Source organism: Hibiscus syriacus, unplaced genomic scaffold (assembly GCF_006381635.1).
Source record: "Hibiscus syriacus cultivar Baekdansim isolate YM2019G1 unplaced genomic scaffold, ASM638163v2 tig00110015_pilon, whole genome shotgun sequence".
NCBI lineage: Eukaryota > Viridiplantae > Streptophyta > Magnoliopsida > Malvales > Malvaceae > Hibiscus > Hibiscus syriacus.
In genome coordinates this window covers 1,512,153-1,571,071 of record NW_024062564.1, presented here as the reverse complement: position 1 = coordinate 1,571,071, position 58,919 = coordinate 1,512,153, and the positions used below count along the sequence as shown (strand labels likewise).

Below are 58,919 nucleotides of genomic sequence, written 5' to 3'. Positions count from 1 at the left end.
ACCATTGTTTCACTTCCCAATCTGCTAGATTCCTTCTTACCTCAATGTCCCAACAACCTCCTGAAAGACTCTGATTTCTAAATTCTGCAATTTTCCTCCATTTGTTAACTGAAATAGCATAAAGTCTTGGAAAACGATTTTTTAAAGGATGTTTCCCACCCAAACATAATGCCAAAAAAGAATAGTCTCCCATTACCCATATATAATCGAATGTGATTCCTATAACAGTCACCAAAGTCATCATTTACCAAACAATTCTTTACCATTCTTTTACAAATCTAATAAGCCATGGAAAATGTCGAACCCTCGACTGAGATGGACCTTAGACCAACATCATTCTTGTAGCAAATCACCCTTTTCCACCATGAATCGGATTCGCTTGCAAAGCTCCACGACCATTTGCCCAAAAATGCTCTATTCAACAAATTAAGATTTATAACACCTAATCCACCCAAATCCTTAGGCTTGCAAACAGACGGCCAATTGACCTAGTGAATCATTCTCTTCTCATCCGACCCTCCCCAAAAGAAATTAGCCATGATCAAATTAAGTCTCGACAAAACGCAAGAAGACAAGCTAAAAATATACAATAAATGAATTGATAAGGAACATAAAACCGACTTAACCAAAACCACTCTCCCCGCAAGAGAAAGTGTTGCTTCCTTCCACCTGGAAAGTTTCTTGCAAAACCTCTGGATTATAGGTTCCCAAAGAGCCACTGAGTTCTTACTTTCCCCAAGGGGAAGCCCGAGATACTCTGACGGAAAAACACCCACTGAACAACCAATTGAGGCAGCCCATTGGTTCAAAAATGTAGATTCAACATTAGTACCAAAAATTTTGCTTTTGGACAAATTCATTTGCAATCTTGAAATTTAATCAAATAAAGATAAAACCATATATGTTCTTCAACTCTCCGCAAGCTGCATTACAAAAAATTATAAGGTATTCATCAAACTGTAAATGGGAAATCATAAAGGAATTATCCGAGAGACCAATCTCGAAGCCTTTAAACAGTCCAACATTCATCGCCTTAGCAAGCATAAGACTCAACAACTCTCCTACAAGAATAAAAAGAGCGGGGACAAGGAACAACCCTGTCGAAGGCCTCTAGCAATCATAAATTCCTCCGAGGGAAATCCATTAACCAAAATAGAAATTGAAGCCGAGGATATGCAAGAATAAATCCACTAATGCCACCTTTGTTCGAATCCCATATAATCATTATTTTCATCAAGATGTTCCAATCCACCGAGTCATAAGCATTTTTGAAATCTACCTTAAACACAATACCCTTGCACCTTTTCTTTCTCTAGTAGTAAATTCCTTCATTGGCTATAAGTGAACAATCCATAATTTTCCTTCCCGAGACGAAAGCAAATTGAGAAGGCCCAATTAATGAGTCTATATATACCCTCAACCTTTTCGACAGCACCTTTGACAAAATTTTGTACAACCCGTCGACTAAACTAATGGCTCTATAGTCCTCCATACTAAACGAATTCACTTTAGTAGGTATAAGGGTTATGAAGGAATGGTTGGCCCATTTCCCCCACTATTTTCCCCTGTAAAAGTCTTTAAAAAAGCTTAAAATCCACTCTTTCATCTGAGGCCATTTTTTTTAAAAATCCCATAGTCAGACCATCAGGACAAGGAGCTTTATTACTGTCTGAAGATGCAATCGCCTCCCAAATCTCCTCCTCTGAAAAATGACTTTTTAGAAAAGAGCTATGTGCCTCGGACAGTTTGGAGAAATTAAAATCCAGATTTTCCACTTCAAGGGTGTTTTAAATTGTACGCCTCTTTAAAGAAGTTTACAACGCATGATTTTATTCTTCCTGGATCCAAAATAATCTCTTTACCAACCTTTAAACACTTGATCTGGTTCAATCTCCCTTTATTCGCTGTATACAGATGAAAAAATCTGGAATTTCTAACTCCCTCCAAAAACCACTTTATTCTAAACCACAACACTCTTTCCTCTGGATCTATAATAAACTCTCCTGAAGAGTCTGCTGTCTCTCCTGCCTTCTGAGACACAACTCCCTGCATAGCGCATTCGACTGGATGAGGACGTAGCTTGACGAGTAGGAAGCCTTTTATGTGAGCTATCAAAAGACCTATCCCGATGCTTAGATGCCTTTGAAGAAAACTCAGGCTCTCTACAATTATCCTTATTCCTTCTAAATGGTTCTAGTGAGCTATGTCTTCTACGAGGCCCATATTGAGATAGTCTTTTGCCAACTTGGTCCAAATCAATTCGAGTAGGCATCTCAACTAAAATTTGCGAATTACCATGCCCATTATTGTTAATGACCTTATCACCTACCTCCACTAGAACATTCCTCGACAAACACTTGCAAAGAGATTGAATAATCATTACGCTCATCCCTCGGAACTCCCATAATTTATCTTGATCCCTCTATATCATTAATCTCATCGACATTCTCCGCTATGCCACCTGTCACGTTCTCTTGGAGACAGGACTCCACCCTTTCCTGTGACGATTATTCTGATTGTTGAGCTTCCCGACCATGCTGCTTAGGAAATACTTCGGTTTGAAAAGATTCCGATGAACTCTCTTCGAAAAATATTTCTTAATCCTCATCTGAATCACTCCTGTCAGTTTTAGGAAAGAATTCCTCAACCGTTTGAACTTTAATTTTAATCATATATGATCTTCCATTCGTATTAATCTTCTCCGATTCTGGGATATCAAAAGGACTTGCCACCAGAAGAAGTAACTTATCTACACTAAAATTCGCCTTTTGAAGCATTTCCTCCTATATTTTCATCACCAATCCCCATTATGAAGCCAAATTTTTGAAAAACGCTTCATTCCAATAGTTGAGTGGCACTCCTATCAGAAAAAGAGAACAATAGGCTAATGACACTTCCTCGTTTAAAGAAATCGGAGCTGGCCAGTCAAACCATACTTTGAGATCTTCATCTCTTTTTTCCAATGTTTTCTTTTTATATTCTTTCGACGGAAATGTAACAGTACAAGCATTTTTGGTATAACCCCATCTAGCCACCTTCGCGTTAAATCCATCATCACAAATAGCCTTCCGAATGAATTCCATATCGTACGCGTCTTTGAGAATTCCAGTCCTTGACTTTTTGATCCAATCACTTTCCTCTAATCAGATTCCTATCTCCCACTGAATTCTTTTCTTGACTGCCGAACGATAATTTTCTATCACCGGTCAAGGAATCTCTATATGACCTCCCGTCATGGAACCTTTTGAACATTGCCTCTCTGTCTTCTAAACTCTTAAAGAATCAACCTCCCACCTCTTCACCCTTGATTCCATAGCTACGATCAGATTTTTCTTATACTGGGACTTTTGGTATTTCGCCACCCCTACTATAATCTTTCTTCCATCAATCGTCACATTGTTCATCTTCTGGATAGCGTTTAGAAGATCCACCTGACTTTCAAAATGAATAAAAGCAAAGGTAGAGTCTCTGTACTTTGACCTTCTGTTTACGAGGGGAATGAAAACCATAGTCACCTTCCCATGATGATTGAAACGTTCCCTCAAAGCTATCCTAGAAACTCTTCTGCTAAGGTTGTTTATGAAAGCCGACCAGATCACTCCAGTGGGTAGTGATTCTTTTCTAAACATCTCTTGTATGTATGTATGACTAATCTCCTGCATGACTTCTGTACCAGATCAAAGTATATATCCCTTTTAATCTGCTCAACTATCATACCATGTGAATTTTAGCAAGCAAAAGAATAAAAGCTGCACTTTCAACTTGAAGATTGAATTTGTAACACGTGCAAAAGAGGGAGTGCGCCTCCTTCTAATTTTTATTCTGTCAAATTGCAAATGAGTATTGAAAATTTAGAAAATCGGAAAATATGTAATTAGAAGGTAAATAACACATTAGGCCATCCACTAGTGGATCTATCCTCAAGGTTCAGCTGAAAGGCAGACAAAACTGCCTTTACACACCAAGCTCAGGTTGCCACTACATAAACATAGAGAGGATCAGAGGACTATGATTTAAGTGCAATTTTATACATAAAATCTTTTTAGTTAACAATAAAATGTTGTTAGTGATATTAATTTTATAGTCAACAACAATTCCAACCAGAAACAAAAAGCAAAATGGTGGAATTAAAAAACTGGCAAGGAGGAGAATATATCTAAGTTCAAAGGTTTTGATAATCACCATTCAAATGTGTAGGATCCATTCATTAAGCGTGAAGTTAAGTTCCGAGTGGTGATCAAACAAGTATTGGATAACAATGGACAAACAAATTATGGAGGGGAGCTGAACCCCAGTTCAACTTAAAGGATTCAAAACTTTTCAATTTTTCTATTGCTTTGCCTTCTCCATCTCTCGCACTTCTCTCAACAAGTTTACTTCTATAAAACATTATGTACCTTTAATTTTAAGATTTTACAAATGATTTTCTAAAGTATATTCGATTCAATTAATCGAATATAAAATTATTACTCCAAGTCTTTTAAGATCAATTTCAAACCTTACTAAATGTGTAAAATTGTGTTTTATACTTAATATATTTTTAAAACAATTTTCACAAGTATTTTGAACCAAATCAAGCCTAAAATCAATTTTTAGTGATGCACCGATGCACCAATCCATGCATCGATGCACCATGAAATAAATTGAACATCGAATGCATTTCATGCATCGATGCACATACCATGCACCGATGCCCTGAGGATTTTATGAAAACATCGAATGCATTTGATGCACCAGCCATGCATCGATGCACTCTGGCTGTAACATCCTTCATACCGGGTTAGTGATTAAATTGTGAAATTTTAAAATTTAGTGATCAAAGTTGATAAATTAAAAGTTGAAGGAATTGATTGAAATATTTGGTGTAGGATCAATTAGCAAAGCATAGGGAACTAAAGGGGTAAATGAGTCTTTTGACAAGGAAAATAATTAAAGGTTTCTTAAGGATATTTAATAAACCACGTGGAAAGCTAATGAGAGAAAAAGGTTCTGGATATTTCTTTTTCTTCATTCTTCTTCTCTCTGCCGTGAAGACAAAGCTAAAGGTAAGTTTTCTTATTGATCAAATTATTGATGAATTTAAGGTTGCTTATTGATCCTTAGTTGATAACTAAGCTTAAGGAAAGCTTAGATTATCTTAAAATCATAAGATGAAGAGAATATGAAGAATCAAAGAAAAGAGGTAAAAAAGTGAAATCTTGGATTATAGCTCATAATAAGAATTAGAAGTGGGATTTGACTTGTCATAAAGCTAACTAAAAAGTATGAAGTGTTAGAATTCAAATTAGAACATGTTGGAATTTGGGTTAGATTCTTAAACTCTACATGGAGAATTGGATTTCTAAGCTTTAAAAGTATGGAATGATAATAATTAGTTTAAGTAAGAGTATGCAAGTTAAGGATATAAAAAGAGGAGAAATATAAAGTGTTAAGTAGACTAAGAAGAGATTTTCGTGCTAAAATGACAATTCTGGGCAATGTGCATCGATGCACATTCATTGTGCACCGATGCATTAATGATAAATCCCAGAAATTGTTAAGGTGCATCGTGCATGAAGTGCATCGATGCATTAATTTAAAAGAAAACATCGAATGCCATCGATGCATCGATGCATAAGGAGTACATCGATGAACCCCATTAAATATAAACATCGAATAAGATTTATGCATCGATGCATGGTGTAGTGCATGCATCGATTCATACCTCAATGAAAAGATGAAAATGACTTTTCTTTTAGCCTAAGAAATGATAGTTTATAATATACTAATTAGTATACTGATAAGTATCAATGAATTACTATGTAGATATCGAGCCTACACGAGTTCTGGAACAATCGTCAAGTAGGATTGATCGAGGGAAAGACAAAGAAATCTAGGTGAGTGCATATACATAGCATGAATATGTATTCTATTCAGTTCTAGACTTGTGATAAGTCTAGATTCAATATTTTGATACATGATCGCATTTCATATTATGATACATGACATGAATTCATACCATATGTATTATGTGACATGAATATGCAAGACAAAGTTATATGAGAGTTATGTGATAAAGGTATGAAAATGATATGTCTATGTGATAAAGGTATGAAAATAATATGTTTACGTGATACAAATTATGTGAATGGTGAAAGCTCATGTTATGTAGATGAGAACTATAGGTATAGTTGTCATGCCAAGGGTAGAGGGTCTACGCGGTCCTTCGGGATATATATATATTCTTTGGAACATGTGTGAAGTCTTGTGAGACACATACTTGATCCCTAGTATATGTATACGATTCTTAAGGAATGGTATGTGGTCCTTATGGACATTATTATATGGCACTACGGTGCAATTCTACGCGGCACTCCGGTGCAATTCTACGTGGCACTTTGGTGCAATTATACGAGCTATGGTGACAGCATAGTGCACGACCTCACAATACTCATATACCTTAGGTTCTCAGTATGGTACCATGGGCTAATGAACTTAATAAGGTGAACTTATGAATGTGAATTTAATAAGTATATGTGTAAGAAACATGGTTATGGTTATTGCATTGTTTACATACATCTTATTATTGTAACCCATCTCATTTTGGCAATTCCTTTATATTTTATTGATATTGTTATGTTGTCTCACTAAGTCGATGACTTAGCATGTGAGTGTTTCACATGTAGGATCCGATAAAGTAGACGATCGATGTTAAGCAGCTGGACAACATTACTCCTGCAACTATCAGATCAGAAGCAACTTAATCAGTAGGTCATTTTGTTATGTAAAGGGAGGTTGGCATGTAACTAAAGGGTTAAGTTGTGTATGCTCTGAGTATTTTGATAAACTTGTATTAATATATGTATATTATTGTATTTTAATAAAATAAGTTCAAATGTTTTATCGGTTTTTTTAAGTATTGTTTTGTTTTAGTCAATGTGACATCCTGGACTCGTATCCGGGTCAGATATGAGTTGAGGGTGTTACATTTAATGGTATCAGAGCCATGGTTTAGCCGATTCTAGGCATAAACCAGAGTCTATAGAGTCTTTAAATGGGATACATGCCAACAAATAGTGAGAACTTCTAATCTGGTATAGTATGAGTATGCTGTTTTGCTAATAGAACAATGTGTTTATTTTATTAGATGTCCGGACATAATAGCTCCCGAAGTGAAGCAAGAGAAGATAAGCCTGCTGAAAGCAGTAATTCACCTGCCCTGGCCAGGCAAGGTGAAGAACAGGCATATCAAGGAGTGCCTGTGCAAGATCAGGATACGTTCTTCAGAACGTTAGACACTATTCTGACGCGTCTTCAACCTCCTACTCCACCAACCCAAAGAATGAATGTAGCAAAAGAGTTGAGAGGTTTAGGAGCTCCCGAATTTAAGGGAGAAGCTGAGGAAGGTCTAGTTGCAGCAGATCTTTGGCTAAATGATTTGAAAATCATGTTAGATGGTCTCCACTGTTTTGAAGTGGAGAAGTTATATGGAGCTGTTTCGTTGCTGAGGGGTCAGGCGAGGATATGGTGGACGAACCTCACCATGAGGATGTCCAGTGACCAGTTGACTTGGTCTTTGTTCTTAGATGAATTTAAAAACAAGTACATTGGAGATCAATTTATTCGGCAGGTGAAGCAGGAGTTTTTGAATTTGGAACAGATGAACCGCTCTGTATATGAGTATGAATGTGAGTTCAACAAGCTGAGTAGGTTTGCATCCGAGCTTGTGCCTACTGAAAAAGGGGCATACGCCCTAGATTGAAAGAGATGCTGATAGTATTGAATTTGTCCTCGTTCCAAGAGGTGATCAATCATGCCAAGGCTCTTGAAAGAGCTCAGAATGAGAGATTCGGAGATTTTAGAGTTCAGACATCAAAAAGAATGGGTGCTTATTCTAGTTCAGCACCATCAAAAATAGGAAGAGACTCAGAATTTCGATCACAAGCTAGATCAGAATCAGTTGCATCATCTGCTAGGGGAGCAAGTCAGGCAAGACCTAGACAGACGCAGTCAGTGGGATCTGGTGTTGGGAGATCTACTCCGAGTCAAGCGAGACAGTGTCAGCACTGTGGGAAAAACCATTCTGGGGCTTGTCGGATGACTGCTAGGACTTGTTTTCGATGCGGAGATGCCAGACATTTTATCCGGGATTGTCCATTGATGGTTGGTGAGCCTGCACCATTTGAGAGAATTGGCTCTGTCTCACAGAGAGGACGAGGAAGAGGTAGAGGAAGGAGCCAGTCTGAATCCTCTGCTCAACCTGAAGTTCGGTCAACCGCACGGGTGTACAATTTAAAGACAAGTGAAGACTATGATGATCCGGATATTATAGCAGGTAATTTTCAGCTGTATGATAAATTAGTATTGGTACTGATTGATCCGGGTTCTAATTATTCTTACATTACCAGTAAGTTAGTAAAGGAATTGAGGATTCCCTTAGAAGCTACGAGTAATGAGATTATAGTAACAAATCCTTTAGGCCATAGTGTTCGGGTGAACAAAGTCTGTAAGGGGTGTCCCATAAAGGTTCAGGGAATTGAATTCCATGATAATATGATGGAATTACCCTTTGACGAGTTTGAAGTGATTCTGGGAATGGATTGGTTGTTCCGTTACTATGGAGATGTTAATTACAGATCGAAAAAGGTAACCCTGAAAAGTCCAGGAGGAATATAGATAAGTGTGAGTAATGAAAGTTTAATCCTTTAGCAAATGTAATGTCAGTAATGTCAGCTAAGAAGTTGTTGCTATAGGGATGTCAAGGATTTCTTGCAAATGTGATAGATTCAAGAGCTAAAGAAAAAGGATTGAATGATATTTTAATAGTTCAAGAATTCCCTGATGTTTTCCCGGCTGAGTTGCCAGGATTACCTCCAGATAGAGAGGCAGAATTCCATATTGAAGTAATGCCAGGAACCGCTCCAATTGTAATGGCACCTTATCGGATGGCTCCGAAAGAATTGCAAGAGTTAAAGAATCAATTGCAAGAATTGTTAGAAAAGGGATTTATTCGACCAAGTGTGTCACCTTGGGGAGCTCCGGTGTTATTTGTTAAGAAGAAGGATGGATCAATGCGTCTCTGTATTGATTATCGACAGCTTAATAAGGTGACCATCAAGAACAAGTATCCCCTTCCGCGCATTGATGACTTGTTTGATCAACTAAAATGAGCTTCAATATTTTCGAAGATCGATCTACGTTCGGGTTATCATCAATTGAAGATTCAGGAGAAAGATATTCCGAAGACGGCTTTCAAAATGAGATATGGTCATTATGAATTCATTGTAATGCCATTCGGAGTAACTAATGCACCTGCTGTTTTCATGTATCTTATGAACATGATTTTTCAGCCCTATTTAGACCAGTTTGTTGTTATCTTTATTGATGACATACTGGTGTACACGAAATCCATTGAAGAGCACAACACACATCTGAGGCTAGTTTTGCAAATTCTCAGGGATAAGAATCTTTATGCAAAATTGTCCAAATGTGAATTCTGGCTAAACGAAGTAATTTTCTTGGGGCATGTGATCTTGGTAGATGGGATTAGAGTGGACCCTCAGAAGGTTAAAGCTATAATGGACTGGGAAGTTCCAAAGAATGTATCTGAAGTTCGGAGTTTCCTGGGACTTGCCGGTTATTATCGAAGATTCGTTAAGAATTTTTTGATGATAGTGCTGCCTTTAACGAAGATGATGAGAAAGAATACCGTTTGTTTGGACTCCTGAATGTCAAGATAGTTTTGAAACTTTAAAGAAAATTTTGACAGAAGCTCCTGTATTGGTTCAACCAGAATCTGGCAAGAATTTTGTATTATTTAGTGACGCATCTCGTAATGGTTTAGGTTGTGTATTAATGCAAGAAGGGAAGGTGGTAGCATATGCATCGAGGCAGTTGAAACCACATGAAAAGAATTACCCCACCCATGATTTAGATATGGCTGCAGTGGTGTCCGCCCTCAAGATTTGGCGTCATTATCTGTATGGAGAACGATGTTATTTGTATTCGGATCATAAGAGTTTGAAGTATCTGATGACTCAAAAAGAGCTGAATTTGAGGCAACGTAGATGGGTAGAGTTCTTAAAAGATTATGATGTGATAATTGACTATCATCCTGGAAAGGCTAACGTGGTAGCAGATGCTTTGAGTAGAAATACGTTCGCAGCCTTACGAGCTATGGATGCAAGATTATCTTTAACTGGAGATGGTGGTCTTTTTGCAGAGTTAAAACTTAAACCATCATGGTTGGAATGAATAGGAGAATTGCAAAGAAAAGATGAAACGTGTTTGAAAAGAATTGAGCAAGTAAAGAGCAAAGAGATTAAAGACTTTGAGGTTAAATCAAATGGAAATCTGTATTGTAAAGAAAGAATTGTGATACCCGACAATGAAGACTTGAAGAAAGAAATATTAACATAGGCTCATTGCAGTCCATTAATGATGCACTCTGATGGAACCAAGATGTATATGGATTTGAAAGATCGATTTTGGTGGTCAGGGATGAAACGAAGCATCACCGAATTTGTGTCTAAGTGTTTGATATGTCAACAGGTCAAAGTTGAGCATCAAGTTCCATCAGGAATATTGCAACCTCTTTACATTCCTCAATGGAAATGAGAAAATATTACGATGGATTTTGTTTCGGGGTTACCCTTGACTCCAAACAAAAGAGAATAAATCTGGGTAATTGTTGATCGATTAACTAAGTCAGCGCATTTCCTTCCGGTTAGAACATATTTCTCTATGGAAAAGTATGCGGAGCTGTATATTAGAGAAATTATTAGATTGCATGGAGTGCATGTTTCCATAGTCTCTGATCGAGACCCTCAATTCACTTCTAAATTCTGGAAATCTTTGCATGGAACGTTGGGAACTCGTTTAAACTTTAGTATGGCTTTTCATCCTCAGACTGACGGGAAATCAGAGAGAACTATTCAGATATTGGAAGATATGTTATGGGAAAAGTATTTACCGCTAGCAGAGCTCGCTTACAACAATAGTTATCAGTCCAGTATAAAGATGGCCCCATATGAGGCATTATATGGAAGGAAATATCGTACTCCATTAAATTGGTATGAACTCAAAGATCGAAATGTTCTTGGTCCGGATTTAATTCAGGATATAGAAAAGAAAGTTTGAGAAATTCAACATAACCTCAAAGTAGCCTCTGATTGGAAAAAGTCCTATTCTGATCTTAAAAGAAAAGAGATTGAATTCGAGGTTGGAGATAAAGTTTTCCTTAAAGTATCTCCCTGGAAGAAAGTATTACGTTTTGGCCGGAAAGGAAAGTTAAGTCCTAGATTCATTGGGCCATATGAAGTTGTTAAGAGGATAGGACCCGTAGCATATCAGTTATCCTTGCCACAGAAAATGGAGAAGATCCATAACGTCTTCCATGTGTCCATGTTACGAAGATATAAGTCTGATCCCTCTCACATCGTTGCACCAGAACAAGTAAAAGTCCAATCGGATCTGACATATGAAGAACCAGTGAGAATATTGGCTTATGAAGTCAAACAGTTAAGGAGTAAGACAGTTCTGTTGGTCAAGGTTCTTTGGAGAAATCACAAGGTAGAAGAAGCCACGTGGGAACGTGAAGAAGATATGCGACTTCAGTATCCCCATCTGTTCGTACAATGAAAATTTGAGGACAAATTTTCTTAAGGGAGGGAGATTTGTAACATCCTCCATACCGGGTTAGTGATTAAATTATGAAATTTTAAAATTTAGTGATCAAAGTTGATAAATTGAAAGTTGAAGGAATTGATTGAAATATTTGGTGTATTATCAATTAGCAAATCATAGGGAACTAAAAGGGCAAATGAGTCTTTTGACAAGGAAAATAATTAAAGGTTTCTTAAGGATATTTAATAAACCACGTGGAAAGCTAATGAGAGAAACAAGGTTCTGGATATTTTTTTCTTCTTCATTGTTCTCTCTGCCGTGAAGACAAAGCTAAAGGTAAGTTTTCTTATTGATCAAATTCTTGATGAATTTAAGGTTGCTTATTGATCCTTAGTTGATAACTAAGCTTAAGGAAAGCTTAGATTATCTTAAAACCATAAGATGAGGAGAATATGAAGAATCAAAGAAAAGAGGTAGAAAAGTGAAATCTTGGGTTAGAGCTCATAATAAGAATTAGAAGTGGGATTTGACTTGTCATAAAGCTAACTAAGAAGTATGAAGTGTTAGAATTCAAATTAGAACATGTTGGAATTTGGGTTAGATTCTTAAACTCTACATGGAGAATTGGATTTCTAAGTTTTAAAAGTATGGAATGGATAATAATTAGTTTAAGTAAGAGTATGCAAGTTAAGGATATAAAAAGAGGAGAAATATAAAGTGTTAAGTAGACTAAGAAGAGATTTTCGTGCTAAAATGATAATTTTGGGCAATGTGCATCGATGCACATTCATTTTGCACTGATGCATCAATGATAAATCCCAGAAATTGTTTAAGGTGCATCGATGCACATGAAGTGCATCGATCCATTAATTTAAAAGAAAACATCGAATGCCATCGATGCATAAGGAGTGCATCGATGCACCCCATTAAATACAAACATCGAATAGGATTTATGCATCGATGCATGGTGTAGTGCATCGATGCATACCTCAATGAAAAGATGAAAATGGCTTTTCTTTTAGCCTAAGAAATGATAGTTTAGAATATACTAATTAGTATACTGATAAGTATCAATGAATTACAATGTAGATATCGAGCCTAAACGAGTTCTGGAACAATCATCAAGTGGGATTGATCGAGGGAAAGACAAAGAAATCTAGGTGAGTGCATATGCATAGCATGAATAGGTATTCTATTCAGTTCTAGACTTGTGATAAGTCTAGATTCAATATTTTGATACATGATCGCATTTCATATTATGATACATGACATGAATTCATACCATATGTATTATATGACATGAATATGCAAGAAAAAATTATATGAGTTATGTGATAAAGGTATGGAATGATATGTCTATGTTATAAAGGTATGAAAATAATATGTTTACGTGATACAAATTATGTGAATGATGAAAGCCCATGTTATGTAGATGAGAACTATAGGTATAGTTGGCATGCCAAGGGTAGAGGGTCTACGCGGTCCTTCGGGATATATATATATTCTTTGGAATATGTGTGAAGTCTTGTGAGACACATACTTGATCTCTAGTATATGTATATGATTCTTAAGGAATGATATGTGGTCCTTATGGACATTATTATATGGCACTACGGTGCAATTCTACGCGGCACTTCGGTGCAATTCTACGTGGCACTTCGGTGCAATTATACGAGCTGTGGTAACAGCATAGTGCACGACCTCACAATACTCACATACCTTAGGTTCTTAGTATGGTACCATGGACTAATGAACTTAATAATGTGAACTTATGAATGTGAATTTAATAAGTATATGTGTAAGAAACATGGTTATGGTTATTGCATTGTTTACATACATCTTATTATTGTAACCCATATCATTTTGGCAATTCCTTTATATTTTATTGATACTGTTATATTGTCTCACTAATTTGATGAATTAGCGTGTGAGTGTTTCACACGTAGGATCCGATAAAGTAGACGATCGAGGTTAAGCAACTGGACAACATTACTCCTGCAACTATCAGATCAGAAGCAACTTAATCAGTAGGTCATTTTATTATGTAAAGGGAGGTTGGCATGTAACTAAAGGGTTAAGTTGTGTATGCTCTGAGTATTTTGATAAACTTGTATTAATATATGTATATTATTGTATTTTAATAAAAATAAGTTCAAATGTTTTATCGGTTTTTTTAAGTATTGTTTTGTTTAGTCAATGTGACATCCTGGACTCATATCTGGATCGGATATGAGTTGAGGGTGTTACACTGGCTATTTTGAAACATCGAATACACTTGATACATCGATGCACTCTTAGTGCACCGATGCACTAAGGATCCAACGGTCAAAATATTTGAATTTTACACTGATGCAACGATGTACCATGGGTATGCATCGATGCACTGACGCTCCCAAATGCTTTAATTAATTGTTTTCACACTTAAACGGCTCTATTGACTCAACTAATCATCCCCAATGTTCAGAAATGATTCAAGATATATTTAAACAAGCTTATAAGTCACTGATCAATAACAAGAATCATCAAGCAACTAGAAACAAGAGAGAATCAAAGAGAAAGTATCAAACCTCAAGTTTGAGCATTTCAAGCCTATTTTTATTCAATATTCATTTTTTCTTTCAATAACACTTATTGTGATCAATTGTATTTATTCTTGAGTGTTCTTTCTTTGTTCTAGAATTGTGTAAACATATTTGCCTTGTGAGGTTTTTCTTGTAAGTTTGCAAATTTGTAATCTTCTCTTTGAGAAAAGAGTGTTCTCAAGAATTGGGGTACATTCTTGAGGGAGTTGTAAGGTTATCTCTTTGGCCTCAAAAGAAAGAACAAATTAGTGAATTTGTTGGAAAATCCTTAGTGTGGATAGCTAAGGTAGTGGACGTAGACTTTGGTTGATAAAGTTGAACCACTGTAAATCGTTGTGTAATTACTTTCAATTTTCTGTAAAAGCTTCCACCAAATTTTTATTGCCAATTCACCCCCTCTTGGCCGATTCCATCGATCGATTAACTCAACAATTGGTATCAGAGCCTCACTCATTTGAAGGTTTAATCACCTCTTGAGTCGATTCGGGAAGAGTTACATCGATTATCAAGTCATCAATAACCTCCGCTTCAAATTTCGACTCTTGTCTCGATTCGATGCCCGTCAACAAGCCTCCTTTCTTCAATGGAGCAAACTATGTCTATTGAAAAAATAGGATGATGTACTTTATTCAAGCAAGTGACATGGGAGCATGGAATGCCGTAGAAGAAGGATATATCAAGCCTCTCACTCATCCGAGATTGTGGAGTAAAAGAGAGACAAGAATGTTCCAGCTCAACTCCAAAGCCATCCATATCATATTTTGTGCTCTTGGACCAGATGAATACGGAAGAGTTTCATCTTGTACATCCGCCAAAGAAATATGGGACAAACTTCAAGTCACTCATGAAGGTACCGATGTGGTAAAGAAATCCAAAATTAGTATTCTAACGCATAGCTATAAAAATTTCAGGATGAAACCAAATGAAGATATCAAAGCTATGACGGATAGATTTTCAACGATTGTCAATGGTCTCAAATCATATGGAGAGATCATTTCAAATGAAAAGCTTGTGAGGACGTTAGTCTACTCTCTTTCAAAATCGTGGCAATCAAAGAAGACAGTAATCATTGAGTCTAAGGACCTAACGTCCTTAACTCTTGAAGAGCTAATCGGTTCCCTTCTCACTCACGAAATGATGCTTGAAGATGAAGTGGACCTCGATAAAATTGACGAGACACCAAAGGAGAATGAGAATAAGAAAAATATTGGAGTTGCTCTCAAATCCACAAAAGATGAGAGTGATTCGAATGACGACGATGATGACGAGGAAATGGCATTATTTGCCAAATGATTCAGAAAGTTGATGATGCCCAACCGAGGTAGAAAATTCAAACGCAATGAAGGCTTCAAAACTGAATCGAATGAGAAAGACACGATCATTTGCTATGAATGCAAAAAGCCGGGGCATGTCAAATATGATTGCCCACAATTGAAGAAAAAGGGTCAATCCAAAAAGAAGCACAAGGATCATGTAGCTACATGGAACGATGAAGAAGGTTCCGATGAAGAGGAACAAGAAGTTGCAAACTTGTGCTTAATGGTTATCGAGGAAGATTCTAAGGTAACCTCTAACTCTTTTGATTAAGATGAATTATCTTATGATGAGTTATTAGAGGATTATAATGATTTGACTTCGAATTATAAGACTCTATTTTCAAAATACAAAAATGATATTTCAAAATTGAAAAACGAAAATAGTCTTTTATCCAAGACCAACAATGAGCTTGAAAGTAAGATAAAAGAATTGTAAATCAAAATTATTGATTTTGAAAAGAAAAATACTGATTTGCATAACTTACTTTCAAAAGTTCATGATGATCATCAAAAGAAGATTGATGATCTTAAAACTTCTTTTAATAAGGTTGGTACAAATTTTTTTGAAAAAGGTGAGAATTCAAAATCAAACTTTGTTAAGAAAAGTTTTAGAAACTACAATCATAGAAGTCCTCAAAGAACTTCAAATGGTAAAATCCTTAGAAGTATATGGGTTCCTAAAGAACTCATTACTACTAAAGATAAAAATTTCCTTCATAAATGGATACCTAAGGGGACAAGGATTTTAGAAACTAATAAATATGGACCCAAAAGAATTTGGGTACCAAAAATTAGAAATTAATCTATGTTTGTAGGAAAAGGAGCATTGCTACAAGGCACGGGAAACAAATCCAAATTCATGGTACCTTGATAGTGGATGCTCGAGACACATGACCTGAGACAAAAGCCGATTCATAGAGCTTAACATCAAAAATGGAGGAGAAGTGACTTTTGGTGATAATTCAAAAGGTCACATTGAAGGTATTGGTACTATAGGTAATACCTCTTCCATACAAATTAAAAATGTGTTATATGTGAATGGATTAAAGCATAATCTATTGAGTATTAGTCAATTATACGATAAGGGATTCAATGTCATATTTGAAATAAATGGTTGTAAAGTCATTGACATTGCATCTAATCAGGTTATGCTTGTTGGTCATAGAATAGGAAACATATACACGGTGCATTTAGACTCTATTGATATGACTAATTTGTGCCTAGTTGCTAAGGATGAACATGATAGTTGGTTATGGCATAGGAGACTAGGACATGCTAGTATGAGTGTTTTGCAATGGCTAATTCAAGGAGACTTAGTAAGAGGGTTGCCTAAGCTTAATTTTGATAATGATAAAATCTGTGATGCTTGTGCTAAAGAAAAACAAAAGCGAATTTCTTTCAAATCCATTAATGATGTGTCAACTAGTAGAGTATTACAATTTATCCATATAGATCTTTTTGGGCCAACTAGGACTACTAGCTTGGGTGGAAAACAATATGCATTTGTCTTGGTAGATGATTATTCTAGTTATATTTGGGTTCTATTCTTAAGTACTAAAGATGAAGCATTAGAAAATTTCATCACATTTTCAAAAGTGATCCAAAACGAAAAAGATTACTCTATCACTAGTGTTAGAAGTGATCATGGCACTGAATTTGAAAATCTTGGATTTAATGAGTTCTGTAATTCTAATGGTATTAGCCATAATTTTTCAGCACCTAGAACCCCTCAACAAAATGGAGTTGTTGAGAAGAAAAATCGAACTTTATAAGAAATGGCTAGGACCATGCTTTATGAAAATAATTTGCCAAAATATTTTTGGGCGGAAGCCACAAACACCGCTTGTTATGTTGTAAACCGAGTAATGATTAGGCCAATTTTAAAGAAAACTCCATATGAAATTTTCAAAAATAAAAAGCCTAACATTAGCTATTTTCATCCTTTTGGATGTAAATGTTTTGCTTTAAAAAATGGTAAAGAAAACCTTGGCAAATTTGATGCTAAAAGTGATGAATGAATTTTTCTGGGTTATTCCTTAAATTCTAAAGCTTATCGAGTATTTAATAAAATAGCTTTAGTTGTAGAAGAGTCTATACATGTTGTTTTCGATGATAATCTCCTTCCAAGGAAGGATTCTTGTGTTAATAATGATGTAGGTATTATAAATACAAATGACGTTAGACATGACGTTGGAGAATCATCATTAAAGGAAGAAACGAAAGATGAGGAAACTCATGATCCTCTCCAGAATCCAACCATTGAAGAAAGGGAAGTATCTTATCCAAGAGAGTACAACTATATCAAGGATGGTGAGATTATAGGTGATCCATCCAAAGGGGTAACAACTCGATCTTCTCTTAGAAATATTTGTAATTATGTTGCATTTATTTCATGCATAGAGCCTAAGAATATTAAAGAAGCGTTAAATGATGAACATTGGATTATGGCTATGCAAGAAGAATTAAATCAATTTGAGAGAAGTAAAGTATGAACATTAGTTGAAAGGCCTAGTAATAAATCTACTATAGTTACTAGATGGGTATTTAGGAATAAGCTTGATGAAAGTGGTAATATAGTGAGAAACAAGGCTAGACTTGTTGCTCAAGGGTATACTCAAGAAGAGGGCATAGACTATGATAAAACATACGCTCCCGTAGCTAGGATGAAAACAATTAGAATGTTATTAGCATTTGCATATTTTCATGAATTTAAATTATATCAAATGGATGTTAAAAGTGCATTTTTAAATGGTTTTATAAAAGAAGAAGTGTATGTGGAACAACCTTCAGGTTTTGAAGATTCAAAATTTTCAGATCATGTTCTTAAATTGACAAAAGCACTTTATGGTTTAAAACAAACTCCTAGAGCTTGGTATGAAAGATTGTCAAATTTTTTAATTGAAAAAGGTTTTTCAAAAGGAAAGGTTGACACTACATTGTTTTTAAAGCATAAAGGTAAAGATTTATTAGTAGTTCAAATTTATGTTGATAATATAATATTTGGTTCTACTAATGATGTTCTTTGCCAAGAATTTTCTAAGCTAATGCAAAGTGAATTCGAGATGAGCATGATGGGGGAGCTCTCATTTTTCTTGGGACTCCAAATCAAGCAAAGAAAAGATGGAATCTTCATCAATCAAGCTAAATACGTCAAAGATATGCTCAAGAAGTTTGGGCTGGAAAATGGGAAACCTTATGACACTCCAATGAGCTCATCAACAAAGCTTGACTTAGATAAAGAAGGTAAATGTGTGGATGTTAAATTATATAGGTCAATGATTGGTTCTTTGCTCTATCTAACTGCAAGTAGACCAGACATTATGTTTAGTGTTTGCTTATGTGCTAGATTTCAATCATGTCCTAAAGAATCACATTTACTAGCTGTCAAGAGGATCTTTAGATACCTTAAGGACACTCCTTGTATAGGACTTTGGTATCCTAGAGACTCTAGCTTTAGCTTGCATGCCTTCTCAGATGCGGATTATGGAGGATGCAAATTAGATAGGAAAAGCACATCTGGTACTTGCCAATTTCTTGGAAATATGTTGATTTCGTGGTTTTCAAAGAAACAAAATTGTGTTGCATTATCTACCACTGAAGCCGAATGCATTTCAGCTGGTAGTTGTTGTGCACAAGTTTTATGGATGAAACAACAACTTTTTGATTATGGAATTGAAGTAGGTACCATTCCTATCAAGTGTGATAATACTAGCGATATTTGTCTCACTAAAAATCCCATCCAACACTCTAGAACTAAGCATATTGAAATTAGACATCACTTCATTAGAGACCATGTCGCTAAAGAAGATGTAGTTCTAGAATTTGTTGATACTTTGCACCAATTAGCGGATATTTTTACAAAACCTTTAGATAAAGAAAGATTTTGGACACTTAGGAGAGAATTAGGTTTAACTGACCTATATTTACTTAGTGTTTAAAATAATTTTAGCACTTTTAAGAATAAATGAAAAATGCTTATAATGATAATTTTTGATTGCATTCATTGCTATTAGTTAGGGGGAGTTTATGTTATTTGGTGAAAATTAATGTTCAAATGTTGTTTAAAGAGAAATTTGATGGATTGAACATGATTAATTTTCAATATATGAGTTGCCAATACCACTAGAGCTAATTAATTTAGCATTTTAAGTGTTTAAAACTGATTTTTGACATTTTTATGCTTCATGCATCGATACACTTAACAGTGCATCGATGCATCCCTTTGAATGTGCATCGATTCATCTTGTTGATGCACACCTTGAATGTGCATCGATGCACAGGGTCATGCATCGATGCATCCGTCGGGTTTTGGGTTAAAATGCCTCATTTTCTTTTTTTTCATACCCTAAACCTAAAAACTCTCCCACCGTTCGTCCCTCTCTCACTCTAAATCCTCCTCTTACTCAAAATCATCGAAAATCATCGGTTTCTTCATGCTTTTCATCTTCAAAACCTGCTTATATCATTAAATCGTGCAAAACAACTCCTCATCCCTCTCAATCCGAATTTTCAAGGTAATATTTCAAAAACCTCTATTTTATTGATTTTTGATTTTAGAACTAGTTTTGATTAGTTCTAGGATGAACATTATATCGGGCATTGATTATTTGTTGGTTCTAAACTAGATTTTGCTACCAATTTCATAAAAAACAAACAAATTTTCAAGATTTTTTTCTTTAAATTTCGAACTTAATATATATATATATATATATATATAATTTCGAAAAATTAGTAATTTTTTTATTTAATTGTGTTGTTTTCATGAAAACTATATTATGATTAAATAGTTTTCAATTGAGGACTCATTTGAGTTTTGAGATTGATTGTGGATACATGTGTTTCAAATTGCAGGTGATATTCCTTATTCCAATTTTCTTTAATCATGTCAAATCCTAAACGACCTAGGCCATCTTCGAGTCGGTCAAACCAAAACCGTCCTCCCGTTCCTCCTCCACCTTCATCTCTATTAGGATCTTGTTTTAACATGCATGAGCGTCGTAGAGACAAATTGTACTATAGGTACAGAAACTCTTTCCAAACTTATAGAATCCGTGAAGAGCGTATTCCTTCGCTTCAAGCTATGGTTGACATTGATTTCGAATACCTTCCGATTCTTAAAGCTTGGAAGTTTGATAAATTGTTTAAGTTTAAACCTATCGTCTATCAACAATTGGTCCGCATTTTCTATTCCAATGCGGTGTGTATTCAAAATGAAACTCAATGTGGAACTATAGCCATTAGATCCTATCTTTTAGGCCAATATATTAATATTAACCCCAAGACTATAGTTTTCCGATTTGGGTTAGATGATAGTAGTGTATATAATGAGAGTGAAAATGTGGAATATCCCTATGTTCCAAACTCAAGTGTTAGTACTCTATGATCTCATCACGATCGTTTTCTCCATTTGATGATCTCTTGGTGGTTTAGACCATCCGGAGGTAGGTACTCCACACTACGTGCTAGGGATTTATGGTGGATGTATTGTCTTAAAAATAAAATCAAAATAAATCTGCCCCACATTATATTCAGTCAACTAGTAGACATCATAAATATTGTTCCTTCAAAACATGTTGAAACATTGATTTATGGATGTCTTCTTAGTAACCTCTTTATCAAAATTGGTCTAGACATCTCTCTCGACAATCCTATCCCACTCCAAAAATCAAATCAATCTCACATCCTTGAAGAAAGCGGATTGAAAACAATACGAGGTAACCGGTCAATGGGTTTTTAGACCCAGAAGACAAACTCATCACGAGCTGCTCCTAGCTCCTCTCGTGCTCCTCCTCCTCCGGCTCTGGCTGATGACGATGATCCTGAATTTCAACAACTTATGCAAGACATAGATGATCACGTACCTGATGACGAGCCTGCACCGGAACCAGCTCCACAAGAAGATCAAATGCCTCTATATTTTTGTTCGTGTTTGGAGATATTTGATTTACGGTATGCGTCCATGGATTCGCGCTTCACATTCATTGAGTCCCAGCTCTCTACCTTGGGAGCTCGACAACAAGATATGAATGATCGTTTGGATGCACTCACGCTTGAGATGAGAGCTCGTTACCCTCCTCCTCCTCTCGATACTTCGATGGATGAATAGACTCATCTTGCTTTGATTGTTTTTGGGTTTGAACTTGGATTTAAAATTGTTAAAACATTTTGGGTTGTCTTTCTTTGATTGTTGGATGTTTTTTTGATGGATATTTTAACTTTTATATATATTTTGGTTTGTTTCAATATATGCATCAGTTATTTTTTAGTTGAAATATGACCAATTTACCATTTCACATTTTATTATGAATATTGATTATGAACACTAATGGCTAACCTCTCTTTTGATATTTGATCTTAGCAGCTTAAGCTATATTCAATTAAAATGTTTAATCAATTGTTTTTCAAAGCCTTCAGTTTTTGAGTCTTTTTGATTTAACAAAAAGGGGAGAAATGTTAAGTGTTATAGTAAGGAGGAGTAATATTTCAAAATTAATTTCAAATTTTTACAAAATCTTAAATTAACACAAATGTTTTGTTATATCAAAAAGGGGGAGATTGTTGAAAACATTTTTGTTTCGATATAACAAATTAGTTTAAATGAATTTTAAGATTTTACAAATGATTTTCTAAAGTATATTCGATTCAATTAATCGAATATCAAATTATTACTCCAAGTCTTTTAAGATCAATTTCAAACCTTACTAAATGTGTAATATTGTGTTTTATACTTAATATATTTTTGAAACAATTTTCACAAAGTATTTTGAACCAAAATCAAGCCTAAAATCAATTTTTCAGAGTGATGCACCGATGCACCAATCCATGCATCGATGCACCATGAAATAAATTGAACATCGAATGAATTTCATGCATCGATGCACATACCATGCACCGATGCACTGAGGATTTTATGAAAACATCGAATGCATTTGATGCATCGATGCACTCTGACTATTTTGAAACATTGAATGCACTTGATGCATCGTGCACTCTTAGTGCACCGATGCACTAAGGATCCAACGGTCAAAATATTTGAATTTTACACTGATACAACGATGCACCATGGGTATGCATCGATGCACTGACGCTCCCAAATGCTTTAATTAATTGTTTTCACACTTAAATGGCTCTATTGACTCCACTAATCATCCCCAACGTTAAAAAATGATTCAAGGTGTATTTAAACAAGCTTAGAAGCCACTAATCAATAACAAGAAACATCAAGCAACTAGAATCAAGAGAGAATCAAAGAGAAAGCATCAAACCTCAAGTTTGAGCATTTCAAGCCTATTTTTTATTCAATATTTATTTTGCTTTCAAGAACACTTATTGTGCTCAATTGTATTTATTCTTGAGTGTTCTTTCTTTGTTCTAGAATTGTGCAAACATATTTGCCTTGAGAGGTTTTTCTTGTAAGTTTGCAAATTTGTAATCTTCTCTTTGAGAAAAGAGTGTTCTCAAGAATTGGGGTATATTCTTGAGGGAGTTGTAAGGTTATCTCTTTGGCCTTAAAAGAAAGAACAAGTTAGTGAATTTGTTGGAAAATCCTTAGTCTGGATAGCTAAGGTAGTGGACGTAGACTTTGGTTGATAAAGTAAAACCACTGTAAATCGCTGTGCAATTACTTTCAATTTTCTGCAAAAGCTTCCACCAAATTTTTATTGCCAATTCACCCCCTCTTGGCCGATTCCATCGATCGATTAACTCAACACAAGTCCATCTCTGCAATTCTAAATTCTAGACTCTATCTCTGTAATTCTATAAAACAAGTCCAATTCTGGACTCTATCTCCTTTCCTCCCCATCTTCCTCTGTTTCTCCAAACCATAGCCTTTTATAAAGCTGGATTGAAATTGATGCATTGAATACAGAAACTATATCTCCAGCCAGAATGCTTAACACCATGAGGAAACTACCATTAACTCCCTAGGTTTGAACCATGGCTTAATTTAATATTCTGAAATGCTTTCTCCTGTTTACCAGATTGTTCTCACTAAAAATAGAAGTGTCAATTATACACTTCAACTTGCCAGAAGAACAAAAACCACCTTCTACCTGATGAGTTGGTGATCTTTAGATCTCCTCCAAGATTATAAAATAAGAATGGTTATAAAACCAGGTATGAAGGAATAAAAGTTGGTTTCAAGCTGATAGGTCCTAGCAGTCACATGCACCAGAAATAACATCCTTGCAGCACCTCTAAGTGCCTCCAAGTCCATACAAAAGTAGTATGTTGATAACTGCAGCCACTCTTAACCATGCAGATTCTATGATCTCAAAAAACTATAAAAATTACAGGTTCAAATCAAAATCTTTATCATTTCTGTGTTTGAAGGTCCACCACTCTAAATCTAACCTCACTTTGTTCATTGTCTAGCTACTCCAGTAATTAAAAATGAACACATTAGACATGATTATCACATTTTCTACCATATTTTTTCCAAGACTTTAAAATAGAAATAAAAATAATAATAAAGAGAAAAGTACCCAAAAACTCAACGAAAAGAAGACATGCACTTATCCATCCAGAGATCGACTTCAAGAGCTCACATGTATTGGAGTTATATTAATCCTATGTCTATGCAGATGTATATACCTCAACAACAGTTGGGATGGATTCCATCTCGGGAATAGGTTGAAGTGCTAGTACAAAGAGAAATTCATCAGTGTCGACTTCATACCTAGTCAGTTGACAAACTGTAGTCATTAAACTTACTCTGGAGAAAATTGTCCTTTTTTGGACTAGTTAAATAGAAACATGCAAAGAATTGAGTAGAAATGAGAGTTGTTGTATTTATTATCTTTTGTCATAAATTAGATCCCTAAATTAAGTAGATTACATAATATGGTAGGATTGTTGTGAATGTATTTTATTAATTAGGATCCCTAACTTTAAGGAATTATATTTATTCCTAGAATCAATCACTTACTTAGTCTAGTAGTTTCCTAAAATAAGAGAGTAGTTTGTATATTTAACTGTGTAAGTTTCCTACATGAAACATATGAGAGAATTACAGAAAATTCCTGGTATTGACATGGTATCAGATCCTGTATAACTTTTCATTTTGGGTCTTGTATCATTGTTTAACAGTCATTTTTAGTCCTTATATTCCCTTTAAAGTGTAAGATATCTATCCAACAAAAATTTGGGTGATATAGCTGATTCTAGTAATACTGAATTTACTCAAGAAGGCACAATGAGTGAGGGAAGTCACCCTAATCTAATTAGTTACTTACAAAACATACAAGCCGCCTATAGATTGAATGGTAAGAACTATCTTAAGTGATCCCAATCAAAGAAAGTCTTCTGAGTCTTAACTCCTTTCTTCGCCCATTCAAAGAAATACCATTGTTTTCTTTATTTGAAATGATCCGATAGGACCTAATCTTTTTCCCATTATTATCTTGCCTATCTGGACAACTGTCCTCAGTTCCTACTTTGTTCCTGCCCATTTTTCCATCATCCAACAAAGCCTTATTCGTGTGACCCCAAAAGCATCCAACTCATCACTCATCGAGACTTCTAAACCGTTTCCCCTCGAGCCACCGACATCATTAACTTCATAATTATTCCCAAAATACCACCTGACAAATTTTCCTTGATTCATGTATCCACCCTGCCTTGAGAATCCGTGTTTGGCTGTTGACTTTCCTTCACCCTCTCACCATCTGTCTCATCACTCTGAAAACTTTCTGATAATTCATCTTCTCATTCATCATCTGAACCATCTTCTTCCTCCTTATCAACAATATCTGGGAAGAAATCCTCTACTACTTCCACCTTTATCTTTATCAAATATAGTCTCCCATTAGTTGTGATCGAAATTGAACTTGAAAATCAAATGGGCTCGCAATTCTCAGAAGCATTTGGGCAACACGACAATCTGCTTTCTTCAGTGTTCCTTCTTGTATCTTCACTAACGACCCCATCTATTCGCTAGATTGAAGAAAAAACCCTCACTCCAGCAATTGAGAGGCACACCAATTAGCGAAATATAGCAAAAGGCTAATAGAACCCCCTCCTGAGAAACATGAGATAACCAATCAAATCAAGAGTTTATAACTTTAATTTTCTTCTCCAAAGCTTACTTTCGATCATCCTCTGACGGGAACATGATTATATAAGCATTCTTAATGAATCCCGATCTGGCCACCTTGGGTTAATCCCATCATTATAAATGGCCTCTTAAACAAACCCCAATTCATTATTATGCTTACAGATACCGGTAAGAGATGCTTTTATCCAAACCCTTTCTTCAAATGGAATAAAAACATTCAACGGACCCTTCGAACCCCCTGGACCATCGTTAACCTTTTCTTGGTGACTCAAATTTCTTGTTCTATCTCCAACCACCGTATCTTATATGATCTCCCATCATAAAACTTATTGAAAATAGCCTTTCTTTCTTCAAAACGCTCAAAAGAATTGCTACTCCGACTCTTTATATCCCCCGATCTATTACTTCCAATCTTCTCTGATCTTGAGATTTCGGATATCTTGCAACTCCAACTGAGATTCTCTTTCCATCAACCATGGCATTGTTCAACTTCTAAACATCCTTGAGAAGATCTCCCTCACTTGCGAAATGGACAAAAGCAAAAGTAGTCACCTTGTACTTCGGTCTCTTATTCACACTAGGGATATAAACCTTTGTAACCTTTCCATGGTGATTGAACAGTTCTCATAAGGTTCTCCTATGAACATTTCTACTAAGATTATCAACAAAAGCAAACTAGATTGCTCCAGTGGGGAGCTTTCCGACTCTTTGTCTTCTAGACTCGCTCATCGCTCGTTTTGCTTTACATTTAAAATTACATTACCTAAACTTGACCACCAATAACAACAAATGAGAATCATGCTACTAGGAGATCCACAAGAAACCTAAAAATGACAGAGACAAGAGAATTACTCAATTCTTAAAACATAAATTATGAACTATAAATCCATTTAGACTCCAGAAGGGAACAAAAAAAGTTATATATTAAAGAAAATAGAGGCAACATAAACAACTTTTTAACTTGTGACATTTTAATTCAACAAAAGCAAGTTGTCTAAGATTGCGTGAACTTTTCAAATTTTAGATCTACTAAGAATTTAAACCATATTAGCAATGCTTTAAAAAAAAGCATATACAAGGTCTCTTGTGAAGCACAACGCAGTTTCAACCTTAAACATACTCATTCTCCAAGAATTACAACTAAGAATACTTTGGCACTAAAAAACATTGGTTTCCTTGTTCATTTATGTTAAACAGCCAATCTAAAATCTACTTGCAATAGGTGGGAGAGGCCTAACCTGAATATAAGAACATAAGAAAAACCACTTAACCTCACAAGGGGTGGAGAACGTCACATTATGTAAAAACATGAGGAATCAAGTAAATTTGAGAGCTTTGATACCATGTTAAGCATTCAACCTAACACGTATCCCACCTAACAATCCATAAACCATTTTTGACTAGGATAGGTACACAATTTAGAATCAATATTGCCTTCTAAGCATACTTAATTCATTACTAGTCAGAAAATATTAGTTTCTTAGTAAATTTAATACTATATAGCCAAACATTAAACTAAAATCTTAAATTGATAGGTTGAGGCAAACTGATATTGTAGATTGTAGCCTCATAAATTAGAATTTAATTTTTATTTACTTTGTATTCTGCTTCTTATCTGATTAAGAGATTAGGTAAGATAAGATTAAATAGAATTTTAATTAGATTAAGTTGACTCCTAATAGGACTCCAAGTTAGAGTTGTATACCAACTGTAAATCTGCCCATGGCCTAACCTATGTACTCATTTTCAATGAGAAAAATTACAGAGAATACAATCCCTTCCCTGTTCCAAACCGTCTTCTCTATTTTCTACAGATATTATGTCTCTTTACGCATCCCTTCACTTGCAAGCCCATTGAGATCTGCAAGTTGAAGTGTTCAAAGACAGGTCGTATGTTCACTTACAATTTGAAAATATTAAATGTTAACTTAGCAAGGGTTGCTAGGACAGAAACTCAACCATGATTTGATTCCATGATAGTTAATAGGCCTAAAGGCATACACAAAGAGACGACGGCAAAACTAGCATGTATTTCCAGAACTTCTTTGATCCCTGCCAAAGTTGCATGTCATTAATTTACTCTAAATGTAAGTTCATGCTTATTAAACATTTGTCATTTCCCTTCGCATACATAAAGAGATGACGGTAAAACCTCTAATCACTATCAAACATTTGTCATTTCCCTAGAGAACGGCCAACAATAATGCATTATTACCAAGTCCAGACAAAAGCCATAGACTAGTTAAAAAATGGAAGGAAAAAAAGGATGGTAAGTTTCACTAGCGTGGCAATATTTTTCTCCATTTGAATATTGAATAAATACAGTAACCGTGAAAAATTCCATCTAATATCCAGAACTGAAGGCAAGGACAAGTCTAAGTTAAGAGGAGTTGGTTTATTCAAGGAACTAGATATGCAGGCAAGTGGAAGGCTTCTAGCCGCCAAAGTCTGAAATAGACGTGGAAATAGGCCTTGGAACATCTTCGTTAATGTGTTGAGAAAATCTAATTGCATTAGTCGCAATAAGAAAAATGATGACATAGTTCCAGTGATCAGTATAGCTTGATGACCCAGCAGCTGCAATGATGACATTAAGAACATTAGGACATTAAAATATTCAGCTTATCCCCATCAACCTTAAGAAAAAGAATGACCATGCAACAAGGTTCTATAGGACTAATAATCATGAAGAAATAGTAGACAAAGTAAGTGAAAACTCATTATTTCCAATGGTGTAGCAAAATAAAGGTGCAATAATGCAAGTTCCTTTCCTACAAAATTCTACAGTTGATGAAGTGACTTGGGTCAAAAACTTGCTTTATGAAATGCAAGTTCCCTTGCAGCATGCTCCCATTATTTTTTTTATAAGAATAGGTCTTATTAAAAACCCCTTCATACATCTCGGCACACCACAAGGTAGCCAATCTGTAGCGGAAGGAAAAAGAGTACCTCATTTTTATTTGAAATTCAGAAAAACGGCATTACAAAAGTCCACCACATTAAATACATCAAGACTCATTCAAAAGTGGGGCGTAAATACATCAAACTGCCAACAGACCTCTACTCATCAACCCTCAGCAGCCACAAAACTCAACCCACTACCTTATTCCTTGTTTAGCTAGCCCATCAGCCCTAGCATTAGCACACCTACTAACATGACGAACAATGACAGAGTGTTCCTTGGCCCTAGCATGCTTCCATTATTAGTTGTGACAACATTGCCATCACTTATTTATGTGAGAAAAATATCTTTCACAATAGAACGAAGTACACCGCAGTGACATTTCATTATGTCGAGAACATTTTAAGCAAAAAAAGCATCAGGACACTCACATTCATGGTGCTGACAAGCTAGCTAAATACATTGACCAAGCCGCTTTCCAGGCCCCTTTGTTCAATATCCCTTCAAGTTAGGCACTGTCCCCACCACCTAGCTTGAGGGGGTTATATTGATGCACTTCATATGTACGTTGATGATTTCAACCATTGAGTTACTCATTTCTCTCATTTTAGACCGAGTTTTTAGCTTTTAGTTGTATGCTTTTTAAGTTGTTTCATATTTGAATAGTTCTTTTGAGTTTCAGGAGTGTTCTTTAGTTTTAGTTGTTTTACTCTTCTTATTGAAACACGGCTTTATCAATGAATAAGTGCATCGTGTTTTCAGATTCTCTTAAAGCTTTTATACATAAATAGGGTGGCAAGTCCGTCATTAATTTATTAAAGAATAAGGGGCTATGCTACTCTTGACTTTCCATTTTCCCTAAAGTCCCCAATAATGGATATGGGGATAATATGGCCTTCAAATACATGGAAAACTCAGAATAAATTGAACATTCACATGTCCAACACATTCTCATATCTGACACTCTCACTCAAGTTCAAGTAACATAACAATAAAAATTGTACCCAATCGATTCTTGACTAAGTTGCTTTACACCCAACTCATCTTGATCAGTTTTTCTTCTTTTTTACCTTTCATTTAGTGAGGAGGAAGACAATGATTTAATCAAAGCAAACTCATGTTATAGTAGCATATACCGACGAAGCTCCGATTACCTTCGTTTATCTTACATAATTTTTTACTCTGCTGCAGCATTCTGATTTTTATCTTTATCTTATTATCACTTGGATAGTAGCCACCTATAATTTTATCCCATCTAGATTCTAGATAACAAATTTCTCTAATCCAATCTGCTCTCTCATCTTGCTTCAATGCCATTTCATATTCATCCTTCCAATATTTGTTATCCGTCCAATTTCCAGCATTCCTACTACTTCATCAATGTCTACTAGAGACTTCCCTCTCCATAACCACCTACTAATTTCCCTAGATTCATCCTCGGATTTCTTCTTGTTCCTGTACCACTATAATTAAGCAGCAAAAAGGTCCTTACATCCTAGAAGGTGTCATTGTAGATAGAATTCAACAATTCAGTTCAGGACAGAGAGAGCATGTTAAACAAAAATTTCTATGCTAACCAGTATACCCAAGTACAACTACTTACATCTAAGAACTGTTCTATTGTTATCTCATATCTATATTCAAATGACATGTTTGCAACTATATTGGTCATATTACAGTCACTAACATGCGCACAAAATATTAGGCAGCATGAGTACAAAAAGTAGCTCAAACATGCTCTCCTCCAGAAACTAATGAAAGACCAAATGAAAAAACCAGCATATGGACACAGTACTCATGATAACAATCAATGTAGAAGATACTCAATGATAGGAAAAAGAAAATACACCATAAATAGAGGTCCTTTAAAAAATATTGAAAGAACATTTTTTTTTTTGATAAAAATGGGTGGTCTCGTTAAGAACTCCCTTCATAACCGTCAAGCTACGAAAATAGCTTAACGGACATTGGAAGGAAGAAAAGAGTGCCTCAAAATTTTATTACTTAAATACCAAGTACATCAAGAGTACGTTACAATCAACACAACTAGAATACATCCACAAAATGACCATAACATCTGCAGACAACACAACAAAAACCTATCCCTAACTTAGCAATAGTTGCCCCTCCTTACAAAATAACCTAGACATCCTATACACATCAGAACAGTAGGCTGCACTACAAACTAATGCCCAATTCCCGACTTTGCAAGCTCATCAGCCTTCCAATTACAACATCTCTGAACATGCCTTACAATTAAACTTTTATAACATCAAGAAAGAATGACAATATTATAACCTTTGGAATCAATGATTTAAGGCTTACCTGATAACTATTCTGTAGATCAATCCTTGAGAATTTGACATTTGAATTATTTGAAACATCCACTGCTTTTTGACAATCAACTTCCCATTTTCCTGGAGAGGGCAAGCTATCACATTCTTTTGGCACATGAAAATAAATTAAAAGAAGGACGAGGAGATTCTAAGTTCTAACATGCTATGTAAGGAAATAAACATGAGGCCAGTCCTCATAAATATGAAATCAAAAGAAACTTGAACAGCAACTATAAACCTGTCAAATACAAATTAATATATTTCTTTTTCATAACCCACTTCTTCTCAGCAGCTGTTTCAAAATTTTCCTATTTACCTATGAGATATAGTTTTGACAGTGTGATTGAAACAGTAAGAGTTCCGCCGTTAACATCATTATATAAAGATTAATAACTTGTTGATAAACTGAACAAAGGTATCGATTTAACAAACTCTTAGTGCAGGTGGCTAGAACTCACCTTCATTGCGCACAATGTTATGATCATTGTTAGGTGAACAAATTTTCCAACCATAGCTGCATAGCATTGATTTCTTGAGAGGAATAGTATTGTTTGAGCCTCTTACGCCTTGTGCTCTACAACAAAATTCTTCATATGCATAATCCAAACATCGATTTTATTTCACCCATGCATTGGAGCTCTCCTACATAGCGCTACATTAGATGAAATATTTTCTCTATGAAACCACAAACCATCCTTCGGAATGCATACAATATAATTGACTGATCGGGCAAAAAGGCAAAGGAACAAAGGAAAAGAAAAGGCAATCTTATCATACATCAGACAGTTCTAAGAAGGTGCAACAGTCAAAATATTGATGCCTTTTAAGCCCATTGATGTACCAACACTTTGTTGAACGCTCAATCATCTTGTTACAACTGTTGATGTTAGAACCCGTGATCTTTAAAAACAATAATGATTCTTTTAACCACTGAGATAAGTTGGTTCGTGCTAAAATATAAAAATAAATATAATTTAAAATGAATTTACTATTTTTTCAAAAAAAGTTTTGACAACTATTAATCATTAGCAATTTCTGAAAACTATTAATCATAAAGAATATAAAATCAAGGGCAATACATCCAACAATAAAAAGAAACATCACTGACAAAAAATGTGAACCAAATTTTTTTTTAGTGTACTAAATCGTTGCGTCCTTCATTGTAAAATATTTGTGAGCTAACATTATCAAAATTGTTCAAATACTTTTTAAAGAGGTTATAGTTGCAAACGTCCGATCATTATGATGACTATTTTTAATTTATTTTATTTGTAATTATTCTTTAAGGAGGGTGTATTCAAGGTTTCAGTTATAAAACTTTGAAAGAGTTGTAAGATACATCTTATCTTTAAAACTAAATAAATATAGTATATTTGAAAAAAAAATTAATATGAGTAATTAAGATAGTGAATGTAAACTTAATTTCGAAGTTAAACCACTCTAAATAAATTGTATATATATTTTAATTGTTTCCACCGAATTTTAAAGAGACAATTTACTCTTTCTTGATATTTTTCGATTGATCGATTGACCTAACAAATGCAATTAATATATTAAATGAAAATAAATAAAAACATTTTAAGTAATCTTATAGAATGATATTGGAGTAAATAATACAAATTAAAAATGGATGAGGGTAAATTTCGGCTTAAATAAAATTGTAAAGACGAAATTAAAATTAATATATAAATATATATAATACTTAACATATTATTCACTCTTTTTATTAAAATTAACCGATTAGAATGATCAAGTAACGCGGTCTAATTGATTGAATATTTTTCAAACCGAATTTAAAAATAGTACTGGAGGATTACATTTTTAAAGGTTAGGACCGTAAAAAAAATTAAAGAATAATTTGATGAAAAAGGATATACTTTGTTGGACAAACGGGCCTTAAATGTTTCTATTTTTAAAAAAGCTAATAATATGCAAGGTAAAAAATTGACATTTTTAATGAAGCAGAGGGACGTGTAAAGTAATTTGACGAGAAATGAAACCGATCTCATGCATATTATTTTACGCAGATAAATAATATAAAATGAATAAATTCCTTAAAAGCAAGGTTTTCATATTCCCTTTGGATCCAAGCTCCAAAGCCATCCATCCACCCCTCAAATAAAAAGAATAAAAGGGGGGGGGGGGGAGAACCTCATTCTTCACATAAAAAAGAAGAAAATAAACCCGTTTAAATTCATGTGAAAATGGGGAGATTTTGAAGTGGTCTGAAAAGGAAAAATAAGCTATATGTACATAATTTGTTGCTAGATTTTTGAAAAGCGGGTTTGGTTGGGTCGGGGTGGTAGTTGAGTGTGATGGTAAGAAATGGTGCTCGTAGTGCCGGCGGACCCACAGGCGGTGGTGGCGGTGAAGAAGAAGGCGCAGCCGTCTCGAAGTTGGGTCCTTCTCGATAGCACGGGAGAGACCACCCTGCTCGATGTCGACAAGTATGCCATCATGCACCGAGTTAACATCCATGCCCGAGATTTACGCATCCTCGACCCTCTCTTGTCTTACCCTTCCACCATTCTCGGTCGTGATGGAGCTATAGTCTTAAATTTGGAGGTTCCGTTTGTTAACCCTTTTTTGTTTTCTCAACAATTCTCTGAACTCTTTTTTAAAACTTTTTTTTTTGTGTTCTTTGATTTGCAGCACATCAAGGCAATTATTACTTCTGAGGAGGTTAGTGGGGTTTTCCCCTTTTGTCAATTCAGTTGAGTTATATATATATATAAGATGTTATTTCTGGAGTTCTTGATGATATTTGGGATTTGGGAGATGATGATGAAGTGCCTTTGAGTATGTGTGGCTTGATTGATTGGTTTTTGAGGTATTGCTTTTAATAGAACTTGTTTGTTTGTTTGTGTTGATGATTTTAGATATTGGATTTGTCTATTTTATTTCTTGGATCGGTTTTATAGAGTTGCTTGCTGCTATTGGATTTTGTTCCTTTAATGTGCGGAATGGGGTTTGTTTAGTTGGTTTTTAGTGAAAGGATTGGAGCTGAAGTGGATTAGAAATAAGGAGTGGTTCAGCCTTTTTTTCGAGTTAAAACATGAAAGGATTTTCTGGGGTTAGTTCATGATATTGAAGTTGAAGTAGGATGAATTTTCCTAATAATGCTTATGAAGTAAATAAATCAATCCAAAGGAACTTCAATTATGATTTTTGAAACTATAAATGAGTTCTTAAGTACGGAGTAGTATGTATTTTGATTTTGAATGAGATAATCTACTTGTCTTGTCAATTTGTGCTGCTTTAGGTGTTCATTGATTGAGGTTGCTGTCCTGTGTAGTTCATAAGCTCAATGATTATCTCTGAAAAGTTTAAGAGTGTTTTTAATTAGGATTTGTGTTGTCTGCTTTTTCAGAGAAATTTTTGTTGTATTTGAAATAGGTTTTACTTCGAGATCCATCAGATGAAAATGTTGTCCCTGTTGTTCAAGAACTTAAGAGGCATTTGCCTCCTGTGAATGCCATTCGCCAAGGTCAGGACTATACCAGCGGACAAAATGATGTTGAGGGTGACGAAGATGGTATGTGTTATTAATCGTGTCTGTTGAGCAGCTAGGTTGATGAAAAGCAGAAAACTCATTTGACATTTCACCAGATTCATCCTTAATATAACATCATAGTGTTTTGATTTTACTCTTTTGACGTCTAAACAATCTGGTACATGCCATGCAGAATCTCCATTTGAATTCCGAGTGTTGGAGGTTGCTTTGGAGTCTATTTGCAGTTTTCTAGCAGCACGAACACTAGAACTAGAGACTGCAGCTTATCCTGCTTTAGACGAGCTGACCTCCCAGGTAATTGTTGTTTCACGTTACCTTTATATTTTACAAATTTTGAATAGCTTTGTTTTCTGCCCGTCCTTCCTCTGCGCCCCTGTTCATGCTGTATTCTAATTTTTTATATATGCTGTATGCAGATTAGTAGTTGTAATTTGGATAGAGTTCGTAAATTGAAGAGTGGAATGACCAGATTGACTGCTCGGGTACAAAAGGTACAACTTCATTCATGCTGATATGTGTATGTGAAACTTTTTTTATCATATGCAGTTCTATCTCTACAGTACAACTACAGTTGTATTTAGTAATTCATTTTGAGCTTTTCACATTCGAGAAAGGATGATTATTAGATGGACTGTCGATGTATCTTTCTAAGGGATTGATGAGTTAAGCTATCGTCAACAATCAACATCATTAGCTCCTTACCTAAAACCAGACGGATTTGTATTGTTTACCATATGGATTCGTGACAATGTTTTATGTTTTATTTTTTAGAAAGATTAGTAGCAGGGCATAGAAACTCTTATATATAGAACATGAAACATTTGAGATAAACACCATTGTCCATTTCTAGGGTTCACTTTTTTACTGATGTCATCTTCCTGAAAGCCTCTATCTTCTAAATAGTCCATTAAGTTTCTTGCATATTTCAGATGGAGTTTTCCCATATTATAATGGAACCTGAATGTGTAAAGAAATTGTTTTAATAGTTACATTAGGTGGCAAGGTATGATGTTCTAATCATCGATTTTGTAGGTGAGGGATGAACTTGAACAACTACTGTATGATGATGATGATATGGCTGACCTTTACTTGTCGAGAGAGTTGGCTGGATCTTCACCTGTTAGTGGATCCGGTGCTGCCAATTGGTATCTTGCATCTCCTACCATAGGATCAAAAATTTCCAGAGCAAGTATGGCAACAGTTCGTGGAGACGAAAATGATGTGGAGGAGGTTGAAATGGTGATTTACTTCTCATGTTAAAAGATTTATCTACCAAAAAGGCTCAAGTTGGTAACAATTTGTTTTGCAGGCCTACTTTATGCAAATTGATGGAACATTGAACAAATTAACAACGGTACTCTTCACCTTGTACCCCTTTTTTCTTCTTATATTTAGCTTGTTTACCATTATTAAGAAATCCATGGATGGATTGGTTTGGACCTTTTTTTATTTTTTTTTCCAAAATCTATATTTCTAAGTTTTTTGCTGCTAACTTGAAATTATACAGTTGCGGGAATACATTGATGATACAGAGGATTACATCAATATTCAGGTAAAGCCATATTTTCTGTTAAACCTGTTGTGATGTGTACTATGATTTTCCCGGCTGAGTCGAGCTTATTTCATTTTGCAGCTTGACAACCATCGAAACCAGCTAATCCAGGTCTGTTGATCTTCTTTCTATAATGTATTCAAGTGATATTAGTTTAGCAGTTAGGGGTCTTTCTAAGTAGCTTTGACATTGTAACAATTGAAGGGATCCTAAAATTTTGCAGTTAGAACTGTTTCTAAGTTCGGGAACCGTGTGTTTATCCATATATTCTTTGGTGGCTGCAATCTTTGGGATGAACATTCCATATACATGGAATGATAACCATGGATACATGTTTAAATGGGTAAGCAAAGTGTTCCATGTGTTAAACTATTGTCATATCCAACTCCGCATCCATTCAATGATCGTTTGTTCGTATTTTTTTTATCTCATGTTTGTGATGAAAGGTGGTCATTGTCTCGGGGGTATTTTCTGCAATTGTGTTTGTACTAATAATGGCGTATGCTCGGTTCAAGAATTTGGTTGGATCTTGAGACTGTCATAATACCACATCCAATGATGTTCATCAATGAAAGCTTATTGGAGATTCTTTGCATGTGAACTACTGTGAGTGAATCGGTGAAGATTTTTACTGAACAATAAAGGGAAATTTGTAATCTCTTATTTTTCTTTTATATTTGACTTTTGGTCGAAAAAGAGAAATCACGGAATCAGAAAAGAAAGTAAAACATGGATGGTTCTATGCATTGTTTTTCATTTTATTTTACTTTTTACTTTTTAGTATTTGGAATGGCTATGATGTGTGAACTTGTTATTTTAAGTATTTATTTACTTTTAATTAGTTTAAAGTATCTATAATACCTTCAAGTTTCTGAATTTTACAATTATAATAACTGTACTAAATTCAGTATAGTGAATGTTGTAATAATAACTTTATTAAGGTTTTTATAATAAATGTCACACACAGATATGCATTTTTTATTTTATAGAATAAATTTATAAATTATCATTAAATTATGCTAAAATAACTTTTTGAACATTAAACCTTCAAAATTAAAATTATAAATATTACACTTTTGATTTTATTATATAAAATGAGAAATGTGTCGATAGTTACTATTAAAAAGATGATTTGGCATGTTAAATTAATGGTTATCAAGTATTTTCCTTTTCTTAAAAATATGATTATTTTAAAAATGCTATCGCAATCTTTTAACAATGAGTGACCAAAATAAAATCAAAACATAATATTTGACAATAATTTTGAGAAAAATAATGATCAAAACAGATCCAAAGTGATAATAGGTTAGGTGAGTAAATGTGTAGTTTACCAAAAGGAATAGTAAATGAAACATTCCTAGCCTCTCTAAAATATGAGCAAATGAAAATCTCCGAAATCAGAATATGATATAACATAAAATATGTAAAATTTTGATTTGGCTAAACATACTAAAAGTGGAGCAGGCACAATGTCTCTCCAAAGTAAGCATCAGATCAAGTTTTTGAAGATGCACAAATGAACATCATTTCAGAGGAATGAACCTAGAAGAATGAGTAGCACCAATACCAGGTCTACCATGCTTAACCGGCTTGTATGAAATTGAGAACTCAGCAAGGTAATGGCTAATCATTTCAGGCTTGATTTCAACCTGGTTAAATGTCTTGCCATTGTACACACCGATAATACTTCCGATCATTTCAGGTACAATGATCATATTCCGCAGGTGGGTTCTAACCGGTTCTGGTTTCTCACCAGGAGGGGCCTCTCTTCTCTGATCCAATACATGAAAGCAAAATATTAGGACAATATCATTCGAATGATCAAGCACTCATGCATTCAATCAACACTACATTGTGTTCTTAATCAGGGTTGACTGATCTTAACAAGCAGCCCTACTTATTAAACAATGGATCGGAACAAGGAAAATTGAAAGGAACGTGAATAAGGAAACGGCAAATGAAGAGCATATAGCTATCATGCATGCAACATAGATTCATAGTTGGCAGCCAGTAGAATAAAGACATTAGTCGATACTAAATCAAATCAGAAATAGATTTGAAACATATAATCAAGTATAACCAAGGATTAGATTATATTCAAGGTTTCTGCACATAATTTTAACATAACAAATGTAATCTGCTTCAGTAGTCAATTTATCTATTAGGATTTGCTACAATATTCATTTCTAAAGAAAATTGACTCTCCAACTACCATTGGAAACATAATGATAAAATTTGATACATGGGTCAGATAACCCTTGCATGATAAATTCCCTAAACATATCTTTTTCACAGCATAAAATAAGAGTTTTTTTTAATAATCTGAAGTGACTTAACAACACTCCCTTTTACAATTGAGGTCAGTTAATGGGTTCGATATAAGCGTTTCATGTAACACAATGACAATTAGGCTTCAAGCAAAGCTCCAATTTTCTACAAAATAAACTATACATTCCCCAGTAACTCGAGAACTAAAAGTGTAGAGTCAAAAGATTAAATTACCGCCTTGCGGAGTTTCTTAATCAAAGCCATGGGCTTCCTCTTGAGACCCCTTTGGAACCTGAACTCACATAAAACAATATAATATAAAATAAAATAAAAGCATTTCATATTTTGCAGTACAAACAAGAATAGAAGCCTGCTAAAAATGAAGTCTGTTTATCTTATTACCTTCTACGAGCACGAGCAGGGAAGAGCTTGACAAGCTCATCGGTGGACATATCAAGGAGAGCATCCAAATCAACGCCTCTGAAGCTAAATTTCTTGAATGTTCTCTTCTTAGGCACTCCGGCGGCCGCCACCTCTGTCTCCACGTCCGCCTATAAAAGTTTCTCATTCACTGTAAGAGAGAAGAAGAGAAAACAGAGTGAAAAACAAGAAGAAAAGGAAAAGAGGTAATTTACCATGATTGGAAGCTTAAGAGTTCTGAAACTGATGCAGTGGCCGGTAGGGTTTTTCTTTGTTGATTGTTTTTGTACAAGTTTTTATATACATGAGTGGATCTCTTCAAGGGCCAGCTTGAGCTGGGCTCGGATAGCATTTAGTAATGAAACAAATATTCTTTATTTAAATTTAATTAAAAATAATACAAAAAAGAAGAGTTATTATTTCATTTTACCAATGAACTCAAGTAGGCAAAACAACAAATATGTCTACTTGAACCACACTTCTCAATATTTTTTGTATGTCGTGTGAACACACAAAACTATATAAATACTTTAACATGACATATGTAAATACAAATAAATTTTGAGTTAGAAATCGATCTATCTAAGATTTGAGGGCAACATTTATGGGATTGGGCTGTTGGATTATTTGCCAAGCTTCAAGTGAAACCTGTTTTAATGCAAGATGTTAAGAGAACTCATAAGATAGATGATAACTTGATGACCAAGTAGAGTGGAGATGTCCAATTTTGAGCTTAGTAAGTGTGATATTTCCTACTTCAAAGGTTGGTTGTGCATTCCAACAGATAACGAGTTGAGGGAGGAATGGATTCTTGGAGAGGCCCATAGCTATCAATCTGTTCGGCATTAGTAGCTTCATTTGCTTCACAAATCTGTTGCTAATTTATTGTAATTAATATAGGATATTATTTTTCCAAATATACAACATCTACACTTGTAAATATACATATTCTGATTTTACAGGTGCAAACAAATCAACAACTGAAACATAAGGTGCCGATAATCCTAGCATTCTTCTTTCTTTAACTACGATTCCGATTGTTCTTCAGATGGGATCTTGCCACCATTTCTTGCAGTTGAATGCAACCATGCCATAAGCTCATCTTGGAAGTTGCATATCTAGTTTTGGTCTGACTGCTCCATCGAGAGGAATACAAAAAACCAACCACGAGTTTTGTAATCTCCCTACAAAGTTGGGAGTTTTGATCTTTGACACCACACACTTGATTATTTCTTAATCAAAAATAGAATTTTAATGGATGCCAATAACTACTTCCATGTAGTCGATACTAGCTACGGAAACAACGTGATTAACTTATACGAAGAACAGGAACTACAATACCTGATAAGTATGGTGCCTATAGCCCTAACATTCTTCTTTCTTTAACTTTCATTGCCAATTGATCTTCAGATGGGATCTTGCCACCACTTTTGACACGACACACTGGATCTTTGCAAAAAATGGAATTTTAATGGATGCCAAAAACCACTTCTATGTAGCAACGAAAATGTTCAGAAATACCTTGAGCTTTTATTTAGGTGAAGCGGTTATGAATGCTTATGATTACTAGATTGAAAATAAAAGACAATGAACAATCAAAGTTGAGTCATAGAAAAAGAAAACTTCCGAGGAAAAAGTGAGTAGTCACTGGATCATCAAGTTGAAAGCTAGTAAATTTACTTGTTGCTGACGACCATAATTCATGGTACAGGGAAAGAAAAGGTTGTCATAGGTTACATACAAAGAATTGCAAAATCTGCTGCTGATTTTGAATACGATGTTAAAGAAAAGATAGAAAAATGAAGCCGGATTTCTACCTCAAGAAAATCGTGGTTGGAGATGTATTGGCTTTCAACAAAGCATTTGATTCCCCCTACATCAACAGATATGGAATTCTTGGAATTTTGCTGTATCCCTAGTGTGTGTGACACTGTGTATTTAGAAGGTAATTAATACATAAAAATAAAAGAGAATGCAGGGAAAATGTCTTTACATGAATTATATGCATCAATAAGTGCATTCAAATGAGACAGCAACTTAAATAACAACATGCACATAATTTTAGTATTAACAGAATCGCAACCAAATAAGCACGAAATACGACAATCTGCTTAGTGTCATACCGGATATGCAGGCAACATAATAACCAGTTCCTCGTAATCCTTCCTCCCGTTTCCCAAGCCGCAAACGCAAGAAGAACCCTTCAAGATGCGCGATTGATATTTGTGAATTCATACACCTGAAGTTCACGATGCATTAAAAAATCAAAACAAAGGATTGAGCTTTCGGTAATAAGGCAATGTCAGCATACAACCCCGCTCCAACAATTCATATTCAATTCCCACTCTTTTAGGTACTTCATAGGCAACCCTTTATGGCCCAATAAGCAAAATTTCAGACAGCACAAGTTAAGAAAGTGAAATTACCAATGAAAATGATGGTCTACTTACTTCAGGATATCTGTCCGTAACAAACGAAGCAATCTAACAGCGTCAAAGATTGCCTTTGGCCTATCTGAAACCTGATGATTGATCGTATTACCCCAAGGTGTCATCTGATCTTCTTTCAACTCATTTTCCTTCAAACTGGAAGACACATATTTCTTATCCACATTTGTGGTTGATCTCATTTTGTCCGCATTAACCCCATAACTAGTATTGGAGTCTTTCCCATAATCGATCCCAACCTGAATTGTTCTTGGAGCTATAGCTTCTTGGCTGTATTCTAAAAGGTTCTTATTCTCTTCAAATCCTGCAGAACCATGCTGTTCACTGAGATTAGCCAAAGAAGCTCTACAGGTTGATTGGTGTTGACTTCTCGATGTGGTAGGACATGCAACAGCCCAATGATCAAGCCCAAAGCATCTAATGCACAGACGAGGTACTTCCAATTTATTAGAAGACTTCAAATTCCTCATAAGATCTTCGATCTCATTATCGGATATCTCCGGACAACATTTCAAATGATGGTCTTTTCTTCCACAAAAGAAACAGGTGATATTTGAAGTTGTATTGTCCGATACACCAGAAGGCATTATATGTGTTTGAGGGCATCTAATCTCCTAGCAAAAAGAGAAGCCATCACTTCTGAATCTTTTATTCTAGCAGAGGGTAAAATAGGGCTCGCATTACATTTGGATTTCTGGTCATTTTGGACAATAATTTCCTTGAACCCAACAGATGCCTCAATGTCGGTATCAGAAGGTAATTCTTTACCAGAACCGATTAGTGGCTCTTCGACGCATTGCCGCTTAGCCTCCACAATCTTGAGGTCGCTAGAAACATTCACATTGGAGCAGGGAGTAATCTTCATGCAGTCACATGAGCATTCAACAGCACCACTGTTATCATGGTTCGGCAAGAAGCTTGAAGACTTCGGAGTAAACCGGCTTATCCACAAGTTCCCTAGAAGGTTGCTTTTGTAACCAATGTTATGAACCGTCTTTCCTTCAGATGGTGTGTCGGAATCGATGTTCTCAGAATTCATCGCTCTACGTTTACCCAAGAAAGAACTAGAACTTGCTCTGTCTTTCTCCACTTCCACTGCCACGTTGCATGGATTCTGATTCTCTGAAGAATTTCCCTCAGTGCTCTTACCGAGAGATAAATTCATCGATGAAATTTTCGGCTGGGCTGGTGAACCTGCTCTGCCACCAGAAATTGGTTCTTTGAATCTTTCATTTGATAGCAGAAATACTTTATGCAAGTTAAAATTTTCTGCATGGCAGGGCGATTGGAGTAGCATCAATGTCACAAATCTTGTCAGTTTTCTCGACTCCGGTTCGGTAGTGTTCATATTGTGGTGTTCCTTGGACCTTAGTTTTTGGTGAATATACTGAGTGGAAAATTGATTGAAACCCAATATTTCTGCACGGAGGATCTTGGTTCCTATCAGTTGCATCAGGATTCTTGACAGGACTCTCATGTGACTGGTTAGGATTTGCAACAGTAAGCGTCAAAGATGGCGCCTTATCTTTCGATTTCAAAAATCCTTTCATCATATTCGATATCCAGTTCATGAACGAGCTGTCTTGTTTTACAAGTGATGAGGAACAAGGACTTTCACCCATTTGCCTTTTCACCCTTTTTCTCCCCACAATCAACTGTTGCTTGAAGCCCCATTGTTTTTTGCCTGTGGAGAATAATCCAGCACTATTACAACTTTCAACACTTTCTTGACTGTCATCCTCTTCTTGTGACATCAGTTTAACATCTCCATCATATAAAGCATTTTCCTTCCCTTTTCTTCTATACCTAAGGATTCTGCTGTCAGTCGGAGAATGTTTATCACCAGATATCTCCTCCAGTTTTATCTTCTTATAGTGTTCAACGTTCTTTTCAGCTTCAGACACAGATTCTGAACTCGAAGCCGTACTTGCAAAATACGCATCGTCACCTACCAGAACTCGCAAATTGTTTTCAGCAGTTGCCTCCAGTTTTTCCATAGGCAAAAGAGTAGAAGAAACGTACCCCTTCATCTTACTTTTTCCCTTTTTATCCATTAATGAAGCTGATTCATCTTGTTTTCTACCAGGGGATGTTGAATTTTTCGCTGGTGGTATAAATGCTTCATGTTTGTTGTCAGCATAAACTTTAGATGCCAATACAATCTCCATTCTTGACAGCTGCACAACATCTGGTTTCCTTTCATCTGTTTTTATTAGAAGAGAACAAAATATATTAGTTTACAAGTCAATTCTGGAGAGGGAAAAGGAGAAAAAGATCAACTCTATCCAAATAAATTAAGTCTAAAAAAATAATCCGCTTAGCAACAAAGAGAAGAGATAACATGTCAATAGTTCTAATAATCATATATGTTCCGGAATTCTGTGTATGTGCGTGTGTGTCCATTCAAGATGCCAAAACAGTTTATCACGGAAAAAAACCATGTTACTTTCTCAAGGTACTAAACAAGTGTAAAAGACAGTATCATGAGGCACCTAGTGGACGTGGACCTGGAAAATTGTTTTTGATCGCGTCAGCTATTTCGGCCACTGGGGTATTGTCTCGACAAGAGAAATATGCTCCTTTAGAATCTACCAGATCATTCTCTTCAAAAAGATTTTCATCAGATTCTCCTATCTTTGGGTTTAGATCTTCTCCTAAGTCAGCAATTCCTTCAGAAACTAGAAAGAGAGTTTCTCGACAGTTAAAGAGCAAACGGAACAGAAAGTTGCAACAACATGAAAAAATAAAATAAACAAATGAATTATACAAACTTGACGTACCTTTGGAAGTATTATCATTATCTGTCTGCTGTTCATGACACAATTTGATGGTATCATCATTCCCAGAAGATTTGTCCAAATCAACTATATTGGCAACTTTGGGATTCATATCATGAAACGTCGATACGGATTTATGGGAAATTTCTTCATCTATAGGCTTGTCATCACTTGACCTTGTAGATGCATCAGTTTGTTGTAGTGAAAAAAACATATTGCTTGGTCCTGCACCCCAAACAAGGGAATGTTTTTTTATCAGCAAAGCTGGACTCAGTACATTTGAGACTGAGACCTTCCCTTGGAGACCAAACTAATTCTGACGGCGGGTCGGTGGCCACAAATGTCTCATCTATCCTTGAAGCTGCATTTGCACCTGCACCGAGATCATTGCTCGATCTTCTCTGAATGTCGTGATTGGAATTCCCCAGAGCAAGTCCTAAATCAGTCACTGGTTCTATGTTCTCACTCTCGAAGATCATTTTTTGTTTGATAATCCCTTCAGTTTGGAATCCTGAAATCTCAGGAGAGTTAATGTCAGGTCTTCTTGCCGTGATAGCATATAGAATTTGTGTTGCAAAAGAAAAAAAACATTAACCATTCTCTCAAATGCATTCCCGAAAGCAGCTTCGATAATACTTAAAACTTTAATTGGATCTCAAAGATAGCAACATGATACACTCTTTACTTTGCATTTAGGTACCTCAGGAACCATATATAAACTAAGAATGTAGAAGAGAAGATATTATAGGAAATTCATTTATTGTACGAAATTCTTTTTCCATTCTCGTGGAGAGAATAGGACAAGCAGAAAGCTGCAGATTAACTTTTGAACTTGAACAAGTAAATGTGCATGGCTTACATGTTATCGTGTTACCCGGACTTGGGGTTAGTGACGGATAAGGGTTGTATCAGAAATGAGTATCCTGAAATCTCAGGAGACTTGGGCTTACATGTTATCATGTTATCAATAATTATTCAAGTCTACAGAATCAGGTGGATGAGGAATGGTATCTACAATCATCGACACCATCCCAAGAGAAGATATCATGCAAAAAAGACCAATTTATATCATGCTGACAATCACTCTCTAATCGACTCCACGAATATCAACTTATGGAACAAAATTATTCAAGTTTTTGCAATAAATTCATGACAAAAGAAAGTTAAACACCAATAAGAAAATCCATATCAAATGCAGCTCTATCATGGAAATTCAATAGTGAGCATTATAATTTCATTCTAGTAATTGAATGGCCGTCAAAAGGTATAGAAAATCAAGCTAGATGAAGATACAGAAGATCATAATCTTGTCCTAGATTCAGCACAATGGTGCAGGATATATGTTTACTCTTCTCACTGAAACAACAATCAAATTCCTTCACGAGAAATTATCAGTTAATCAACATTAATCATATTCCTTCAGCACTCAATCAATGCATATCCAAGCTCTGTAGCAGTGTGGTTCCTTAATCCTAATAAATGTTATCACTTATCAGCAATGCAAATCGGTTAGGAATAAGGAACGAGAATTGGAACCTAAATTGCTATCTCTATGAAACATAAGTCAATGCGGTATTCTTCTTCAATTCGCTGAGTAGAAATGAAATACAATTTATTGGTACGCAAAACATTTCTTATTGGAACTTAAATATATCATTTTTGAGTTTACATAAATACATAATTCTAAATAAATCATGAAGTTTGTGATTTGTTTGTCTTACTCAATAATTTTATAATGAATATATGCTACTTGGATCGTTAGTCTTACTGAACTGGATTTCTAGACGTACAAATTCAAAAGTTACATTCACAAGGGCGATAGCAATATCTAGTAACAAAGATCCTCACCTCACACACTATTTAGCAAAGAATAACAACGAACATTACAGAGACTAATGTCTTAACCAAAATCGTTCAGTTTAAATTAAGGGATCATACATTCAAGCAAAGATGGCATGTTCAACATAGAACAGCAAGCATTGATTGACAAGGTATTTTTGCTACTAAGAAACCAAATTCATGGAAACGATATCGCTATCGGCGCAATTCAGGCGTAGGTTTGGTTGAAGTTAAGCTTGGCAGTTTTCACACAAATTAGCTCTCTTAGAACTCACTCCTCTTACTTAATATAAGATGAAAATCAACATCTAAAAAACAAGCAAAAATTCCTATTAATTTCATTGAAAATACCTTCATAATAATACGATCCAAACCTTGAATGGCAAACAGATGAAAAGATTCAATGCATTGAGATAACAAATTTACAACGTAAATTAGGCAGTAATTTCTTATTTTAGTTTCAAGTCCCGAAGCATCAAGCATAGGCAAGACATGGGCAAAAAATCAAGAAAATTAAGCAAAAAGGAAATATAAAATATATAAGTAGAGAAAAATGCAGAATTCAGACTGCAAAAACCATCGAAAATTTGAGGGGGAAAATCGAAAATATACCCGAGTGAGAAAAAAGCCTGATCTATGGAGACCCACATACCTCTTGCACCCTAAATCCATGGAAAACATAGCTAATTCCTTTTTTGCAACTTTTTTTTTATAATTATTAAAAACCCAGAAAAGGAAAATTACTATTTCTTTGTGAGTTTTCTTCGAGAATGAGAAAAAGGGTAGCTTTGAGTTAAAAGAGGGAACTTGTCGATGCCATGCGGCCGGTTTACAACAGTTTTACATGAAGCAGACTGTCATGCTTTTCGGTAATTAGATTCTCCCGTATGAGGTTGAGGACTTGCCACGTGGAATCGTTGCATTCCAATGGTTCAAGTCAACTTATGCAAGTCAACCACTATTAATTTTTGGTGTCATGAAAAGACTGGCCTTATTTGCACGTGCCAATAATTTTTGGAGTTCTTCTTTTTATAATTAAGGGAATAAAATTCGACTTAAAATATTATTAAATTACTTATCTAATTTGATGTTAAAAATTCAAAATTTTACTTAGTTTGATTTGTAAATTTATAAAATTGTCTCGTCTCGAAATAAAACTCAAGTTATAAAAAGTCGTGTTCATCCACTATGTATAATTTATACAAATAATTCTAAAATTTTAATAATTAGTGGATGAGTCGTGTCTATTAAGTATGCTTGATATATATATATATATCATATAAAAAATTATATATGTATATTATGTATGGTCATAGAAAGTGGTTTAGATTAAAATCAATTAGTATCATGATACTATAAATATTTATAATTGAATTAAATATAAAATCAAACTCGATTAAAAAAATTCAAATAATTTAACTTATAAAATAATATTTATCCATTTAAATAATTTAAAAATATTTTACTCGACTAATCCAGCGCCTACTTCCTCTTATCTATTTATTTGTTTTAAATATTTATATGATATATTAATTATTTTATTAGTTCCTTTTCTTAATATATTATAATACTCTAATTAGAAACATGGATAAACCAAAACCTTTTTTGCCGTAGAATTCAAAACCTCAAAACTAACCAATTTTTTTCATCGAAACTACCACGGGAGACGCACCAGTAATTTGCGTTTGAACACATAATTTATTAGAAAATTTCACTGTTTCATCGTGTTCTTTGACCCTGCACTGTGTGCTCCCTTCGCAATCAGTTTGATCTTGCTTTTTAATGAGAAACGATGGTCGTGTAGAATTTCGATTTGAGTATAGTTTTGATATTCCTTTTAATGGTTTTAATCAGGTGCACGTCTTACCGTGCTATAACTGTTTTAATTTCATTTAATAAATTATCTATTAAATTTGAAACTAATTAAATGTTGATCGATGCCATGGTGTTATCTCTTAATCTGTGTGTCTTTATTTGTGTTACTGTAATTTGTTTTTTGAACTGCATAATTTATTGATTTGTTATCAAAAATGTTTTTAAACCGAGTCGAACTCAAAATTTCAACTCGAATCGAACTCGAAAATCAAATTGATAATTTGAGTTGACTCGAATAACTCAACTCGAAATTGAAGAAAAAATGATTTTTCGAACCGAGTCGAGTTTTGCTCACCCCTAGCTAAGTAACCCCGAGCTACACCATGATGCTTGCTTTTGTTGTTGTTAAAGTGTATGCAAATGTTAATAACCATACTATGAGTTATTTGTGTGGCACTAAGTTTGTGAGCTCAGCGTATGGAATATGTTTTCGTGCATAAGTTCTTAGGTGTTAGTCGAGGAGCTCATCACCAAATTCAAAACTTCCAAACTCTATCTCTTATCAGAGTACGTCTCGAGTATTGTAGAGGTAATATACTATCATAGACCCTAGATATTTATTTATTTGAGTCGTAAACTATATTTTATACTCATGTATTTTTTGAGATTGTTATCGGGAGCTCCATCGTATTTAAATACTTAAATTTTGTAACTGTCATATATTCTGGTATCTTTATTACGATTGTATGTTATTTTGGCTAAATGTTTTAAAAAATGGTTAGCCACATAGGTGGTTCTATATGACATTCTAATCTTATGAATTTTGGGTCGAACCGGATTAGAGTGTTACATCTAGTGGTATCAAAGCGTCAAGTTCAATCTTTCTTAGGACTCGCGGGTTAAAGTCGTTAGTTGTCGATGTAGTACATTTCTCTAGAGTATCAATCGTACTTAAATGTCTGGCAATGGAAATGTTGACTCTTCTCCTTTCTTAGAAAATTATAGGATATGGCAGACGATCTGTAACACCCCCAACCCGAATCCGACCTGGATCCGACCTGGATCTGAGTCTGAGGTGTCACATTGACTTTTTAAAACATTTACTTGTATAAAATAGCTATACAATTCAAAGCTTATACAATTCAAATCTTTTAAATACATGCCAACTAGACTTTTATACCATAAAATACATTTAAATCATCTGTTTTCTGATCTGAAACTTTGTAAGGAAAAATACTGACCTGACTTGCACCTCAACAATCCATAAGCTTGTAAGAACCTGCTTGTGAAACACTCACACGCTAAGTCTATGACTTAGTGAGGCAAATAAATATATAATGTAAAATCTAACTTGTAATCTTGCAGGATGTAACACCCCAATCCGTATCCGACCTGGATACAAATCCGATGTGTCACATTGACCTTTTAAAACATGTAATTGTATAAAATAGTGAGTAATTTAAACTTTTATAACATATAAATGACTAATTTACATAAAATACATTTCCATTATTACAAAACCAATCAGAGCGTGCATATTTCACTTATTTATTTACATATAACTATTTGTTGAGTTAATCGATCGACGGAATTAGCCAAGAAGGATGTGAATTGGCAATTAAAAATTCGGTGGAAGCTTTTGTAGAAAATTGAAAAGATTTGCACATCGATTTAGAGTGGTTCGACTTTCTCAATCAAAGTCTACGTCCACTACCTTAGCTATCCACACTAAGGATTTTCCAACAAATTCACTAATTTGTTCTTTCTTTTGAGGCCAAAGAGATAACCTTACAACACCCTCAAGAATATACCCCAATTCTTGAGAACACTCTTTTCCCAAAGAGAAGATTACAAATTTGCAAACTTACAAGGAAAACCTCACAAGGTAAGATGTTTGCACAATTCTAGAACAATAAAAGAACACTCAAAGATAATTACAAATGAGCACAAATGGTGTTCTTGAAAGCAAAATGAATATTGAAAGGAAAATTGGCTTGATTTGCACAAACTTGATGTTTGATGCTTTCTCTCTTTTTTCTCTATGATTTCTTGTTGATCAATGGCTTCAGAACTTGTTTAAATACACCTTGAATCACTTCTGAACGTTGGGGATGAGTAGTGAAGATCATATAGCCGTTTTAGTGTGAAAACAATTAATAAAATAGTTTGGAGCGTGGGGGGAATCGGTTCCCTAAGTGTAAAATTCAAATATTTCGACCGTTGAACAGGGGGGGAATCGGTACCCCCTATGGGGGAATCGGTTCCCTCCGAGCATTCTGGAAATCTCGGAGCCAAACCATTCAGGGGGGAATTGCTACCCCCTTGGGGGGGAATCGGTTCCCTCTGAGCAATCTGGAGTTTTTGGCTTTGAAATGGTTCGAAATACTTTGAAAGATTATTTTGAAATTGTTTTAAGATTAAAACTTAATTTTACACTTAAGTAAGGATTAAAAATGATTTTTGAAATATTTTGAGTAATATTTTGATATTCGAATAATTATATCGAATATACTTAGAAAATCATTTTGGAAAATCTTAAAATTCATTTAACTTAATTTGTTATATCGAAATATCAAAATGTTTTCAACAATCTCCCCCTTTTTGATATAACAAAACATTTTAGTAATTTTAAGATTTTGAAATCAAGTTTTGAAATTACTCCCCCTTACTTTAACACTTCTCCCATTTATCATTTTAAAAACACACTTAAAACACACTTCTCCCCCTTTTTGTTAAATCAAAAAGATTCAAATAAACGTGAAAAATATTTAGCCAATTGATTAGGTATATGTATGCATAAGCTGCTAAGATCACAATCAAGAGAACCGTTAGCCATTAGTTCCATAATCAATATTCATAAATAATGTGATATGGTAAAATTGGTCATATTGCTAATAATGATGTAAATGATGCAATAATGAATAAATCACACCAAACATATAAGTTCACACCATCCATAAATTCAAACATTCCAAAATATTCAAAATGTTAAAACAATAAGTTTGGAAAACAAAGTAAAACATTTAATCACATATCCGGATCAGGAGGAGGAAAACGAGCTCGCATAGCGCCTATTTCGTTAGTGAGGTCATTAATACGTGCGTTGGTTGCTTCATTATTTGCACGCATTTCCCGAAGAATTTCTAATTGTTGAGCTCCCATTATGGATAAATGGGACTCTATAGAATTAAAGCGCGAATCCATGGTCGCATATCGGTAATCAAATGTCTCTATAAAAGATTGAAAATATGGAGGCATTTGAGTCGATTATTGTGCTTGCTCTTCGGGCTGCTCCTCGGCCTGCTCAGGTTCATCTTCAGATTCATCGATGTCTCGCATTAGTTGCTCAAGCTCGAGATCTTCGTCAGCTTCGGGTGGAGCTTGTGAAGAACTAGCTGCCGGAGTAGTTGCAAAAGATCGAACCCATTCCCCGGTTTCCTTATCCTTAATCCATCCTGCTCTCGTTAAGGAAAGAAGGTTAATTTGTTTCTTAAGAGGAAAAACGGAATCTAGACCAACTCTAAGCCCAGCTTTGGAAAACAAATTACTCAAAATACAACCGTAAACAATAGATGAACAAAGTTTTTTATTAGGAACAAGATTTACGGTTTCAACAATTTCAGCAAAAATAATCTGAGGTAGGTTGATTTTAATATTGTTTTCGAAACAATGTAACCACCAAAGATCTAAGGCTCTAAGAGTAGAATAACGACCTCCAGATGGTCGAAACCACCAAGAAATCATTAGATGAAGAAAACGTTCATGAAGGTCTAGGACACTTGCACTATCCCTTCTTTTATAACGAGATCCTAAAACCTGTTTTTCATTTGAAATCCCTTCATTATCTAATCCGAATGTATTGGCTATGTAAGCCGAGTCAATATATAAGAATTGTCTTAGAAGGTAACGAATTCCTATGGTTTCAGTTTCAGTTTGGTCTTTAACACAAACGGCATTAGAATAGAAAATACGAACAAGTTGATGGTAAACGATGGGTTCAAGGTCAAAGAGTTTATCAAATTTCCACTCTTGTAAAAGAGGAAGATATTTAAAATTGATAGCTAACATAGCTTGACGAGAAGGAATACGTTCTTCCCGATTTTGTAAGAGTCGAAATATTGATAATACCAAAAACGATGATTTCTAGGACCAGGATGATTGAAACACGAATTTTGGATAGTCAAATTAGGATCAATAGGATTAGGATTAGAAATTGGAATAGGTGGAGGATTTGGAGGTGGATTTGGTTGTCGGTGTGAACGACTAGATGAAGACCTAGCACGTTTAGGATTAGACATGGTGAAGGAAATTGGAATAGATTGGATAACCTGCAAATTTAAAAACAAATGTATGCAATTTAATTAATCCCAAAACTCAATTGAGTCCTCAATATTTCAAGGTTCTCTAAATCAATCCTAATGGGCAAAGTTTTTGAAAAACTTTTGAAAAATATGGTTTTGAGAAACAATATATGTATAGTTTTCATAACAACAACATAATTTAATCAAAACACAATAATTTGAAAATTAACAATTTTTTTTATTTCGAAAATTTAAAAATTTTGGAAAATTCTTGTGTTTTTGATGAAATTAGTTGTAACATCTAGTTTCTAATCACTAAACAATCAATGCCCGATCACTATTTCAACTTAGAACTAATTAAAACTAATCCTATGTTCAAAATCAATGAAATATAGAGTTTAGAAAAATTTACGTTGAAAGATGAAGATTGAGGGGATTTAGATGTTGTTTGCACGATTTTAATGATTCCAACAGGTTTAGAAGATGATTTTTGAATCGAATTCCGATTAATATCTTTGATTTGAGGCAAAAATGGAGATTTGAGAAATTGAGAGAGAGAATGGAGGAAGGGTTTTGGGGTTTTGGGTGTTCTTGCCCGATTTTAACAGAACCTCAGGGGGGTATCGATTCCCCTGTGGGGGGAATCGGTTCCCCTTCAAAGGGGGAATCGGTTCCCTCTGCACCAAAATGCTAAAATCTGACTTTTAAGCACATAAAATGCTAAATTTATCTTCTCTAGTGGTATAGGCAACTCATATATTGAAAAATAATTATGTTCAAACAATTAAATTAATCTTTAATCAATATTTGAACATAAAGTTAATTTTTCATCAAGAATCATAAACTCCCCCTAACTAATAGCAATGAATGCAATCAAAAATTACTATTATGAGTATTTTTCAGTATTTATTAAAAGTGCTGAATTATTTTAAACACTAAGTGAAGATAGGTCAGTTAAACCTAATTCTCTCCTAAGTGTCCAAAACCTTTCCTTATCTAAGGGTTTTGTAAAAATATCCGCTAATTGATGCAAAGTATCAACAAATTCTAGAATTACATCTTCCTTAGTGACATGGTCTCTAATGAAGTGATGTCTAATTTCAATATGTTTAGTTCTAGAGTGTTGGATGGGATTTTTAGTGAGACAAATAGCACTAGTATTGTCACACTTGATAGGAATAGTACATACTTCAATTCCATAATCAAAAAGTTGTTGTTTCATCCATAAAACTTGTGCACAACAACTACCGGCTGAAATATATTCCGCTTCAGTGGTAGATAATGCAACATAATTTTGTTTCTTTGAAAACCAAGAAATCAGCATATTTCCAAGGAATTGGCAAGTACCGGAGGTGCTTTTCCTATCTATTTTACATCCTCCATAATCCGCATCAGAAAAAGCATGCAAGCTAAAGCTAGAGTCTCTAGGATACCAAAAGTCCTAAACTAGGAGTGTCCTTAAGGTATCTAAAGATTCTCTTAACAGCTAGTAAATGTGATTCCTTAGGACATGATTGAAATCTAGCACATAAGCAAACACTAAACATAATGTCCGGTCTACTTGCAGTTAGATAAAGCAAAGAGCCAATCATTGACCTATATAATTTAACATCTATACATTTACCTCATTCATCTAAGTCAAGCTTTACTGAAGTGCTCATTGGAGTGTCATGAGGTTTCCCATTTTCTAATCCAAACTTCTTGAGCATATCTTTGACGTACTTAGTTTGATTAATGAAGATGCCATCTTTTCTTTGCTTGATTTGGAGTCCCAAGAAAAATGAGAGCTCCCCCATCATGCTCATCTCAAACTCACTTTGCATTAGCTTAGAAAATTCTTGGCAAAGAACATCATTAGTAGAACCTAATATTATATCATCGGACATAAATTTGAACTACTAATAAATCTTTACCTTTATGCTTTAAAAACAATGTAGTGTCAACCTTTCCTTTTGAAAAACCTTTTTCAATTAAAAAATTTGACAATCTTTCATACCAAGCTCTAGGAGCTTGTTTTAAACCATAAAGAGCTTTTGTCAATTTAAGAACATGATCTGGAAATTTTGAATCTTCAAAACCTGGAGGTTGTTCCACATACACTTCTTCTTTTATAAAACCATTTAAAAATGCACTTTTAACATCCATTTGATATAATTTAAATTCATGAAAACATGCAAATGCTAATAACATTCTAATTGCTTCCATCCTAGCTACGGGAGCATATGTTTCATCATAGTCTATGCCCTCTTCTTGAGTATACCCTTGAGCAACAAGTCTAGCCTTGTTTCTCACTATATTACCACTCTCATCAAGCTTATTCCTAAATACCCATCTAGTACCTACAATAGATTTATTACTAGGCCTTTCAACTAATGTCCATACTTTACTTCTCTCAAATTGATTTAACTCTTCTTGCATAGCCATAATCCAATGTTCATCATTTAATGCTTCTTTAATATTCTTAGGCTCTATGCATGAGATAAATGCAACATAATTACAAATAATTCTAAGAGAAGATCGAGTTGTTACCCCTTTTGATGGATCACCTATAATTTCACCATCCTTGACATAGTTGTACTCTCTTGGATAAGATACTTCCCTTTCTTCAATGGTTGGATTCTCAAGAGGATCATGAGTTTCCTCATTTTTCGTTTCTTCCTTTGATGATGGTTCTCCAACTTCATGTCTAACATCATTTGTATTTATAACACCTACATCATCATTCACACAAGAATCCTTCCTTGGAAGGGGATTATCATCGAAAACAACATGTATAGACTCTTCTACAACTAAAGTTCTTTTATTAAATACTCGATAAGCTTTAGAATTTAAGGAGTAACCCAGAAAAATTCCTTCATCACTTTTAGCATCAAATTTGCCAAGGTTTTCTTTACCGTTGTTTAAAACAAAACATTTACATCCAAAAGGATGTAAATAGCTAATGTTAGGCTTTTTATTTTTGAAAATTTCATATGGAGTTTTCTTTAAAATTGGCCTAATCATTACTCGATTAACAACATAACAAGCAGTATTTGTGGCTTCCGCCCAAAAATATTTTGGCAAATTATTTTCACAAAGCATGGTTCTAGCCATTTCTTCTAAAGTTCGATTTTTCCTCTCAACAACTCCATTTTGTTGAGGGGTTCTAGGTGCTGAAAAATTATGACTAATACCATTAGAATTACAAAATTCAATAAATCCAAGATTTTCAAATTCAGTGCCATGATCACTCCTAACACTAGTTATAGAGTAACCCTTTTCATTTTGGATTATTTTTGAAAATGTGATGAAATGTTCTAATGCTTCATCTTTAGTACTTAAAAATAGAACCCAAGTATATCTAGAATAGTCATCTACCAAGACAAATGCATATTGTTTTCCACCCAAGCTAGTAGTCCTAGTTGGCCCAAAAAGATCTACATGGATCAATTGTAATACTCTACTAGTTGATACGTCATTAATGGATTTAAAAGAAACACGCTTTTGTTTTCCTTTAGCACAAGCATCACAGATTTTATCATTATCAAATTTAAGCTTAGGCAACCCTCGAACTAAATCACCTTGAATTAGCCGTTGCAAAACACTCATACTAGCATGTCCTAGTCTCCTATGCCATAACCAACTATCATGTTCATCTTTAGCAACTAGGCATAAATTAGTCATATCAAAAGAATCTAAATGCACCATGTAAATGTTCCCTATTCTATGACCAACAAGCATAATCCGATTAGATGCAATGTCAATGACTTTACAACCATTAATTTCAAATAAGACATTGAATCTTTTATCGCATAATTGACTAATACTCAATAGATTATGCTTTAATCCATTCACATATAAAAATTCTTAATTTGTATGGAAGAGGTATTACATATTGTACCAATACCTTCAATGTGACCTTTTGAATTGTCTCCAAAAGTCACTTCTCCTCCATTTTTGGCGTTAAGCTCAATGAACCGGCTTTTGTCTCCGGTCATATGTCTTGAGCATCCACTATCAAGGTACCATGAATTTGAATTTGTTTCCCTTGCCTTGTAGCAATGCTCCTTTCCCTACAAACATAGATTAATTTTTTATTTTTGGTACCCAAATTCTTTTGGGGTCCATATTCATTAGTTTCCAAAATCCTAGTCCCCTTAGGTATCCATTTGTGTAGGATATTTTTATCTTTAGTAGTAATGAGTTCTTTAGGAACCCATATACTTCTAACGATTTTTCCATTAGAGGTTCTTTGGGGACATCTATGATTGTAGTTTCTAAAACTTTTTCTAACAAAGTTGGATTTTGAATTTCCACCTTTTTCAAAATGTTTTGTTCCAACTTTATCAAAAGAAGTTTTAAGATCATCAATTTTCTTTTGATGATCATCATTGATCTTTGAAAGTAAATTTTGCAAATCTAAATTTTTCTTTTCAAACTCTTCTAGTTTGATTTGCAAATCTTTGATTTTACTTTAAAGATCGTTGTTGGTTTTGGATATGAGTTTGTTTTCATTTTTCAATTTTGAAACATCGTTTTTTATATTTTAAAAATAATTTCTCATAATCCGAAGCCAACCCATTATATTCCTCTAATAACTCATCGTAGGATAAATCATCAAAATCGGATGAGTTAGAAGTTACCTTAGAATCTTCCCCAAATGCCATCAAGCACAAGTTAGCTGCTTCTTGTTCCTCTTCATCGGAACTTTCTTCATCGCTCCATGTAGCCACATGAGCCTTGTGCTTATTCTTTGATTGACCCTTTTTCTTCAATTGTGGGCAATCATATTTAACATGCCCTGGCTTTTTTCATTTGTAGCAAATGATTGGGTCATTCTCTTTCGGTTCATTTTTGAGGCCTTTATTTCGTTTGAATTTTCTTCCTCAATAAGGTCTCATCATTTTTCTGAACCGTTTGGCAAACAATGCCATTTCCTCGTCATCGTCATCGTTATTCGAATCACTCTCATCTTTTGTGGATTTGAGAGCAACTCCAATGTTTTTCTTCTTCTCCTTCTCCTTTGGTGTCTCGTCAATTTTGTCGAGGTCCACCTCATCTTCGAGCATCATTTCATGAGTGAGGAGTGACCCAATTAGCTCTTCAAGAGTTAAGGACGTTAAGTCCTTAGACTCGATGATTGCCGTCTTCTTTGATTGCCACGATTTTGGGAGGGAGTAGACTAACTTCCTCATAAGCTTTTCATTTGAAATGATCTCTCCATATGATTTGAGACCATTGACAATCGTTGAAAATCTATCTGTCATAGCTTTGATATCTTTATTTGGTTTCATCCTGAAATTTTCATAGCTATGCGTTAGAATACTAATTTTAGATTTCTTTACCTCATCGGTACCTTCATGAGTGACTTGAAGTTTGTCCCATATTTCTTTGGCGGTTGTACACGATGAAACTCTTCCGTATTCATCTGGTCCAAGAGCACAAAAATGATATGGATGGCTTTGGAGTTGAGCTGGAACATTCTTGTCTCTCCTTCACTCCACAATCTTGGATGAGTGAGAGGTTTGATGTATCCTTCTTCTACAACATTCCATGCTCCCATGTTACTTACTTGAATGAAGTACATCATTCTATTCTTCTAATAGGCATAGTTAGCTCCATTAAAGAAAGGAGGCTTGTTGACGGGCATCGAATCGAGACCGGAGTCGAAGTTTGAAGCGGAGGCCATTGATGACTTTGATAATCGATATAACTATTCCCGAATCGATTCAAGAGGCGATTAAACCTTCAAATGAGTTAGGCTCTGATGCCAATTGTTGAGTTAATCGATCGACGGAATTAACCAAGAGGGGGGTGAATTGGCAATTAAAAATTCGGTGGAAGCTTTTGCAGAAAATTGAAAAGATTTGCACAGCGATTTAGAGTGGTTCGACTTTCTCAATCAAAGTCTACGTCCACTACCTTAGCTATCCACACTAAGGATTTTCCAACAAATTCACTAATTTGTTCTTTCTTTTGAGGCCAAAGAGATAACCTTACAACACCCTCAAGAATATACCCCAATTCTTGAGAACACTCTTTTCCCAAAGAGAAGATTACAAATTTGCAAACTTACAAGGAAAACCTCACAAGGTAAGATGTTTGCACAATTCTAGAACAAGAAAAGAACACTCAAAGATAATTACAAATGAGCACAAATGGTGTTCTTGAAAGCAAAATGAATATTGAAAGGAAAATTGGCTTGATTTGCACAAACTTGATGTTTGATGCTTTCTCTCTTGTTTCTCTATGATCTCTTGTTGATCAAGGGCTTCAGAACTTGTTTAAATACACCTTGAATCACTTCTAAATGTTGGGGATGATTAGTGAAGATCATATAGCCGTTTTAGTGTGAAAACAATTATTAAAACAGTTTGGAGCGTGGGGGGAATCAGTACCCCCTATGGGGAATCGGTTCCCTAAGTGTAAAATTCAAATATTTCGACCGTTGAACAGGGGGGGAATCGGTACCCCCTATGGGGGAATCAGTTCCTGAGCATTCTGGAAATCTCGGAGCCAAACCATTCAAGGGGGAATCGGTACCCCCTTGGGGGGGAATCGGTTCCCTCTGAGCAATCTGAAATTTTTGGCTTTGAAATGGTTCGAAATACTTTGAAAGATTATTTTGAAATTGTTTTAAGATTAAAACTTAATTTTACACTTAAGTAAGGATTAAAAATGATTTTTGAAATATTTTGAGTAATGTTTTGATATTCGAATAATTATATCGAATATACTTAGAAAATCATTTTGGAAAATCTTAAAATTCATTTAACTTAATTTGTTATATCGAAATATCAAAATGTTTTCAACACTATTCAAAACATTTATAAAACTATTCATAGCTTAAATAATATATTCTTTTGAAAACATGCCAACTAGAACTTTATATACTAAAATACATATTATTCACATCTTTTCTGATCTAACCTTTAGTAAGGAGAACTGACTTGTCTTGCTCCACATTGCTCTTTACTCTTCTCGAAACCTACGTGTAAATCACTTACACGCTAAGTCAAAGACTTAGTGAGGCAATAAACATATAAGGTAAACGGTAACTAATAATAATACATAAACAATTACTACTATCATTTCATACAACTCATACTTTTACATGTAACAAATATATATACATACATATATGTCATTATCATTCATATCTCTTATCTCATGTTCCTATGATCTCTTATGTCCATCTCATATATCTTAT

General features: G+C 34.8%; 3 protein-coding genes and 1 pseudogene across 3 annotated transcripts; 1 reads left to right on the top strand and 3 right to left on the bottom strand.

Annotated features, from left to right (window-relative positions):
• Window positions 1-15,619: 15,619 nt before the first annotated feature.
• LOC120212717 (magnesium transporter MRS2-2-like) lies at window positions 15,620-36,450 on the top strand. Its single transcript, XM_039210934.1, has 14 exons — window positions 15,620-15,630; window positions 20,528-20,537; window positions 23,250-23,254; window positions 33,041-33,362; window positions 33,450-33,479; window positions 34,194-34,332; window positions 34,484-34,605; window positions 34,728-34,802; window positions 35,344-35,550; window positions 35,621-35,665; window positions 35,819-35,863; window positions 35,945-35,974; window positions 36,087-36,206; window positions 36,310-36,450. The coding sequence occupies exons 4-14, from the start codon at window positions 33,123-33,125 to the stop codon at window positions 36,394-36,396; spliced, it is 1,140 nt and encodes a 379-aa protein (XP_039066865.1). The 5' UTR covers window positions 15,620-15,630; window positions 20,528-20,537; window positions 23,250-23,254; window positions 33,041-33,122; the 3' UTR covers window positions 36,397-36,450.
• On the bottom strand, window positions 26,341-31,371 carry LOC120212718 (putative ion channel POLLUX-like 2). Its single transcript, XM_039210935.1, has 4 exons — window positions 31,256-31,371; window positions 30,787-30,878; window positions 27,844-28,136; window positions 26,341-26,383 (listed from the first exon to the last, which is right to left on the bottom strand). The coding sequence occupies exons 1-4, from the start codon at window positions 31,320-31,322 to the stop codon at window positions 26,356-26,358; spliced, it is 480 nt and encodes a 159-aa protein (XP_039066866.1). The 5' UTR covers window positions 31,323-31,371; the 3' UTR covers window positions 26,341-26,355.
• An 823-nt stretch (window positions 36,451-37,273) lies between the features above and the next one.
• Window positions 37,274-38,840, bottom strand: LOC120212640 (40S ribosomal protein S15-4-like). Its single transcript, XM_039210872.1, has 4 exons — window positions 38,767-38,840; window positions 38,534-38,682; window positions 38,366-38,423; window positions 37,274-37,635 (listed from the first exon to the last, which is right to left on the bottom strand). The coding sequence occupies exons 1-4, from the start codon at window positions 38,767-38,769 to the stop codon at window positions 37,387-37,389; spliced, it is 459 nt and encodes a 152-aa protein (XP_039066803.1). The 5' UTR covers window positions 38,770-38,840; the 3' UTR covers window positions 37,274-37,386.
• Window positions 38,841-39,542: 702 nt separating this feature from the next.
• On the bottom strand, window positions 39,543-46,357 carry LOC120212716 (annotated as a pseudogene).
• Window positions 46,358-58,919: the final 12,562 nt, after the last annotated feature.

Coding starts and splice junctions, on each gene's coding strand:
- LOC120212640 (XM_039210872.1), bottom strand. Junction 38,424..38,533: donor CCTGCTCGTGCTCGTAGAAG/GTAATAAGATAA, acceptor ATGTGAGTTCAG/GTTCCAAAGGGGTCTCAAGA. Junction 37,636..38,365: donor TTAAGAAACTCCGCAAGGCG/GTAATTTAATCT, acceptor GTATTGGATCAG/AGAAGAGAGGCCCCTCCTGG.
- LOC120212717 (XM_039210934.1), top strand. CDS start 33,123: ATGGTGCTCGTAGTGCCGGCGGACCCACAGGCGGTGGTGGCGGTGAAG. Junction 35,551..35,620: donor ATGTGGAGGAGGTTGAAATG/GTGATTTACTTC, acceptor TTTGTTTTGCAG/GCCTACTTTATGCAAATTGA. Junction 35,864..35,944: donor AGGATTACATCAATATTCAG/GTAAAGCCATAT, acceptor TTCATTTTGCAG/CTTGACAACCATCGAAACCA.
- LOC120212718 (XM_039210935.1), bottom strand. CDS start 31,322: ATGCTATGCAGCTATGGTTGGAAAATTTGTTCACCTAACAATGATCAT. Junction 28,137..30,786: donor ATCTACAGAATAGTTATCAG/GTAAGCCTTAAA, acceptor TCATCATTGCAG/CTGCTGGGTCATCAAGCTAT. Junction 26,384..27,843: donor ATGGAGAAAAATATTGCCAC/GCTAGTGAAACT, acceptor TGTCATTTTTAG/GTTTCTTGTGGATCTCCTAG.